Source organism: Pipra filicauda, unplaced genomic scaffold (assembly GCF_003945595.2).
Source record: "Pipra filicauda isolate LSUMZ 115617 unplaced genomic scaffold, ASM394559v2 scaffold34_size3990699_pilon, whole genome shotgun sequence".
Taxonomy (NCBI): Eukaryota; Metazoa; Chordata; class Aves; order Passeriformes; family Pipridae; genus Pipra; species Pipra filicauda.
The window spans coordinates 1,408,950-1,481,038 of NW_024104476.1; the positions used below are offsets into that span (position 1 = coordinate 1,408,950).

Sequence of the window (72,089 nt, forward strand, 5' to 3'; positions counted from 1 at the left end):
GACAGTAAATGAATCCTTAAGACCACACAACCTGAAAAAGTCAAATTAAAATATTAATATTATTTGGTTACGATACAGCTGCAGCAAACAAGCAGCTCCTCATTAAGTACAAAAAAAAAAAGGCATTAACAACAGTGGCAGAAGATGCTTTTCTGGGAAATTTCATTCCACCCATTTCAAAAAAAGAAAAAGAGACCTACATATTCTTGATGCTCTCAGATTATTATTATTATCTATTTGTCAATTTAAAACTGAAATGCCACAATTTGATGGCAGCATTTTGTTCATGTGGTTGCATATTACACTTTGGTTTGAAAAGGATTTGAGTCTTGGGCTTTTTTTTGCTATTCACCACAATAAGATACAGCATTTGTGATATTTGGGAGTTTATATTCCAGTATTGGTTTCAAAACCAATGGGTTTAAAGACTAGGGAGCTAAGGAGATTAATTGTTTCAGTTTACTGAAACTAATAGAGTATGTACAGTTTTCTCTCAGAGAAATTCCAAACAGGTGTGCCAGGACACAACCTATCCAACTACAGCCCCCTTGAATTTTCTCATGATGCATCTTCGAAGTACAGTCAAGAGGAATTAGCACTACTCCACACTGTTTGAAACCTTCTGAAAAACACATATAAATTTAAAATACAGAGAAGTAAACAAGAATTTCATGGCTGAAGTGACTGTATCATTGAAACCCATTCCTTTCACAAATGCATTTCAGTACAAGATCCACTTCAAGATATCTGCTTCCACCTTTCATAAAAGACAAAATGCTTCACAGTACTTAAAAAAAATAAGCTTTATCCTATAAAAGACTGAAAGATATAAGAAGGTGACAGAAAAGTTTAAGGCCATTGCTAGTATTGAAGCTGCATAGCTCTCAACAAACTGTTCTGGATCAAAATGAGTCCAAATTTGGCAAAGGGTTTAGTCATGACTTAGTGAACAAGATGAACCAACCAGGAAACTAAGTGATTTTCAGTAACAGCAGCAGAACTATTCCCCATGTCTTATCTCTAGTTATGGCCAGTTTGTGAAATCTTGGACATCCAACTAACTACAGTTAGTCTACTCAGAATAAATACACTACAAATCCAGTGCAATAGCACAACAAAGAAGCCTAAATTTCCTACTTTTGGATCACCTTTGTGCCATTTCAATACTTTTTTTTCTCTTTTGGGGCATGGAGGTGGGCTGGGTAGCTCTCCATGCTGTCCTGTCCAGACAGCCAGGAGCTGGCTATCCATGACCCACTAGGAGCTGTGCAGCACTGAGACATTCCTGTAGTTCTGCAAGTCATCTGGGGTTTAACAGAGGCTACAGCATGAGCACTTTACTCAGCTTTAGGGCTGAGTTAGGTCCTGTAAGGTACTGAGATATCTCTCAAGCTTCTCCTTAACACTCCCAGTTCTGCAAACACAGAACAGTTGCACCCAAGATCAGGCATGGAAAAATCTGTCAGTTCTATGCCAGACACGCTAAGGTAGCAGTGCTTTAAAAGAATGTCTTTAAGAGGTCTTGGGAATGGTACAGCTAGGTTCATGTGCTGCTAAATCAGCTTCTGGTGGCTCTGCACCTATCCCAGTCAGATTTCTGTTCCCTCTTCATTGCATATTTAGAACCATATCAGTAATCTGGGCCTGATAACCCTGGAAGTTCTTCCTGGAAGAAACAGGAATAACTGGAATGCCTGTTTCCCATGGTATTAACCATGCTTCCATTGCCTGATATATCCCAGTTGACACTGTCATCGTAGAAAACAGTGAGCTGATGGAAACTTCAGTGCCCTATTTTCATGCCATTCAGTTGTCTTACTGCAACTCTTACATTAGTCAATTTTATTAAGGATAGAAACTAATTATTTATAAAATACACACATTTTTATTTGCTGATTCTATCTTTCTCTGCCAAGAGCTCACAGTAGTAAGTAAAATTACAGCAGAACTCAGCAGAACTCACAAAATGAGATAATTCATTCTACCTCACAGTGTTAGAAGTAATAGAAGAGTATGTGAACATTTCATCAAGAATGAATAAGTGTTATGTATATTCAAGGAACATCACTGAAGTGAAACTGTTACTAGTCATGCCTGCTATCAAAATCCTGGGGCAGCTTTTATGTGACTCTAGAAGTTTAAGATTAATTTTTAAAGATGTTTGCTTTCATATTCTTCCTCTGTGAAGTAAAGAGACTTTCAAGAATAGTTGTTCAAACATAAGTTTTCATAAGTTAGCAGAAACTTATCAGAATTTTGGCATTGTGGGAAAAGTTGACTTTAGGCTATATTTTCTGTCTTACCCCTTCTGTTACACAGTGCAGCTGTGATGAAGAAAGAGCTGGGAGATTGTCTTTTAACCATTTGTGCATTTTCTTGATACAAAAGCTCCTAAGCATGGATTTGACTCTAGAGAAGCTCTGGGAAAATCTACTTACTCAACTCTAAGCACACTGTGGGGAACAGAGCAATGTACCAGTTCTGCTAGGGTTTTTATCAGCACATCTGTGTCAGAGACAAAGGAGAGCAATACACCGAACTGGTGCATTAGGAGCTGGTCTCTGTGAAGAAAGATTTCGTAGCTGGTTAAGAATCACCTGTGTGGTGCAATGCAGTCTCAAGAAACCAGAATATACCTGCATGGTTTTTTTAAAAACTGTATTCTGATATTGGTAATTTAATTATTAACACTAGCTCACAAGAAAGTTTTTCTCACCCAAAGTTTGCAAAATAAATCACCATCAAGCCTTTTTGTGAAGAGTTTAAAGCCCACAATTACAGCAGCAAAACACACCCTGTATGTTTGCTTGAGGTTACAGAGCAGTACACTGTAGTCATTTCAGCAGTGTTTTTGCCTTAGGAAAGCAGATAAATCTGTCAAATTTCTAAATCAGATCAACACATTGAATGGTGCTATGGACACAAGAGGGAATTACTAGAGCATGCAGTCTTGAAACATAAGTAGGTGAGAGTGCTCTTTAAATATATATGTACAATGAACCAACATGTAGTGGTACTCCAGACAGGTACCCCTAATTTTTTCTTTCAGCCACCTGTGATTAGAAATCAGTTAATAGGTAAAATACAAGAAGCCTTAGAGTATATATAATACATAATCCTCAGCAGTTCCAGGATGAAACCACTCAGTTTTGAGCTTGGCAAATAGCATTTTATAAGCTTCCTATAGGGATTGCTGTCTTAGTCATCATTGCCTTTCAGGTTGGCAATTCTAAAATTAAACCAGATCTCAGCTGCTGCCTGGCCTGCAGTGAAATACAAAGAATTGCCAGAGATGCTGCCAATACTCTCATGTACACCTGAAAACACCAAACCAGGTTGAAACCGATGTAGGACCTTTCACAAACTGCTTCTGTTTTTACATAAGTAATCCAAGCAACACAGTAGCTGTGAAATACATTGCAATAACTTTAAATAACAAATCAGCTCAGTTTACATCATATTGTCTAGGGACCTCTTGTTTATTTGGGGCTTGGGGTGGGATTTTTCTGTTGATGAAGTAACAATTATATTTGAAGTAAATGCATATGGAGCCAAGAGAATATAGTTTAGTAAATATTTTAAGAGGAACATAACCAATTGATTACAGGCTTCAGGAAGTCAATTGTGCAAAGACAATAGAAAGAGCAAGAGCAGTTTTTCCATTGTAGAAGAAACAACTCATCAGCATTCTGATGAAAGAAGTCAGTGTCCTGGCTGAATTGAGCTGCTAAAAGTCATTGTTTAGCTGGGAACCTGCCAAATGTCCCTCATGTACACAGAGTGGAAATACTGAAAAAAAAATAATGAACAAATAAAAGCTAGTAAGATATTAATCTCTTTTGCAAATAGGTTTGTGGAGCATAACATAATGAAGTTGGAGAGAACTTTGTCACTAAATTACTGGTAGCTCAACTCGTAATACCCTCGTCAAGGGTTTACGTTATGTGCATTTTAAAGCTAGGGCTGAATGAAATACAATAAAAAAATATTGGCTGGAATTAATATAATCCAACATCAAAGAAAGTCACAGTTTAAAAAACAATCCTTCCTATAAAAGGAAATTATAAAATTACTCTATCTAGGTTGTAATGGTCATAGCTGCATATATGGTATATATATAAGTATTGGAGCTTGTGAGTTAAAAACAGACAGACCATCTCTTCTCCAGAAACTCTTTCTGCTCATACTTAGTAAGTTTCTCATTCCTATAGGCATAGAGGTCAAACACTGTAGAGTCTGGCTATGTGCTAAGACCAAGGAACAGCAAGTTTGCATCTTTGTGTACTCTCCAGGATCATCTTCCCTCACGAAGCGAGACTGGTTTTGATAAATGATAAGAAATTGGACAGAAATATGCCTGATCAATTTTTAGCTACACATATTCACTATCACTCTGAGATATGGGGTCACACTTAATATAAAGCAAAACACACATTTTTATGGACTGGGAATTTCATGGACATCAGAGGAAAAAATTAGGGTAACACTGAGTACATTTAAAAATGTTTACCTAGTCAAAAGAAAGTAGTAACAGAAAAAGTAGGCATTTTAATTTATTTAATTACTACTTCAGTTATTAATTTCTGCTAATAATTTAAACAGCCATTGACAGCACCCAGTTCTGTAACCATATACAGTATAGACCAAGGCAGGTACACCGTTACAGTCAATTAAATTGAAGTGCTCTTGGGCACTGAAATGAAATACATGAAAAGGCCCACAGCTATGCTACAAACTCTCTTAGCACCCAGAAGGTGGTAATCGATACAATATGTCTTTTAGTAATGGTACCAGCGGAGGCACAGGAATAGATTGGAAGTGCAAATGACCAGAGATGAAGGCATCTCAGAGACAGTAGCTAATAGCACATGGGCACATTTTGGCTACTGTTTAGCAATTTGGAAGCTGTAAACTGCAGGGATAGATTATTCAGGTGTATTGCTGCACTTTTAACTTCATGTCTGATATGCACACACACACACCATATGCAAATCTGAACAATTGCACACTTTAAGAATCTTCTGTGATAAACTGCCCAGACTCTAGAAGAAAAAGGATTGCTCTTCTGTCTAAAAAGATACAAATTCCATATAGTTCTAAATTTTGTTAATCTACTTTGCTTCAACACCCAGATTTTCTTCTGTTGATTTTGTTTCACATTGGCACCAAACTACGCTGCAGGCTTAGAATAGGATTGCTGAAATAGGATCTTGCTGAAATCAGCACTATCCATAAAATGAGAAAAGACGCAACATGTGGTTAAGCAGGACCCTCAGCTAGTGAAATGGCAGGTTTGGCAGTACTGAAAAAAAATTTTCACATTTCTAAAATTAAGTTCTGAAGGTCATTTAGCCTGGTCTTTTACATGGCACAGACTCTTTTATTTCTGCCATTTACTCCAATACTTATCCAAGTAATTAGTATGCAATTTTGATTTGAAGGCCTTTGGTCATTAAAAAAAAAAAAGAAACTTTGGTAGTTTATTACAATATTTCAAACTTCTGTTGTTAAAGCCCATGCTTAAGATCCAGTTTGAATTAGTCTCATTTCAGCTTCCAGTTCTAATTTACATCAATTACACCTCTAATATCTTTTTTTCTTTATAGATACTGAAGACAGTTTTTAGCTGTAGGATATTCCACAGAAAGAAAATTAAAGGATTATAGTAACTGTCTCAGTTTAATGAGACTGAAGTGTTTTGTTAAGGAGGGTGAGTTATGAGGAAAACCAAACTCCTCCCTCTAAGCAATTGTAAATCTGAAATTAAGAGGCTCCAACTGAAAGAAAAGAAAGAGAGAAAGAAAAAATAACAGCCCTTTATTAAAGGATATATGTGTATTGGCAGAACAACAAAAGAACACAAAACCAACCAAACAATAACCCTATACCCAACAACCCCCTTCAAAAAGGAAACAGTTCGGTACTTTCTGCCTTTTGGCGCAATTCTAACAACAATCAGCAGGGGTCCGATCGCTGGAGGTGCAGAGCCTGTAGGTGCTTGGTGGTAGTCAGTCAGGGGTGCTGTTGGGCTCTGGTGGTTGCCGCATGGGGGCCCCAATACGTGGGAGAAGCCGAAAATGGAGATCTCCTCCCCCTCCACACCCTGAGAAGGGGAAGGGGGAAAGGGGAGAAAGGGGGCTCTTTCCCACAAAACTCACGCTGTCTGCGGCTGGCTGTGGCTGGGAATTCCCCCCTTTCATCAATGGAGACATGCCACTGCCAAACACAGGAGTGGAGGAGGGAGAAGGCAACCTCCTCCCCAGAAAGTTCCTCTGCAGGTGGGTCAAGCCTCCGCGGTGAAGTCCGAGCAGGTCCAGGCTGGGGGCAGAACAGGGCACAGGAAGACAAAGGCAAACCAGAGCCAGAAAACAGCCAGATGACCAGGCCAAAAACAAAAGCCACCTTGGAGCCTTTCCACCCACACCCCTCCCTGTGTCAGGGCAGAAGTAAAGTCCCTGCCATTTCCGAGGAGAGGGAAAAAACAACTCACCCCCGCCACACACAGTCTTCTGACAGCCATCAGTATGGAATGCAGGCCTGCTATTTAGTTCTTTTGTGCGTGTCAATTACTCTAGGCAAACTGCTTCCCCCTCCCTCAGTCAATGTATTTCTTTTACAGTGATACAGGGGAAAGAATAATTCCTGCTTGTTTTTTTTTTAGAACAAGTAAACCTATAACAGTAACTTTCAGAGTAATCATCTCTGCTAGTTTTGAGAAGTTTTTTAAATGTTTGTGATACATTTTTTACTACACTTCCCCATAAGGAATCATATTCACATCTGTTCATAAGCACTCAGCTGCTTCCCCGATTCATTTCTTGAACATTAAAGTACCCATTTTGAAAATAAAAACATTCAAAATCACCTTTTTTTTAAAGCAAATCTAGACATAGTATATTTTCAACCTTAACTAAGCCTTTTCCAGTCTGTGATTCTATAATCACTCATAAATTATATTCACACTGGCTGGGCATGATAAATACATATTTAATACACAGTACTTCTCTGAATATTTAAAAAAAATCTGCAATGTTCAGTAATTCATTTCTGCTGATTCCCCTGCAAAGTACAGGCTTATGGGTCATCTGCAAAGTACTGGCCATTTGAGGCAATTCACGAATTGGTAGCTCAGGGCAAAGCCAAGAATTTGGCTGCAGTCAGAATCAATAGTATGCCCCTTTCCTTTTTTATTTCAATGGTAATTTTAGCCGTCGTCTATGGGTTTGCCCCTTCTTCCAGAATAAACCTTGTTTTGTCCATAAGAGCTTCTTAGTTTTATTTTGTGTTATGTGCTATGCACATTTCCTTAAGTGACAAAGGTAACCCAAGTGACTTCTGTCTGTGACTACTCATTCCTACCTCATGCCACAAGGTATCAGTCCTCAGTTGATTTTGTACAGCTTGGTGGAATCTGCAAATTTAATCCCTAAATCACTGAGATTGCCCAGTCTAAAAAGGAATAAATAAATAACAGCATTTTGGGGGATGCTTACTTTCCCTGGCCCAGGGTGCAGCACAGCTCATGCATTCTGGCACTGCCAAAAGTGAGGTTACAACAAACTGCAATGTAGAAATAAGAACATGCATCGTATCCTGGGTTTGGACATGATGATGTACTTCCTACTAACTGGTACAGTGCTGCATTCAATATGAGGATAATGTTGATAACACACTGATGTTTTAGTTGTTGCTAATTTGTACTTACCCTAAACTAAGGACTTTTCAGCTTCCTATGCTCTGCCAGTGAGCAGGTGCACAGGACTCCGGGAGGGAGCGTGGCCAGGAGAGCTGACTCAAACAGGCCAAAGACATATTCTATACAATAGATGTCATGCCCAGTATATAAACTGGAATAGGGGAGGGTTTAGGCCAAGAGGGGCTGATCACATCTTTGGGCTGGGCTGGACTAGGCATTGATCAGTGGATGGTGAGAAACTGTATTGTGCGTCATTTGTTTCTCTTGGATTTTATTCCTCTCAATCTCTCTCTCTCTCTCTCTCTCCTTTTCATTACAGTCATTACTATTATTATTTTTATGATTATCATTAGTGTTATTATAATAACAGTATTTGTCTTTGCTTCAATTATGTGACTGTTCTTATCTCAACCCGTGAGTTTCACTTTTTTTCGCAATTTTTCTCCCCACTGGGGTGGGAGGCAATCAGTGTGGGAGTGAGCAAGTAACTGGATGGTACTTAGGTCTGGGGTTAAACCATGACACATCCACAGGCGAAACAGGGGGGAGATTTTTTTACCAGTTGTGATGTACTTGCAAAAATAACTGCAACTATGGCATCAATCTGTAGTTTCATGACACACTGGGTCTGGCTTTAGGGCTCCCATTACTAGATCAAAATCAGTACCATCACATGACACAAAAGCACTGATACAGCACAAATTATTGGCAATTTGAGATATTTTCACACCTTTTGATGGGCTTTGTACCGTAAGACCAATATAATCTGACCTCCTGTGTTTGGCTTTTGGCATAAAACCAGTCATGAATTTCACAGTGTGCATCAGCTAAAGCAATATAAACACAGACATAAACTGCATGCTTGATTTGAATCAATTTTCTACAAATGATTGATTCAATAATGTGAGGTTTTTTGGTATTGATAACTGAAACTATAGTCTCTCTCTGGAGTGACACAATTCAAAGCAACAGCCATTAAAGAGATATCAGTGGTACAATTATCTCACTGGTTTTTTAACTCTGACATCTGATGTGAATTGCCATGAAAGTCTGGGAAAAGTTCCCATTATACAGAGTTTAGGACTGCAAGGAGGTGGTCAAGTCACCTTTTCTTCTATATACATATATATGTACTTCCAATGCCCCCTCCTTTTTCTACTCAAGAACAGATTTGGTCCAATAAACTGGAATCTTTCTTTGATTTAGGGATTGTGTAAGCAGGACAGTGGCCTGTTCCACTCTTTCATCCTTTCTTACCATGAATTCAAATGGCAGATTCTTTGTATCCTCTGATAAAGAATTCTGTAATCTTTTTCTGATAACTATTGTTCACATTATTCACAAAAGAGGAGTCTCACGCATTAGTGAAGGAAAGTTTCTGTCCACATATGTTTTCTGATCTCATATCATTCTCTTCCCAGCCCTCACAGGAAAAGTGGACCAAGGATTCTACTAATCTAATGTCTTACAATAAGAAAAGTACATAAGGTTCCTCCAGTATCTTCTCCCTTCACCTCAGAGGACAAAAAAAAAAAATTACAATTAGAAATGTTAAAGGGAGATCCAGATCCCTGTTTATTATAATGAAAAGGTCTGGTGTCACACCTCATGAAATACCACTGCAAACTGTACTTCTCCATTTCACACCAAATGGCAGGTGGTAGGACATGCCTGAGTCTCCACTGAAGCATTTCCAAAAAAACTAATGCAGCTGCACTGGAGGACCACAAAAGGAGTCAGCGAACTGCAACACCAAACACAGTTGGGGAAAGTTCACAGCACATTTTAGGAGTACTTTTCCACAGAGAAAAGCCACAAGGGAAAAACAGATATCAGGAATATCTTGTTTTTCTGTGATAAAATTATTCTCCATATGTACAAACTGGTGTTGCCAGTTTAAACAACCTGATGATGTGTTTACGTATCCTCTCCCTATCATTAACAATATGGCCTATTGTGCACAATATGACATTAGCTGTTTTTTTAAATTTGCTTTTCCATTGTAGTTCTAAAATAGTAGACTCTTTCCTTTCTGTTCACCCCCCGTCATGTTCCATTAGTATCTCCCCACAGAGTAATCAATTCTGTGATTTTTCCTCACATCTGGTATATACACAGGGCCAGGAGTTGGACTCAGTTATCTTGATGGGTCTCTTCCAACTCAGTGTATTCTGTGATTCTATAATTCTGTGATTCTATGATATATGATTATGCTTGATCACTTGTTCCTAAATGTTCACCACAGTTTATTTCATCTATCCAGTCTGGTTTGCTTCTCTTGGATATGTTAAAACAGCTCCTAATGATATCAGTTACTTACTCAATTAATCATGAGAATCTTACTCAGCTATTCCTCAGAAAAGATATACTCTTCCTCTGTAATGTTGTGAGGTTTAGTGTGGTGAGTCACAGGGTTACTAAATTCTGCGAAGACCACTGACTGCTTATTAAGATATTTTTCCCTAGTTTGTATATATTCATGTCATGAATTTAAAGAAAAAGCTAACCTTTAAAAATATAATATATACAGATAAAAGGAATATTATTTGCATTTATTTTTTGGATGTGATCACAAAAGGAATGTTCTTTTGAGTGTCAACTGTTTATTATACTCCGAATTCAAGTCCTCCTCTCTTTCCTCTGCGATATTTAAAACCCTCTGTAGTACAGTGATATCTGCAGACTTTCTCAATATGTTCTTTTTTCCACCATCCAGGCCAATAACTAAAATTTTGAACAGAAGCATGCTATAGACAGGCTTATGCGGTAGTCCTACACTGAGAGCACATGGCTGAGAATTGCGTTGTTTCCCCACTGGATGACCGTTTCATCCAGACCACCTTTCCAGCAAATAAGAATATCAAGCAGGGCAGTGACATACTGAAGCCAGTATCTCATATAACCTGTTTCTCCCTTATTTAGTAGGCTGGTTCTACCAGAAGAGGAAATTACAGAGGTTTTCATTATTTGATCTTGAGAAATCTACATTGGATACTTTAATTGGCATTGTTGTCCCACAGATGCTCACAAAAGTAAATGTTCTAGCACTTTAACTGTTGTTAACATTAGGCTGACAGACTTATAATTTGTCAAGTCCTTTCCTGCTCTCTTTCAAGTTATGTGCTGTACTTGCCTTATCTTTTCCAGATTTGAAGCGGTATTCTCAATTGATTCCAAGGTTGCTCAGGATTTTTTCAACAATCGAAACTGAGTTTCCCCAGTCCACGCAACCTGTAGTCATACGGCATATCTACATATTTTATTTTCCTTTGTGATATAGTCTGTTTACCATTGTAAAGAAAAGTTCATTAACCAAGTGGTAATAAATGGCTCTTTGAGAGCTGTTTTGTCCTTTCTGGCACTCATGACTATTTAACTACCACCACCCCCCTTTACTGAATAAGTCTCTCTCTATAACAGGGCAGTTTGCCATTCTTATTTCAATAAAGTTTCTTTCACTACTTACTTTCTTTTACATATTCCTTGAAATGATCATGCTAAGACTCCACTGTCTAGTTCTTTTCATTCATTCGGATGTCCTTTCAGGAACATAAGAACAGCTGAATTCTGTCTTATATCAAAGTACTCCCAATTTCTGAGAAAATGCAGACTTTTTACACCTGCCCTCGTACTCCTACTTCTGCATGCATGGTTATGACTACCAATAGGTGAATTTAAACAGTTTCTACTTGCTGTTTAGTAATTCCTGTTCCCTAAGGAATTTTCTGTTTTTTCAGTAGCATTGTTATTCCCACCAGTTCTCTGATATAACATTTTAGCAAACACTTCCTATTAGCAAATATCTCCAACTAGTTTTTTCTCAGTTATCTACTGGTTCCTCCTAGATAAGACTCCAGCCACAATTCAGAACAATACCAAATTCATTCAGTGTGTTGGAAGAAAGGAAAAAGAAGTAACAGAAGAATTTATGTTACCCCCTATCTCAAACAATCACAGGTGATTCCAGCCAAAAGGTCTTCAGCCTGGGGGTTACTCATGTATTATGCTAGAAAATTGAGGGAACATGATTGATAGGTAAGATGCTCTGGTATGGTGTTTTACAGAGGCACTATTTCTCATGTCCATCAGCTTGCATTTGTGGGAAGTGAGTCAATTTGGTAGGCTAAATTTGGTAGGTGAGTTTGCTTCAGAGACAGCAGTGCTATCGAGGAGCCAGTCAGGAAGGTTAGGGCAGCAAGGTTTCTGGTTTGGCTCTGACAACACACGTCTCACAATGCCTAAAGGGATTCAACTGCAGTAAGTTGCTCAGAACAGCTACACATTTCAGCTATATGGAACCATTAGATTAGGACTTTGCTCAGCAGCAGATTTGCTGAAAAAATCCACATATACATATATATATATATATATATATATATATATGTACTTCTGCAAGTCTAGTTTGAACATTAGCAGCCTCACCTCTAGGATAGGCCGATTGGTGAAAGCCTGAAACACTGATTATCTGTCTATGTGGACTTCTGTGTTCTGCTAGTGCTAAAAGGATGAACACAAGGATTTTTTTAATACTTTAGTGTTTTGTCTTTATGCTATGTCAATCATACATGCCCAGTGTAACAGGGCAGATTGTACAGATTTGTGCTCAAATATTACAAAGGTAAACATGTAATCTTAATTATTTCTTACATATAAGTCTGTACTACACAGAGTCTTTTAAGGACCTAATTTTCGTATAAAATGTAACAATAAAGAAGTTTCTGTTTCACCATTTCTTAAATGTCAGTAGAAGAATGACACACTGAGTTTGTAATTTCTGTGTGACTACGGGCTGTGAATTACTCTTGCTATACAACACTTAAAAGCTGTCAGCAATGTCTTTTAGATACATCTAATCTTTTAGAAATCGCTCTGCAGTATTTACTGATTATAAAAATACTACCATGCATCACATGGTGGGGGGAGCATCTATTCTTTAACACAGATTTATTCAGCCATTGTGTCTCTGCAATGGAAATCATGTTCAGTGATGAATGAGTTTAATAAAGGGTTGTTATTTCTTCTTTTTTTTTCCACACTTCCTCAATTAAAGCCCCTTAATTTTGAATTTACAATTGCTGAGAGAGAGGAGTTTGGTCTGTCACATAGCTCATCCTCTTTGGCAAACATTCCAGTCTCTTCAAACTGAGACACAGTCAATAGCTCCGAAGTGGAGAGATCAGAGTCCCTGTGTTCTCACTCCTGATGAGAAGGTAGGTAGGAGAGTCATCAGACCTTTGGGGGGTGGCACAAGGGACAGACCAAACAATAGCACAGATCAACTACCATTGCTTTTGAGCTGTGCAGTTTTTCCACCATCAGGTCAGACAGAACAAGCTCCCAAGCATGGGATTTCTGGATGTAGGCATTGGTTTTGAAAAACAAAATGGAAACAGCAGATCTCTCCCAATAAAAGGCCACACAAACACTTGCAAAGACTGGGGAGAAGACAGCAGGGACTGATTGCAGTTACTGAGTTCCTATAAGTTCAGAAGCTCTTGCCAAATCCCTGGCTACAAATGCTCTCATTTCACACACCACAAAGTGCTTCTATACCAGAGTTCCGCACAGACTTCCTCAGATTGCTTGCAACACACCCAGGTCACACAGTGAAGATGTTTCCAGTGAAGAGCGCTTTTGCTAAAGCCAGAGCACTCCTGAGGAAGAGTTTGGTTTAAGTAATTCCCACCTTCTGCCAGAAAATCAAAGCAGATGGGATGTGCCTCTGCTCCTCCCAGGCCCTGAGCCTCACCTTTTCTGCCATCCGCATGCCCGGAGTGGGGAGAGAGATCCGGCACCCCAACCCTTGAGCTCCATAACACAAGAACAGCCCACGGCCATTGCTGGCAGCAGGACACAGGCTCTGCAGAGTCTGCTCAAGACCTCACAGACAGGGCTGCTCAGGCATGAGCTGCCAGGATGTGGTCTGGCCAGCCAGGAGATAGGCTGTCACTGGTCTGAGCTGCCACAGCACTTCCTCTGCTGACTAGGCAGCCCCAGTGCTTCCATGGCAGTCCTGCTCACCTTGTCAGAGTACAACGATGGCTCTGCTTGGAGACCAGCGTAAAGCTCTGCTTCTGTGCAAAGTGAAGTATTGGGTGCAACCATACCATGACTGTAGTGAGCAGTGAAGGCTGGAGGAGAGCAGGATTTCAAAACATCAGCACAGAGTGGGGCATGGAAGAGGCCAGCTCTAACAAGCAATGTAGATATAGGTTGGACCTGGAGATCTCCCCACTCTGGCGATGGTGTACATGGCTGCACCCCATCACACCACACAGGCCCCATCAACCTCAGGCTGCAGCAGACAAAAGGGGGGGGAAGGGTGTGTACAGCACCAAGGGAAAAAGGAGAAACCTTCATAGGTCGGGATAGCAATACCTTCCAGTTTTCATAGTTGTATATATTCTTCTTTTACAAGTGCCTCCAGGTCTCCTTAAGGGCTAGCACATGCCCCAGCTGCTGGCCTGGCCATGGTTTTGCTATCTTCTGGGGCACTCAAGTGTTGCCAGCAGCATGACCTTTTCGGGGCTGAAGTGTTCTGGGAGCCACTGGCCCTCCTCTTTAGGGCGCACTTGTCTCCAGTGATTTTGATGAGCTGACGCACAAAGGTGACTGACTGGTTTTACAGACAGGGCTGCAGCTCCCAGACCAAGGCCTCTTCATTCAGCCCACAGCATCACAGATTTACTAAGATGGTGTCCTGTGCTGAAGCCACCTCCCATCAGCACAGTGACTGTTTCAGCCAGGGCAGCAGGGCCTTAAGTCCCAGAAGCAAGGAGCAGTCCCAGAGAATGCCTTCCTAGACCTCAGACTGGAAGTCACCCACGTAAGTCCTGGGCTGTGGCCACGCAACACCCTGCTTGTCCTGGTGGCTGGCAACAGATGAATATGAGGGGTTTTGAAAAACCATTTCCAAAAATTGTTTATTCCATATACCACATGGAGTAAAAGATAGTGTTGACAGCCTGTCTGAAAAGGGGGAAACGCTGGTTTCCTCAAATTGACCACCACACAATGCATCCCAGGCAGAACTAGCAGAGCATTATCATGAGCATCACAACAGATTTGATAGCTCCACTCTGTTTCCACAACTGTGTTTGCTTGTTGCAGCAGGCTAGGGAGACCTGAGAACATGGAACTGCTCCCGCTTGCTAGCACCACAACAGCACTGTCACACACTGCAGAGCAGAGGAGGCTGTCATCATTCACTGTTCCTTGGAGCAGAGGAAGAAAAGCTTGGGTCCCTCAGGAAGGAGGCCTTCCTAGCATTCCATGGCTCAAGCACTTCCCAAGCAATCCCACTTAGACTGGGTCAGGCTTTGTCTGTGGGGCCTAAGAAGTCATGTTATGAATCACAAAAGCAAAGGCACAGTTTGCACAGAAAATGCCCTGGATTCAGCTGAAGCACATATCCCACTTTCAGAGGTCTGCAAAGTTGCAGGTGCTGCTCTAGCAGGTCATGTCATATCTGCCAACAACATAAACACCGTTGTCAGAAACTGAAATAATTAATGGCTTAAACATTGTAAGATCACCAAAAGACTTTTGTCCACTGTAGCAAACTGAAAAGAAACAGCTGCTCACCCTCTCTGAATATGCCTACCAGTAAAGGACCTTCAGATAAAACAGGTGCCACTGTCCAAGTATCCTAGGTGCAGAAGGGCGTGCATACCTGAAGCTACAAACTGGATTTCCAGATAAGGGAAAAGGTTAGTAAGAGGCAAATCCTGTGTGGTGGGATAATCCTTCTTACCATGCCAATATCCTCCTTCATGATGACTCTGCTGTGAAAACCCCTCCAGGGAACAACGAAGATGTCCTGTCACATCACCCATTGTAAAACTCCCCTCCCCAGGGGAGGTACCAGGTGTTCCCACCTGAGTTTGAAGTGTATAATAACTCATTAAATCTTTCAGTCTTGGTGAGGGCTTCTCCCAGCCCCAACGGATCAATATCATCACTTCGATTAAGAGACTTCAAAGCTGCAACTACCAAGTTTCATCACTGGATCCAGCAGACAGTGACTATGTATATCTTTCCACTTTTATCCTATATTTCTCTTCCTTTCCTTATAAATTTCCTCAAGTGTTATTTTTATACTTTAATATTGCTGACAACAACTAAAAGGGCTACATACCTGTTTTCTTTTGAAAAAAAATTGTTCTAAAATAAACACATATATATATATATGTATACTTACAAACATCAATTATTTAGTGTCTTTTCACTCTAATCCACCCAAGGGATTTATTAACAAGAACCTGTGTTACCCTCCCCTTCTGGGGCAGGTCGTAAAACACATGAGAATTTTAAGTAGCACTGAAGGCATATGTGTGGGTATCTCAACAAAGCTTTGTATCAGAGTCATTAGAAAGACTCAGAATACCAGCTTTCCACAACCAAGCAGGTCTTAAACTGCAATATAAACACAATATAAACTACAAAATTTTCTAAATGTTTAAGCCTGGTGTCTTGCTCAGAAAATGTAGTTACATAGCTTTGACCTTAAGCTTTGTCCTTCTGTGGCTTGAGGCTGAAGTGAGGATGTGACTTAACCGTGTCAAAGCCTGTAAAAGCAACTGCTGTGTTAGTTTGTGGCATTTGTGCTTCTATGTAGAGCTCAGTCATGGTTACATGGTTGTATGCTCTTACAGCTCTGGCATCATCCTGCTCAATGCTGGAGAATCACCCTTTAAGGAATCTCTCTCTGCACTGACTCTACAAGACACGTAGCTAAATCAGGGAGCTTCCTTTCAGCATATCAGCACTTAGTTTTTGCAATTGAAATGGTCACTTTAACAGGTCCCTTTGTTGGGAAAAAATGAAAGTTTACATTTAAGAATTAGAGAAGGGCTTCCATGGCAAAAGCAGTGAGGTAACCAACTTGTGTAGAATATGGTAACAGATAAATAACTAAAGTGAAAACACTGTTTATTGTAGCATCGTATTATATTACACATTTTAGATTACTGTATGATAAAAGAATTTTGAATCTCTATGAGATCTGGCAGGAGAATTCATATTCATCATGTTTCAGTAATAATGAAAATATTATGCATATCAGGCATGAGTGTAGGAGGTTCTTTTGACTACAACAAAAGAGTATTGAAACACAGCATCCTGTTATAAAGCTTCAAAGTGCTCCATTTTTTTTTGTTCTGCCATCAAATACAAATACCAAGCTCAATACAGAATCTGTCACACCACAATTCTCAACTTGGAAACTGTGAAATATAAATTAACACAATTTTCAAAAAGGTAAAGCTAGTGTCTTCTAAAATGAAAAACAGATTACATTGTTTTCTTCAGCAGTCAGACAAATTACTAATTCTCTCTATTCCTGTCTACTTAATATTTGTAAGGCATAAGATTAAATATATTATACATATATATTTATATAAAAGAAAAACACTACTTAGAAGTTAAACTTGAAAGCAATTTTTAGTTTAACAGGATAGTAACAGGACAAGAAGTGGGACATGTCTTCGTGATGTGCACTCACAGCCCGGAAAGCCAGCCATGTCCTGGGCTGTATCAAAAGCAGTTTGGGCAGCAGGTCAAGGGAGAGTGTTCTGTCCCTCTGCTCAGACCCCACTTGGAGTGCTGCACCCAGCTCTGGGGTCCCCAACACAAGAAAGATATTCAGTTGTAATGAGTTTGGAGGAAGACCAAGATGATCAGATGTCTGGAGTACCTCAGCTGTGAAGACAGGCTGGGACAGTCGGGGCTGTTCAGCTTGGAGAAGAGAAGGCTTTAGGGAGACCTTAGCGCACTTTCCAGTGCCTAAAGGGGGCCTCAAAGAGAGTTGGAGAGGGACTTTTTACCAGAACATGTAGTAAAAGGGCACAGGTAACAGCTTTAAACTGAAAAGATGGCAGGTTTAGATTGGATATTAGAAAGAAATTACGTGAATTAGAAAGAAATCATGTGAGGGTGATTAGACACTGGAACAGTTTGCCGAGGGAAATTGTGGATGCTCCATTCCTGGAAGTGTTCAAAGCCAGGTGGATGGTGCTTTGAGCAACCTGGTCTAGTAGGAAATGTCCCTTCCTACTAGAAGGGACAGGGAGGTTTGGAACCAGGTGATCTTTAAGGTTAGCCCAAACCATTCTATGATTAATTTATTTATATCTCAGCTGGAGAACAAGCCTGGTACAGGCAGGGATTAGCACTAATGAGTGAAAGAAATTTTCACTGCTTTCTACCCATTCCTACCGAAAAAGTTAAATTGATAAATCTATAAAAGGAATGCATTTCAAACTGCTCTCATAAACTATATAACACTGGAATAAAAAAATTTGCAAAGATTTAATTTAGACAACGGTAAAACAGCAGATGATTCCAGAGTGTTATGAAAGATTAAATTTCACCAAATAAATTACTGTGCTGAGCTCTTCTGACTGTTTGAATGACAGCAGCACTGGAAAAAAACCAAACTCTTTTACATTCCCTCTGAAGGATATAAAAGATATTTTTACTCTGGTTAAGAAATATTATTTTTACATACATATTAAGCACTGACAAGGCAGTGCCTCTCATGGGACAAGAAATCAGGACTAAGAACACAGAGAAACAGTCATAAAGTAGCAAATCACCGAGGATAATCTTATTTTCACAGGAAGTGTAAGATCAAAAAAAAATGTACCACCACCAACTTCTGTAAACTTCATATCATAGAGCTGTACTTCAAGTTAGTTGGTGTTTTTCCCCAACACTTTTCTTGGGAAGCTTTTTCATTAATCTCCCTGGTAGCACAACTACAACTTTTCAATTTCCACACAAAATTTCTTATTGGCAAATTCATTCCTAATTTGCTTTTTTTATATATATACATGTAGGAGGCGTGTCCAAGGGGCAGGGGAACCAAGGGACATGCACAGGGACAGACAACCCCATTGGTTAGAAGGTCACATGGTTTTAGGGGATAAAAGGAGGAATGAAATTCAAATAAAGTCTCTTTGATTTCTATCTCACGAAGAGTGTACATCATTCTTTATCATATAAAGACAGCCATCCACATATACACATATTCTAGGCTATATGAGGCTGTAATAATCTTTTATTTCCTCACTGATGTCCTATCAAGGAAAACCTTTCTCAGCATTTGTTTTGCTGAACTGAATAAGCAAAGCTCTTTCTGTCTTTCCATAAGGCAGACTCTATTCAGTTTTATCATCTTAGTATTACTTCTTCATTCCTAGTTGTCATAGTTTGAAATTGGCCCCCCTGAGAGGCTGGGGGGGCTCGGAGGTGACTGGGTGCCAGGGCAGTGTTCCCTGGAGGGCCAATCACCACTCATGTTGTTCGCTTCTGCTCAAAATCATATATCACAGCACCGGAAGGGGTTGGCAGTTCTGTCTTGGTTGTTTTGGTGGTTGGTGTCTGCTGCGTGTAGGTAGACAAGGCCAGGGGGTGGCTGGGCTCCCTCTGTTCCCCTCCGGGGCAGGGAGGGGAGCCCTGCGACCCCCCAACTCAGCCTTGGCTAGAGTTAAAAGCAGCATTTGGAGTGTGTGCTGTGAAAGAATTTCACAGCACCTGAGGTAAGAGGGAGGAGGCTAGGTCTTCTTTCCCCCCCCCCTGCAGCTGCAGGATGCTTGGGACAGTACATAACTGAACCGAGCTGCCTGTGGCCAAGGCTAGGGGGCTTTTCCCCCCCACTGCATTTAGGCTGGTGGGGGGTGGATTGGATTTTAAGGCTCAGCATTTGAGCAGAGCCAAGTGGACGGGCTGATAAATCAGCTTGGTGCTTGGGAGAAGAATCCCAGGCAAAACTGGAGACGGGCCAAGAGCTCGGGTGTTGCCCTGCCGAAGCTGACCGGGGGCAGCCAAGAACTGACTTGGAGGAATGAAGATTCCAGGACGCGTACGCTTGATAAGCTACACTGCAGCAGCTTACGAACCAAGGTATGAGACCGAGAGGGAGAAATCACAAGCAGCAGAAGAGCAAGGACTCAAAGCTATCTTCTTGGACTTCGTGAGGAGAGAAACTGCAACAAACAACTTGAACTTGGTGAGGGGGGAGCATTCAGGAGCCCAGAACACTCCCACAGCAAAAGACTGTGTTACGTATCAGCCTTGAAAAGCTGCTCCTGGACTAAAGTTAAAGGAGGGGCTTGAAAGGACTGATTGACAGAAATGTAATATATATATAGTTGCCTTTAGTTTGTATAGTATTTATTTGTGTAAATAAATGTATATACTTCCCTCTTTCCCTACAGAAGCCTCTGGTCTGAAAGTTTCTCTCCGGTGTTAGGATAAATTGTGGGAAGGGTGGGGGGAAGCCTGGAAATTGGATTTTGGATTTCTAAATGTGGTTCAAACTGCCACACTAGTCTAGTCCAAATTTATCTCTTGAAAAAATTATTATTATCATTCCCTGCATTATTTCAAATAAAGAATTACCAGAGTATTGATTTTCACCTTTATGAACTGGAAATATACCCACAGTCCAGGGCACAGTCTTGTCTTTTCAGAGCTACATCACACAGCCAATGCACAGACAATCTGTGACCAATTAATACACTCCAATACTTTACCTCCTTATTGCTTTCATTTGATGAGTCCCCAGCTGATAACAGAAATTCTTGCCAACAGTCTCCAAGTGCACACCCATTTGGCACATAAATTACACAAAGCACTTTCTTAACATTCTTCACAAGTTCTAATCCAGCTTCAGTTTGAGCAGTTTTAATTGCCATTCCACATTCTAAAAAAAAAAAAAATTATATTTGCTGATCAGTAATTTTTTAATTCTTTTCTGTTCTTTTCTATTCCTTGAAGATCTGTCTAAAATACTTATTTAATTATCTATCCATTTCATTCTAGCTTTATTTCTGAAAGCATTTTCCCTGCTTGGATATAAATTCTTGTTACTTTAACAAAAATTAACTTCACTTTCAGATATCCTCTCCAAATTCCTTAGTAGTTCAGACTGCATGAATTTCTTTGGCTTATCTAAGCTCAGTCTTCAAGTCAAGCCCTTTACTGGAAGACACACTTTTGTTTCTCTTTACAAATAATCTAAAATGAATCAACTTATTCAAAAGTCCTGATTAAAATTTACAATGATTGCCCTAACTGTAATGTCCTTATTATTTACACCAACTAAATATAAAATAGTAAAAAACTCTTTTCAAAGGGTTGTTAATGTAATTTTACATGTCTATTTGGTGTAAAACACTTAAGTTCATCCTTGAAAATCCCTGGAATTCCCTCTCCCATGTGAGCTCCACAATTCTTTGGGCATCTTTTCCATCGCATATAGTCCCATAGATCACAAATTCTTTGAAGCCATGCCACCATGGAGAAAAAGAATCTGTGCTTTTATTTTTAGCTGGATAACTAGCATGTTCTCCCAAGTTATGCAAAATGGGAGATAAATAAGCAAGTTGAAGAGAGAAGTGGCTTTAGGTCTTTTTTCCATTTTAGTTTTACTTCTAGGAACTAACTCCCAAAGGTGATAAACAACCAGGTTCACTGACTTACTTTATTTTTCTTCTTTATGGTGTTTTCTTTTATCCTCTCTCAGGACAGGAAGATTCCTTGACCAGTGGGGTTCTGAAGCACAGAAAGGATCTCTATATTTAACACAGTTCTAGATTCCATTCCAGGGAATAAGCAATCACAAGCTAAAACTATATTAAAAATTCCTTTATTAGATCTAGTCCTAAGTGACTTAAAAAATGTTTTCCCTAACTGTATTCCACCCTATCACCACACAGAGTAATTTCAGATGCATTTGATTGGTTTTCAAAAAGAAGTAAAAGGAAAGCAAATGTTTAGTTAATTGATGCATATTTTATACAGGCTTTAGATTTCTTGTAGAAGTACGAATTTACAAATTCACAAATCAAATACAAACCATTACAAATTTATTACCGAGGATAATCTTCTTTTCATAGAAAGTGTAAGATTAAAAAGGAAATAAGTGCCACCACTAAATTCTGTAAACTTCCTATCATACCGCTGTACTTCAAATTAGTTGGTTTACAAATCAAATATATATACAAATCAAATATAAACCATTATCTTCAAGTGCAAGGGAATGAAATGTCATTTCTTACAATTTACATTGTAATTGGAAAAGCTTTTCAATGATGTGCTGGATTGAAAGTCAGGCTGTATTTTCAATAGGATAATGAAATACAAAAATATGATGATTTCCATACAGTAAAAATATTGTTCTTTATGGCTATTGTAGTGCCTACTGTTACCAAAGTTTATCCAGCAATTAATCCCCTAGTGAAGGGTGAAACAGGCTGGTGTTGCTCACTGGGTTTCTCCAAATTACAAATCTGTTTAAGCGTGCAAGTTGCTTAGGAAAAAAAAAACCAAACAAAATGGGTAGTGGCAACAGTAATTTTCCTCCTGTGCTCAGTATCAAGTCCCGAAAGTTCTACCCAACAATTTCCGTTTCTTCAGTCAATTGTTCTAATGTTCCCTCTTTGGCCATTTTCTAAAATATTTTCCTTGAGAACAGATGACCAAATAATAGATATGCAGGTCTTGGAGATGATCCCAGCTAGTGGAGCAGCCTAATGGGTCAAAGAATGAGGGATTACAAAACTGGGTTAATGCCTGGGGTATTCATTAGTGCATTACTGAATAGCTGCAGAAAATGTAACCTTTTCTGTTGAAGGTGACACATTTTGGTAAAGAAAGGAGTTCTACAGGAATGACAATCAGGTCATCCCTTTTCCTAGGCAGCTACATCAACACTGTTGAAAAGGAAACAATGCATTCCTGGTGTGAATATTGGAAAACATACCACTTGTTAGAGATGCTCATAGAGTGCCTGTGAACTGGATATACTGTCCATGTGCCATGAACATGAAAACAGTATATGCACAAATCAATACAGCCCTGCAGTGTGTTTCAGTGTTCAATTATGCCCTGCATACAGCCTTCAGTATAGTGTTCCTGATATACAATCCCTGTCACAGAACAGCAAAGATACTCTCTGGTTTCTGACTTGCTGTGTGCCAGTTTGGCGCTGATCCTTTAAATGCTCACCATGACTTAAGGGGTTATCCCAGTAAAAAGCATATCATATATACCCTACCTTGAACTTAATTTCTGCATCAGGCAGATGCAGGGGTTATACACTGAAATGCAAGGAAAATCACAGAAATTATATACCATAAATGTAGGAGAAAGAGTGAAATGGAGGCTTCAGAGTACCCAATCACCCACACAGGCCAACAGGTGAACGGACTCTAATTTTATTTTCCTCAGTAATCTTCCAGCCTTCCTTACTCTCTGTTTGAAAGTGCAGCAACCATCAACAGACTGTGAGCTACGAGGACATGTTATCTCCCGTTCTAGTCACAGTATCGCCGCAAGAGGGCAAAACGCAAGAGGGCAAAACACCACGGAGGTGCAAAAACTGCCCCTGGGACTCGCCAGCTCGTGTCCCTTCGCTGCCGCAGTACAGACGCTCACGAAAGGGCCGCCGTGCTGCCTTTCCTTCCACGCAGTCCTCCGTGACGCGCAGAAATTCCCTACAACGATTCATAAGTTTCCTTTGTTCCCCCACCTCACTTCATTTAAAGCTTCCTTCTTTTTCTCGCTGCCCATTAAAACAGTCAGGGGCTACTGACGATACCCAGCACTACCGGCTGGCTCGCACCTGACGGTGTCTCTGATGTCCTTGGTCCCTCTCTTTGACTGTACCATGTCGGGCCTGAGAGAAAGCATTTTTTTGTCCCAGTGTCTATTGAAAAGTTTTGGTTTAGTTCTCCCAAATCCCTCTTCTCCACGGTCGCAGCCTGACGCCAGGGCCGCCCCCACCCCGGCTCCATCCCTGCCATTCAGGAGGCGACGGGACGTGCCCCCTCAGGGCTCGGCAGGGCGCGCGCACTGCCCTCCTCTCAGCGGCAGCAGGGCTGGCCCTCAGCCGGCGGAGTCCCAGGCTCCCGGGAGACGAGGGACGTGGCAGCTGCCGGGGAGGACCGGGTGACTCCCTCGGCCGGGCAGGGGCCGCGCTCCCGGAGCGCTTTCCGCCGCCGTTTGTCTCCCGTCTCTTCCCGTTCGCAGGAGCAGCTGCTACTGCGCAACCCCATCCCCGCCCGCTCCAGCGCCGCCACCTCCTCTGCGCTGCCCGGTGAGCTGAGTGGGGCCGGGACGCGCCGCCGCTGCCCGTGGGGCCGAGCCGGGCCCTGGCTGGGCGGGCGCGGTTGCGGAGTGAGCGCTGAGGACACCTGCCCGGAGCGCCCGAGTCGGGCAGACCCCAGCGCCCGCCCGAGGGGGCGCCCGGCGCGGCGGCGGCAGCAACGCCGCTCCCCCGGAGCCTCTCAGCACCGCCGCCCCTGGCCTGGCGGGCTCAGGGGTGTCCGGGCACCGGCGGGCGCGGCCGCGGGCAGCTGCAGCACCTGCGGCGGTGCCCCCCGGTGACTTGCGTTACGCTGGGGCAAGGCGCCGTGTTCCTGCTTCTTTCATCCTTTGTTTTGTGAAACGGGTAATGTTTGTACGTGCAAGAGCATGAAACAAGCAGTGCTGGTCTCATGGGATCTCATGAAGAAAGCGGCTAGGCGCCCATCCCTTGTGTCTGTAGACCCGCTGGGTCGGTTCCCTGTCACAGCTATTTATACGTTCCACATCCCAGCTGTGCCTGAAGACCTGTTGACTTCAGCATCATGCAGCAGGCGGTTTTAGCAAGTTAAGCAATACCTTGCAAGTAGCATTATTTCCTTTTTTTTTCTTTTTTTTTTTAACTGTCATTTAATTACATGAGTTAGTCTTGCTACAAGAGTATCACACGCTGTCCATCCTCTGTAATCAGCTACTGGTCTATGATATGGAAGCTGATCACACAACAGTAGCAGAACTGGTAGAACAGTTCATAGTCGAGAAGGAGCTGGCACAGGAGCAGGTGGCACAGCTCTTCATGCATCTTGCTGCTTTTCTTCTTTGGCAGCCTGGAGACAGTTCTTTACATTTTCTTTTCCGTCTTCCCGTGTAAGTGCTTCTTTATTGAGAAACACTGTTTAAGTAGGGTTTTTTCAAGTGTTTCTTTAAGAAGAAATAATTTGGAGATGAGAAATCAGCAGTAAGTTTTTATGTGTACCTTAATGTCTTCCGTGAAGGTTTCTCTGTCTGGTGGAGTGTCAGCTTCTCCTTTTCTGTAAGCAGGAACTTATGGTATGGACTCTTGTTTGCTAGGACAGCTCATCTAGCTTCTCTCTGTCATGCTTCTTCAAAGCTGACACTCATCTACCTTTTTCAAGACTCTCAGTAATTAATGCTTAAGTTTCTGTGCCCTAATTTCTCTCTGCAACCTAATTATTATTGTAATTTTGATGGCTGCAGTGTTCTGAAGGGGTCACAGGTAATTTTTGAACAAAAAGACCTTGATAACCACTTATGCTACTGTACTCATTCTCTCATTTTTATGTATTTGGTAACTAAGGGCAAGATAGTTGAAATTCTAGATAAAATTTCAACACAAATTTAGACAGTTTTCTTTAGTTCTTCGCTTTGAACATTCAAAAATTTTTAATTGGAGTTTTTTAGCAATGTTTTTGAAGAAGAAATGTCCAAAGCTTAATACATTATGCAATTTGAATTTTACAAGAAATTTAGATATAAATAGGCATCCTTCATTCTTTTTTTCCCTTGAAAATTTATATAATCTGTTTTGTTTCCTCAGTGCTAGTGAAGCTTCACAGAGTTCATCATGCATCTTGTATTCAAGAAGAATGGCTGACCCATTTGAAAGAGTTCACAAAATAACGGTGACAGTTGAAGACCAGGAAAGCATGATCTATGAGGAAAGTGAGAAAGATTTATTTAGCTCAAAGACAACTTTGAAGGGGAGATAATATATAATAAGTGTTTAAAGTTGTTAAATGTTCTTGCACAGAAGAAAAGGAGCCTTTTTGTTCTCTGTATTCACAGAAAATAATGGAAATTACTGGAAAATATAGTTTAGGTGCAAGGGAAAGAGTTAATAAAAGATAAGAAGGTAATGAAATAGTTTTGGAAAGTTGTGAAATCTTCATCAAAGATCTCTAAAAGAAGGCTAGACAAATGATTTTCAAAAAAGGGAACTGGGAGTGACTTGGAAAAGAAATCTTAGGACTCTGGTACTGGTTTTACTGGTCCTGAATCACAGGAAAGGATTTAAAGGTCATCAAACAAAATCCATCAAGGAGCACAGGCTTTTTAACACTCAGATATGTCTACATGCTATTTTGGAGGCAAACATGAACTCACACAAAGGAACTGATCTGGAAGCAGTACAGACAAAACACACATGGCCCAGTGCCAAGCTGAAAAGGCCCACTCAGGGTGACACTGTTTTCTGAGCTCCAAATTGAAAACTTCTATCTTTATGCTGGCACTTTTTGCTGAAAGACAAATCACTTGAACTGCATTTAACTACAAACCCGCTTCAAAATCCTATGTTCATATGCTTTTATTTGAGTTCCAATTGAAGTTATGTGCAAATAAAAATAGAAGTAAATGTTGATGTGATAAATCAGAAACATCTCATTTGCTGTTCTCTAACAGAAACCTCTGCGATGTGTTAACGTGCATTTGTAGTGTTTCTTCTGTCCTTTGTAAGAACTGCAAAAGGCACATGCATGAAGAATTTTAATAGATCTACAGGAATTTTCCTTTTTAAATACTGCTGGGCCAGAAAAACACCGCAGCCTCCTGTAACATAGTGTTAAAAAGTATCCACTTGAGCTGGATTTTTTTCCATGTTGTTCACTATCAGCATTCTTAGTTACACAAATTACAACCTGTGCTATAGACTCATTTCTCTTATGTAAGTGTGGTTTTAAATCAACAGTATACGCTGAACTAAGAACCTTTCAAACTGTAAAAATAAATTAGAAAAGAAAAGACCTATTTTGCAGTAAAAACCACATGCTTGGAAGATATATAGATAAGAGGGATGTTCAAATCACTTCAAATGCCAGTCATCCTTAGAGAGCCTTTGTTTGCATTACTTTAACCTTGTCTTTTAAATATAGCAAGTGCATTTATTCATCAGTCCTTTATTTGATTATTGAGGGGTCTAACACCAAGTGGTTTTTACCCTGCTCCAGTGAGCATCATCAGCCTCAAATGAAGCAGCTGTTCAACAGATAGCAAAGCATCTTTTTCTCTGAGGGGAATAGAATGTATGTAGAGACTTCAATATACCATTTGAATACACAAATGCAGCATATAAAGATATGTAAGGTGTATATCACTAAGTGTAGACCATTTCTAGAATATATTTGAATAGATGAGGATACAGCTATACCTGAAAAGAATGTCTGAGCTAGCCTTGTGAATAAAGTCTTTCAGTCCTTTCTGGTTGGACTTAGATTTGGGGCTCTCACTGGGCTGTTGTAAAATTAATTAATTCTAGAATTGTGTTAAGAAGCTATGAAGAATTAATTAGAACTGGTTTAAGGTGTTTGAGTGATATAAAGAAATTCATGACTGATAATCATTCTTTCACTACCCTATGATGCCTAATGTTATCATAGCAAAGTGATACAAAGTACTTGTAAAATTTATCAGTGTGGATTTACTTTTAAAAAAATCATTCATAGAAGGGTTCATAATTTTATGCATTCCAGTTCTGAAATGTGTCTGGTACAGAAAGCAGCACTGACACAAGTAGGGTAGTAAAAACTTGAGAGATATCATGCTTAAGTTAAAACATTTGAATCATCACGTTTTGTCATGAACAAGACTGGTTACTAGTATAGATTCTTACTTTTTACCTAAGTGTCTCTTCCCTGGCCTTCTGCTTGGCCACCTTATGTTAAAATACATTAATGGATTCTAAATAAAAATTTATTTTTATTTATTGTGATATTGCAAGAAAATATTTGATGTTTGCCTTAATTTCACTTTTTAAGCCTAGAATGGATCTGGTTGTTAAAAGCTGCATGTACACTGGGCCAGGAGACTAAATTATGCACACATTTCTGTTCATCCAGTATTCCAGACTCTTTAAATTTGTAGAAAAAGTAGAAAATCTGCTGATTGAAGGCCTCAGACATAAATGAAAAATAATGAGTAACCTCTCTGTGTGTTTCATAGTCTTTGATTCAGAAAACAAAGAGGAAAAAGAAAGGTAGAAATAGGGAAAATGCAAAAGTCTATATGACTCAGTAAGGCAAACTGCTCTTCAGACAGCCTATAGTGAAGGCCTCAGAGTTTCTTTCCTTAGTGAAAACTAAATAAAAATTAAAAGTTAAAATAGTTGCAAAATCAGATGTTTGGACTGGTAGAACAGAGATTCTCTTGATACTGATTTTTAGTTTTATACTCCAGCTTCCCCATCTGAGCACTGCGCACTTTAGCACTGTGAATAAGCATAACTAGTACAGGGCTTCAATTGAGATGTAGATGAAAAAGATTTTCTTAATTTTTTCATGTAGCTAGCACAAGAGGATAAAAACAGAAGTGGGTAGAAAGAAGAGCTGGAGGACCTTTGAAGAAAGCATAACAAAAAGGGAAGACTTTGGACACAGGTTAGAGAAGACCAGAGAGACACCAGAGAACACAGCAAGACACAAAGTAAAATAGAATATTTGTTTTGTCCTTGATAATCCTTGTGGGCCCCTTCCAACTTGGCATATTCTCTGATTCTGTGAATTTAGGTCATTCACAGGGAGGTTGATACAGGTCTGTGAAAAAGTCTGTTGCCACCAGTAGCGTTGATCCTTCTACACAAAAGAACTTCTAAGGAGCAAGCCTCCAGGGGCATATTGTAAAAGGAGTCTTTGTCTTGCATGGTTTTATGTTGGCATTCAGTTTTGTTATATGGTATTAGATGTGAGTATGCTTATTTAATGTTTAGGATAGCAATGATTTATTTCTATGGACATATTCTGTGAAAAAGGGTGTTCCTTGTCTTTTGTCTAAATATTGGACAGGTTTTTTGCTTGTTTGTTTGTTTGCTTTTGTTTGGTTTGGTTTTAGTTGTTTTGTTGTTGTTGCTTTCTAATTCTTTTATGCAACCTGGAAATAAAACCAACTGTGTCACTTTACTATTAAAAGCATCTAGGTAGTATGCTATACAAGATCAAAGAATGTTTGTGAATAAAGTATTAGTCTCTTCTGCAGTGATGAGAATACTTATAGACTTCAAGGTAGCAAGAGACAAGCGGTAGTGTCAGCAAGTGACCAAATTGTATGTTTTGTGGTCTTTACAAATTGACATGCAGAGCCAAAACATCACAAGCTGAAATAATGAATAACCAAGAGGCTGATGTTCTGCGTTGCTGGAGTTGTAGAAAATACATAGCAAATTCTGTTTGCCTTGCCAAATGCAATGGAAAAGAACTATCTGAAGTAAGTATACCTTCTTTAGAGTGAGTTTGTAAGTTTCTCCAGTGCTGTTTGTTTTAAATGAAGGAGAAGTATTAGCCTCACTTTGTAATTAATCTTGTATGTCCAAAGTATGGTTTGCCCTGCCAGGCTAAAATACAATTTAGTAATTTATATCTTCTTTATTAAAATACACAGAAAGATAATTATACAGAATAAAACTATGACAGAGTATTTCCTACTGTTTTATGATGGAAGTTAGTAATCAAAAGGATCTAGAGTCTTTCCAAATATGCCAAAAAGACTGTGCTTACATCTGGTGATCTTGAATCAAAGTGAAGAAGCAAATAGAAAAGAAAGTCTTGGTGTTTTTTATTAACACATTAGTAATGCTACAACATTCTTTTTGGCACTGGAGAAGGTTATAACCAGTAGATGCAGAAACAAACTTATTTTTAAGATCATTTTTAATTAGTATTGTTAATAAACCTTATTTTAATCACTCCACTTACAGAGCTTGAGGCCCTGGAATAATTTTCATGCTTTATACTTGAGGGTGTTTTTTCTGAATGGTTTGAAGTGATTTTTAGGGAGGGATGTGGGAATTGCAACTCATTTAATGAAAAAAATGTATCCACTTTTTTAGTAGTGGAAAGAAGGGGGTATCTTTGTCCATGCCCCATGGTGACGCTTTTAGTTGTGAGTGAAGATCCACCATCATTGACTGAAGTAGCTCTTTCTCTGATTATGTAGACAGAAGATAAAAAAATGTGTTTTAACGCTATATCTGAAGGTGTTGGGAGGCAAAGATAGTACTATGATGAGAAGAATGATATTTTCAGTATGTTGACTTCCTGATGAATTTTAGACCTTCACTCAAAGACACAGCTGAAATATGAGTGAAAAAGAAAAATTGTAGAACAGATTTTAAAACAAATTTTGAAGTTACAAATATGTATAAACACTTTAAATTAGAATTATATCCAAATTGAAGTACAGGTACTCTCCACAGATAGGAGGGAGACAATAGCGTAGACATGGTAAATGGACCTGTCTGCTGTTAATACTTGGAGAATTTCTAAAAGCTTCTATCTTCTGTGTATAGTCCCACTTTCAATTTTTATCAGAATGAAACTTATATTCCATAATATAGAAGCCTACATTTTCTATATTCATAAAATTTAACAACTGCTTTTAGGACTTTCTCACTAGAATTTCCTTATATTTTCAGCCATCTTTATTACTTTAGTTAGGTAATTGTTTTTTATTTTAGTATGAGTTAGTGAAATGCTATAGGGTGTTAGATTTATTTTTTTTCCATTTAGTTGATCACATTGTATCAGTAAAAACTCTGAAGTTGCTAAGACTATCTGATTTCTCAGCTAGTCATTCTAAACAGCATTAGAAAATTAATGTGAAACTATGTGTGTCCTTTGTGCAGTACTGATCACAGTCTTCTTATAAACTATAACTTACATTTTTCAGATTTAACTGGAAAATTATGCCCATTGATAGTGCTTCTGAAATCATTTTACAAATATTCTTGGAAAAGCTGTAATTGCATGCTCTCTGTTCTTGTAAACAAGACAAAACCACCTCCAGACACCTACATCTCCACTGTGGAGTCTGTCCAATGTCCTTAGATTCAGAAATAGAGAATTATTGACAGCATCTACCTGATTTTTAGAATAAAAAATGCATAAACATATTTGAGTTTAATCTTTTGTTAATATTTACTGAATTTGGGAAGCTGACTTCTGGCTGTATTCAAAGAAAAAGATCTCACATGAATGTTAAATATCAATACAGTAATTTTTTTTTTAACAGACATCACAAACTTCAGCTGTTGCTCAGGACTCTTGCAATGTGAATTTAGATGCCATTCCAGAGTGGGTGAAATGTGTCATTGAAAAGGTAGATTTTTTTTTTTTCTTGCATCTTTACATTCAAAATGTGAAATAACTAAGGGGAACAAGTTTCAAGAACACTTTTCTGCCAAGGTCTATTGTATGTTACAGACATCTTATAGCTGAGGGAATTCTTCTCAGTAACTTCTATCACTACCATTTACAGATTTTTTTCTCCCTCTTAAATGCTGATTTCTTTTGTTTTGTTTTTAATGTATGCAGAAATGCTACAAGTGATAAATTCTGTTTCCTGCTCCTTTATAGATGAGTGTATTGTTTGTCCAAAAAACTGTCATGGGCACCTGTGCATATTTGTCAATGCTTAATATTATATTTATTATCTGTGTTTTGGGGTTTGCTTTGTCTTGCTCGCTATATCTTGTAGTACTAACATATATCTTGACAGTGACAGTAATGAAGCAGAGCAAGGCCTGAGAAATGAATGTGATATTAGCAGAACGAGAATTAGAGAGTTAATTTAGAATCCATGCTCTGAGCAAAAGCATAGAGAACTAAGTCTTAGGAACAGCAGAGATAATAACTCATTAAGGAACACAGGACACTGACACAAAGGACATGAAGTAAGTACACAGGGAAACAGAGAGAACCAAAAATGCTAACATACACATAAAATAGGCATGTGGAGGGGAGACAGAGGAAGATAAGGAAAAAGAGATGAGCCAAGGCCTAGGTACTCTTGCCAAATATCAGGAACTTCTGCCAAATGCACAAGGAAACCATCCAAAGTAGGGAAAGGTCAAAAGTTTATGGCAATGAAGAGGAGGAAAAAGACCCTTCAAGAGGCCAAAGAACAGGAACTACCACCATGTTTCTCCCCAAATTGAAGACCGCGACCCTAACTCCGTCTTAACTCCTCCTGTTAAGAATATTAAAACTAGATGTTGCAATATTATGAATATTCTTGAATAATGATGCAATTGCTTAGCAAAAATTGTATAAAAGTATCCAGATGTTCGCTACTACTTTGGAGCTCTTTTGTCCAGTGTGAGCTGGGAGCCTCCCCAATGTTGTATTGCAATAAATGCCTCGCTACTCAAAGACCTAAACTCTGCCTCTGAGTGGTTTCTCCGCGCCTGTTTGGGGCATAAAATTGGCATCAGTAAGAAACATGTTTCCTCATAAAACTGGGCTGAGGATTTGTTAAGAGATCAGTTTTTGGAATATCATGTGTTGTCTTTTATACTTAATGTGCTATTATGTCATATGAATAGAAAGTAGATACCATCCTACAAACTCAAAGGTCTGATGACAAGCCAGTGTCACTGCTTTTGAGTTTTAACTGCTCATTTGAGATTACAAACCATCTCATAACTTTCCTGTTGTACTGATTGCTTCAGTTGAGTATTTTCTCTAAGTTGTTTTAGGTCTGGAAGTTAATGTTTTTGCATAGAAACAGTTTTTGCAGCAGAAACAGTGCTTTTCTTTTGCCCTACAGATTTTCTTTGATGAGTCTTTGATTGTGATAAGCAAATGACATCTGCATTCTTTTCTGCTTAGACTTCAGTGTCTAAGTTTTACTATATTCTAAGTAACTTCTGTTCTAACAAATCCACACTGAAATTGATGCAAAAAGAAAAACCAAATGTTATGACTGTAAAACTAAGCATTTAAAAATTAAAAAAATTGTTTTCTCTTCCTTCATTGTATTGCTCTACATTTTATTTTGTTAAACATTAATTAAATTATTTTTAAAATTAGCAGTCTTTTTTTCTTCTATGATGAATAACAGAATGGTCTATCTGTTTGAGAAACATTGATCTTGGAGGTGCATTGAAAATTATGGGTCATGAGGTATTTTCTCACTTTACAAAATTGCCTAATCATGAATCCTAAATCAAAAGGATGCAGTTTTTGACAGTACTTTGCCTGTTATATTATTTCAGTAAAATTAGATTCAATATTGATAGTAATATTATTCTTTTCATACTTAACTGTAAAGGAATTCTATTTACCTCTACCTTCTGCATTTGAAAACTTAGAGGGTCAGCTAGGAGACCTGGGAAATACAAAACCCATAGACTACCCAGAAAAGACTTGACATATTTACTCAAGGTTGCAGAGGAGCAGTGCTCCTCTGGTGAAAAAGGCAGAGAACACAGTTCTCTGTGAACACCTTCAACATCTTTGTCATTTAATATCCTAGAAACTCGTGCCTCAAACTCTGGCTTCTCTGGCAAGATCCTGTGATTTTATGGATAAATGTGTGCGGTTTTTAAACAATTCTGAGTTATCTTCAGATCCTCCTGGGCTCTGAATAATTTTGTGATCATGTGTTATTTTCTCCTGTATGACTCCTGAATCAAAAGCTAAATCATTTTACATAAGCGCAAAGTCTATTTGCAGGCTGTAAAAACCCACTGGTTCCCAGCCGGTTCTCTTTCGCCATCTGTCCCTGTTCTTAACTGATCTCCTTGGATTTCATGCACATATTTGTGTATAGATAATCTTCAATAATTGTACATATATACCTAGTACTGCTAGTGGCCTTTATTGTATTTTCTTTTCCCCATCACTTATCACTTGTTTTGGCTTCTTTTTCTAACCATTCCAAATTTTTCGTCTTTATGCAGTCCAACATTAAATCTGTGTACCTTCAGCTCCTTTTCAGATCTTGCTAATTTTTCCCCTGCCACCTCCTCCAATGGTAGGCTGTTACTTCTTTTACTGAGTCAATGCTTTCACAGTCCATTGCCAAATTCATGCTAAATAAGTCTCAGGCTCCTTGGTACCACACCTCATCTCTCAGTCTCTGTGCATAAGGGACATAGATATGTCCTTCTTCTTCCTTACTGTCTCTTGCATTCCCATTTTTACCAGGCTCCTAGCTTTCTTCCCTAATCTTCAGGAATCATTCCTCCTCTCCATTTGAAAATCCAGGATACTATTCCATGCCTGAAAACCTCAATAAAGTCACTAGAAAGTGCTATTCCCTTAATTTTAGTGCCTAGCCCTTGGCATCACCCAGAGGGTGGTTGGGCACTGGAGCAGGCTTCCCCAAAAAGTGGTCACAGCACCAGGCCTGACAGAGTTCAAGAAGCATTTGGATGATAGTCTCAGGCACATGATGCGACTCTTCAGGATGGCCATGTACAGGGGCAGGAGTTGGACTTGATCCTTGTAAGTCCCAGCTCAGCATATTCTGAGATTATGTGCTCTGTGATCTCAAAATGGAGTGCTGGAGAGTAAATCTCTGAACGAGCCTAATTTGTCTTTGGTAATGGCATATGCACACATTGGTCAGCCTCATAAACTGACAGATTGTGCATGTTCAAGGAATTTTGAAGGATTTGAAAGCCTTTGCTCATATGTAAACTGGCCTTTGGTTATATATTAAGTAACTAATCTTTTTTTTTCTCCAAGTTAAAAACCTGTCCAGATTTAAACAGATTCTCATAGGTGTGATACAAGGCACATCTTTGGTGCTTCATGTAATTTCGAGGTTTTAACTCACAAGGCAGGAGTAAGTTTCTCTGATAAGTGTTTCCAGAACATTTTCTAGCACTGTGTGTGAAAAATAACCTTTTTTTTCCACACAAGTTGATGGGGGGTTTTTCCTAAAACTGCAAAATTTGTTTTACTGAAATTTTGTATGGCTTTCAATCAGACAAGTACCAGTCATCAATCTTCCCAAATTACCTTGAAAGCCATTTGCAACTGAAAGCAGTGCTTAAACCAGAAATGTTGGGCAGCTTCTGTGTTCATGGCTCAACCTCACTTTAGAAACATTAGTGAATAAAGTGTGACTGGAGTTGATAATGTTTCTCATTTGGTCTTTGCTCCTACAAATGCCTGCATAACTTTAATCCTCAACAGTGTCTCTCTTGACAGATTACTATATTTACTGAAAATACTAATAGTTGTGTAAATATGTTGTACTAATAACTGTGTAATTACGTAGGAGTTCAAAGATTTTTGACATATATTTTCTTTTGAAAAGGTGACTTCAGGATTGAAATTAAATTCATAAAATTACAAATAATGAAAATAACTGTGTCCATGTAGAGTATTAAGGATTTGTCATGGTCTCTGCAAAGAGATTGTGTTGTAAAGCTACATACACCAAGATACAAGTACCATTTCAAGCTTTTGTGGGGTAAATAAAGTGAAAAACTATATTCTTTTTGTAAGGTATCTCCTTCCACCGTACTTCCACCGTGCAAGTTTATGGATTTCCAGCACTCAGAAAATTCAACAGAGAAACTGTGCTTGCCAGTTCCAGATTAACAAATGGCAAATTGATTTCACTGCTTTAAGAATCTAATGTTTTCATTAGTATTGCAGCATTATTCTATCTCTGGACAAGTTTTAAACATATTTCAAAGCTCCTGCATTTTGAAATGTGTGTTACAGATTTCTTAGTTAACAGTAGCAAGCAGAGTTTTGACCAGAAGATTATCTGTAGTGGATTTTCTTTCTACGGTAAAGTCTCTCAGCCTTTGACTAAAGGAGAAAATAAGTCTAGTGATCATTTCTCACTCATTTATTTTCAGTGAACATGATGGGTATTTTTCTTCTTTTCCTGTCAATAGGCAGAGTGGACAATTGGAAAACCGCGCTGTCCATTCTGTGAGGCCTGCTTAGTGGGCTTTAACTTTTTTTGCAACAAAAGATATTTCTGTGAACAGTTAGTAAATATACATTTCTGCAAAACTCAGACTGACTCTCAACCATCTTTCTCTGTTAAATTGTCAAAATCATGAGGAAAACCTGTCCTCATTTGCCTGTCCTCAAAAATCAGTCTGGTTTTAGCAAGGATACCTGCCACGAAGTGGTAACTGCAACTTTGCAAATCAAAAGTCAAGGACTTTCCTACATGACCAGAAATAATAATGGTCCTGGAAGATTAACAGAAGTGCTTTGTCTAGAAGTAAAAGCTCCAAGATATGAGATGAAAAGTAAAAAGCTTCCCTTAAGGGCATTAAATCAGAACAGAAATCTCTCTTCTTCCTATCCTATAAATGATGCATGCACTGTAAAACCTTTTCACAGAAGATCACGTAGTTTGGATTTACATATCAGAGAGAGACTGTTTTTGTCATCTGTGTTATATGAAACTTGCAGTATGGGAACAATTTACCATGGCCAAAATGAAAACCCACCTGTTTATGCACAGGGTGGCTTGCAATTAGAGTCCAGTAGATGGTAGTTCTTTTCAGGACCTGTGTAGTTCTAGTGCTGCCAAACTACAAAACCAATTTTAAGTTACATCCTTTACCACATTACTGCACAGAGGAACAGAAAGTGAGTATGATTTTGGAGCTCATGGACAATCTTCTGCAAGTATCGTTGCTGATAGGTCACCATTTGTGCTGAAACTTTCTTCACCTATGAGGGCTGTAGAAGACAAAGACTACCTCACACCTGTTGGTCTTGTGCATACTACAAGTATTTCCTTCAACCAAAAGCTGAGAAAGAGAGAAAGAAGCCTGAGGAGAAAGCAAAGACGGTGAGAACAATGGGTACAGAACCAAGTAGGTGATGAAAATTGATTATCCTACTTTTTTTGGTAAAGTTTGATTTACTTATTCTGACGTTCTTTTTATGCTATCTCTTAATACTAGTATAATGTGGAACTGTCCAGAGTCAGGTATCCTGCAAACAAGAATTTATGACCCCTTCCTACATGTATTTTTTTGATAATTGAATCACATTTTTTTCTGTGCAAAATCCAACAACAGTGAGTTGACCTTCTTATTGTTTTATGATGTAATAACAAATTTGAAGAGGGGGAAAAGGCAGTGAAATACAGTGAAATTTAATCAGATTAAGTGATTAAAGAAAAACTAAACATTTAAATCTTCTAAATGAGAAACTAGCATTTCAGTGTTACCAAAGTTTTAACTGATGGCATTTTGAGTTAACTTCACGGTTAAGAATGTTTTAAAAGATGTTTGCATTTATTATTATCATAACACAAATATTTTTCTGTGAGTAAAGAATTGATTGTTGCTACTTAAAATATTAGTCTTTAGTAGGTAAATATTTTGTCTACAAATCTAACATAAAATACTATGTATTCTTACCAACTGTACAACCTTAGTTTCCTTCTTTCAACCATCTAAATCAGAACAGAATTAAAGGCCGTAGATAGTCATGCAATTTTTGGTGGAAGGCAAAGGAGAAAGGCCACAAATATGTCTCAAAATGCTTAAGACAGTTTTTGTTTTCTCTGAAACTTAGTAGAAAGACTAATGATATATATGCCTTTAAAAGAAGATTTCTCATCATAAATTTCTGTGTGGTCATCATAAATACTGTGTGATCAGCAAGAGCAAACATACTAATCAGATAAGTAGTATCTGTTCGGGATATTTTTCCTGCTTTGGGTAGGTTTGTCATTGTGAATTCAAGATTAAGAGAAGAGAGAGAGTTTGAGGCTCTCTCTCTCTCAGTTAAATGTGAGAACCAGCTTGAAAATGTAATGGGTCTGGGACATGCTATGAGACTTTTCAATATGGTGTGCATACTGAAGAGTCTTCATCTTTCATTTTTGGGAAGGGTTTTTGTTTTGCCCAAAGACTTAAATTGACATTGTGGCGTTTTGAACAAAATTTGTTCTTATTTTGTAAAATGCATCTCTGTAGCTGAGAGTAAAGAACATTTCCAAGGTTTGGATGTCTTAATACTGAATACTGGTTTTCTAATAAGTCTAAAGATTCTTAGGTATCTGAGTCCCTAAAATGGCTTTAAAAAGTCCAGGCCTCAATGATGATGCACAAGAACAGTGTATGAGTATTTGCAAAGTTGTATCATCTGCAGTCTCTCCAGACACTTTAACCTTTGTTAGATGTTACTTTCAAGAGTAAAATGTTATACAAAATTTCCAAATTTGTGCTATATAAGAAAGAAAATACTTTCAACTCTTATTCTTGTTAAAACTTACTTAACCAATTGCTACATTATTTCAGTTATTTACATTACATAGCAAATTATATAGAGTTGTTAAATCTGATAAGACTCATCAGTAAGCGTAGGGTTTACAAAGGAAAAAAAATAAAATTAGTATGTAAACTAAATGATCTGGGTTTGAATAGTAGTTTTGAGAAGAAGGTATTTTGAATTTGCATTGATTTCTTTAACCTTGGTGAGAATCTGCAGTCATGGAATGGAGTATTTAAATGAGTCTACTTGTAAGACTGTGTCAAGCAGCATGTGTGAATAGTGCAGCTGTGTTTCTGATCACTGAGATATCTTCCCAGGAATATGTGAATCTAGAAAATCACATCCTCTGTACAGTCTGATGTGTCTCAAATAGAGATGATCCTCTGCTGCCACACGCTCCATTTCACAGCAGCTCACCTCTGGTGTCACTATCCTCCCTTTTCTTGTAAGTTCTACTTGCTGTTGCTTTTCTTTAGCATTCTAACAATCCTTGTTGTCAAAATGTGCATTTTGTTGCTGTGGTACTTTCAATAGGAAGCTGATCTGTGGTACTTCATAACCATGATTTCTAACATACTTACTATGTATTCTTAAGCAATCAGTAAAACTTCATGAAGAGAAAAAAGCATAAACCTCTGAGGATATGAAGTGAAAGAATTTTGATAAATGACAATTGGAAGTATATAATTTAAGCGCTCCTTTAAGACGTACTGATTTGAGGTGAATATCTTCTATGCTATTAAAGGTATTGTGCATCTCATTTTTATCTTTAATTAAAGTTTTTCTGGAAAGCAAGTCGAAGAAAGCAGACCTGTTCAGCCTTTGGAATTTCTTTGTTAAATGCATGGGCTGCTCTTCTAAGATTATTTTGTTATGAGATAACTTATCTGCTAAAGGGTTTTTTTCTGTCCTTCAGAAAGCCAAAGTGTGGCCATAAATGTTGTGTTGTGGCAGACTGCAACTATTTTATTAAATTGAAGTATATACACCTTGCATTGTAAATAGGAGCAATTCTGTGACCTCCTGAAATGCACTTGTCTCCAGAGGCTTGTACTGGTGCAGATTCTGAGGTGTAGGTGCAGACCTGAGCAGCTATCCAACAGCAGAGGGACCCAAGCTTCCTCTGTCTGTTCTGCAAGGGACTACTCTTAATGCCTGTGAGGGGGATGCTTGCATTTTGTGTGCGTGTGCACATCTGTGTTCACAGGGCATTTTTAGGTTTCTGTTAGGGTATGATTATATTGTTAGTGCACGATAATTATATAAATTCTTAGGGTATGACAATAACTACTTAAGTCTAGGAATTGCCAGTATTAGTAATGGTTCTTGTTATTGTTGCTACAACTAGGAAGATGAAGTATTTCTTTTAAAAATTCCATTTTGAGTATATCTTGTTATATATTACATTGTTTGTTAATGCATGAAGCTTGTATTAATTTTCTGAAAGATCTCAGACAAAAATACCATTTGTGGCTCTTCCAGTTATATTTCCTTTCTCCTCACAGTCATTTTACGTAGAGGAAGGCTATATAGTCAGCTTCAAAACTGCAATATCCTCTTGGAAATGATCCTGATTCATTGGGGAAAAAAATATTGGCATTTTTTTGCGTCATTTCTTAATGACACTTCACCGGTTCTTTTGTATCTTTTTGAAAACGTCAATGTTTGTCTTACAAAGGTGACTAATGCTTTCTTGGAAATTCAGTTTCCAAGAAGTGACTTTGTGTTCATGCTCGCAGTGTTAATCTGAACTTAGGAGAAACAGATAGGTAAGATTTACTGCATAGTTTATCCACACTGTCAGGTTCTGTTATCTCAGCCTGCAGCCTTGAGTTTTCATGTCCGTAATCATGTCCTCTAGCAACTGACAGTCTTGTAGTGAAGGTGTTAGGCTTCAAAGGCTTAATTTCTGACCAAAGTTCGCTTAATCTATGCAAGTCTCTTTTTCATCTATAAATTGGTGTACAATTCTTTTTCTTGCATTGTCATGTTTATATTGAAACTGTAAATGCTTCAAGAGTTTAGTTTTGCATTTATGCACTTGGATTTCAGTCACTCTTTCTGTGATGATACTCATTACAAGAATTATCCTCAAACTATTTATGGATTTCTCAACTGGCTGCTGAAGGGCTAAAAGCATTATTTAGTGTTGGCACCAAAGTAAATCAGGAAGGGAATGAGTTGAAATAAAATCACAGCTAGAGTAGTCAAGCAGTATCTACAAAGTTTCAGTTAAGACCTTTCTTAGGGAAATATGAGGACCTGGAGGAATACTATATCTTCCTTAAGTGACTTAAAGAGAAATGAAGATTAAATATTAATATAAAGCTTTTCAACCTGTGAAAGAGGGAAACTCTAATTTCAGAGTTTGAGAACCACTCCTGCTCTTATGTTTAAGTCATTCTTATGTTTAAATCCTTCACTGAGAGCAGCTGATGGTTTCTTTCTATTTACCCCAGAATCTATTTGTGGTCATTTTTGTGTGTTTGGTTACAAATTTCTTTCCCTTCACTCTCTGTTTACTGATCTCCAGCTTCATGCTACATCCAAATTACTGTATGCGGTTCCTTTCATGTGAGATACAGTTACTTTTTTTCTGTTGGTTATCCTTGAAACCATTCTGTGCAGGGCCAAGTCTGCATTTCTTTAACAGACCTCTGAGAAGTTTCTCAGAGCTGTTGTAGTCTCCAGTGCCAAGCCAGTGCCCCTTTTCATGTGATCCTAGGCTTGTACTCCTCCATGTTGTATCTTGGGTCTCCATTTCTTAAGACCTCTGCTGTCTTTAGCAGGCCTGCATTTCTTTACATCACTGTATTACAGATGCAGCTATCTAATTATACATGGAACAACTGCTGTCAGTGGTTGCACCATACAAAGATAGCAAAGGTAAAACAAATTGGCCAGAGACATCTGGTCAGTTAGAAAAATTGCTGTCACAGCTAAATGAAGTAAAGCCAAGCAGCAGGTAGGGCAGAGGGAGTTCAGCCAGAGCAAGCATGACCAGCATCAGCCCTGATGCCTCAGAAGTTCAGTGCTGAGCTTGTAGCTGTTCCTAGAACATAGCATTACAGGGCTATGTAGTTACAAGGAGCAGTATCTTTCTTGACTTGCTGATAAAAGGAGGGGAGAAATTTTGGCCATGAGTTTGTCTTATCTTTGCTTTTGCTCTGGCTGTAACTATTGTTACTGCATGGTGATTTTGTACTTACCACATTAATTCTGTCACTGATTATAAACTGGATTAAGAAGAAGGTATTAAGAGTAATGGATTCATATCCAAATGCATGACTTACCTTTGTTAAATTGCAGTTGTGGTTTCTGTAGCAATTGTATCTAAGTAAAAAAGCACATCTACTGGTTTCTGAGATGTGTCTGGAGTTCCTGTTGCAAGTCTTTAAACTCCAACACTTTTGAGTTTAATTACTTTTAGCTGCAGTCTTTTTATGCTGTTATTTGAGATTCAGCTTTAATGGTGTTGTCTGACCTGACCTCTTCTAGTGTTTAGTAGGTCTTTTACACAATTTGGTGCTAATAATAACCAGTGGGATAGAGAGCTTTGCAAATTTGCTAGGGATTCATCAGGAAGAAACTTTGCTTGCATTGTGTTATGAATTGTGTTGTAAATTACTTAACCCTTAACTCATGTGTTGGAAAGGAGCAAAAATTGTTCAGGATGCTACTGGATCAGGATTGTCTCAGTGTATGTAATCTAATATATTTATGATCATCTTGAAGCTCGATTATACAGACTAGACTACAGTGTAGCTGCACTGTGATAATAGCTTTACTGAAGGCCAAAATAGCTGGCTGTGCTGTGATCATATTCCTTCATTTAAGTGAAATAAGTGTTAATAAGTTCCTTGTCTATAAACTGTTTTTAGAATGTACTGATTTTATAGAATGATCTCAACATAGCAGAATTCCATGAGCTGTTCTGCATTTTGTGCCTGTCTTGCAAAAGAGGGAGAGGATCATCTGCTCCTTCCTGTTCCAGGCCACCTTTGGTGGTTAGTGTGCTAAGAAAAGACAGTAGTGTTCACTGACATATTTTTGCTTTTCCTGCTTCTTGGTAATGTGTAGTTTTTCTCAAGAGGGATGCACGAAGTCTCCATACTGCAGCCACCTCTACTTTAAATAGTAATATTTTACTAATAGTCCTACAACCAAAAGATCAATAGTTGTGGTAATGTATCTTACTGGACGAAAACCCCAAAAGAAAGAAACTAAGCCCACTTAAGTGAATTACATATTTTATTGTTGACTGTTTGCCAAAAAAAAAAAATGTTCTTTAATAAATAACCACAGAATGATTGTTGCTGTTACAAGGCTATATTGATTGCTATTCCAAGAAAATATTGATGATTATCCTAAAATTATAGAAACACTGTATGCTTTTTTTATATATATAAAGGGTAAGGTTTAGAAACTATTATTTTAGTTTTCTAGAAGCTCACAGACCACTTAAATCATAAGAATTTATGAGACTTGCAGTCCCTCAGCTGAGAAAGACAATGACCTGTTTGTGGAGGTGGGTTGCAGTATTGTGCAGTTAGGTCAATCCCATAATTTGAGCAGGATTTTTATTAGAAAGGTAGAGTGAAGAGCAGACTAAATTGCAGTTATAAAGATACCTTATGGCAGACAAAAATCAAAGTTCAACAATGGCATGAACAAAAATACAAGAGTACTTTCATATTTATGAGTGTTACTGTGTATTACCAGAAGAACAACATCAAATACACAGCAAGGAGAAAATTTAAGATAGAATTTTACAAAAGAAAATAATGTATTGTTATAAATTTGACAGAATTTTTTGCCCCTAGTTCTAAATTTTTCCAAATTATTATTGTCTCAGTGACTATTTCTCTTTGATTTTCATGGTACCAAACTCTCTGAATACATATAAACTGAGATAAATTAAATGTGACTTGCATGGAGATTTATGTTAAATGTTGATCTTGGTTCTTAAAATTAAAAAATCATTTTTTTTCAGGAAAATAAAATTCCTAACATATGAGACCATTAAAGCTCTCTACTATTTCATAGAATCAGAATCATAGAATGGTTTGAATTGGAAGGGAAATTAAAATCATCTGGTTCCAACCCTTCTGCCATGGGCAGGGACACCTTTCCACTAGACCAGGTTGCTCAAAGCCCCATCTAACCTGGCTTTGAACACTTCCAGGGATGAGGAAACCACAACTATTTCTTCATGCTTTGTAGCAGACAATGTATCTATGAATGTTTCTAATCCATGACCCCCCATTAAGTTTTATGGTATCTAGCTCCTAAGCATTTTTTCCTCATGTCTGCTTTTGAGAAAAAATAATGCTATCTGAAAATATTTTTTTTTATCCTTCTTTAACTATATTAGGTGAAACTGCAGGTAGTCACTGAGAAATCACTGTACACATTCAAAAGATGTCATGCTAACAGAACAGATTAGATTTCATACAAACACTATTTTTGAAGTTGATAAGGAATCAATGATTCTAGTAGGAAATGGCAAAGTTAAAGTAGCAAATTAGTGAAATGAATTATTATGTATAGTACTGCAAAATACTGAAGAGGTGTTGTATGGTAATTGCATTTCAGAATTAAGGAAATAACACATAAGTAAGGACAGATAGCACCTACTGTTACAGCTGAAGAAGCTGGTAGTCTTTTGGGCATATGAATGTCTTTTTCACATACAAAGTATAAGTTAGGTAAAGCAAAAGTTTTCTGTGTTATGACCTGCATCCTTACAACTGTAAAGCTGTGACCACATAATTTTTTTAAGCTAGTTACTGCCAAGACTTTATTCAGTACAGCGCTTTTTCTGATATCATGTGATTCCCAAATCCTTTGTATCAGCAGCTAAATTAAAATGATTACACATCAGAAGGATTCCCTTATGGATGACTTAGCTAAAAACATACTTCACATTTAATACAATTCAGAACTGGGGGGGGTGGAGTGTGGGGTTGGTTGGTTTGTGTTTTTTTTCATTTGCTTTCAAGAGTATGTCTGCTTTATGAGAGAATAATAGAAATCTGCCAGTTCCCACTGTTAGTAATTTTTGAAAATGCTGTCAGTCAGAAGAAACATATTCATTACACAAGGCTTTCTCCCTATAGTCTTTATAAAAGAAATCCTGCAGTTTGACAAAAGGTTAATAAAATCTTAATATTTTGTAGCTCAAAAAGTTGAATTTGAACTGATCTCATTTTCATATTTCATATATCTCATTTTCTTTTGTGTACAGAGTGAGGAGAGCTTGCATTACTTGAACTAATCAATTTTGTATGATTAGTAAAAGTATGCAGCATCAAATGATGTTATGAACACTCAAAGAAATAAATAATTTCATGGTTCTCCCAACTTTTAATGACATTATTTATTTCATTTGTATGCTCTTCAATGGCTTTTAAAAGCTATTTTGAGTTTTGATTTGGATTTAAGAGTTTTTGCTAAAGTGCACTCCTAATACAAATTCTGAAGCAAATTGAAAATAATTAGCTAGCAGCTTGAGAACTAGAATGTGATCTTATCTAAGGGAGACTGAGCGGAAGCAACTGGTGAAGAAAGATGATTCTCAATTTCTTCCATAAATGCAAAAATTTTAATTCATGTTTTGGTGAAAGCTGTATAGAAAATGAAGAAATGTCTAACCAAAAACAGAGTAAGAAAAAAGAATTCCGTGGACTTTTTTAAAAGTCTAATTAAAAGATGAAAATAGATGTAATTTAGAATATCTCAGCTTCCATTTTCAGATTAAAATTAGTATGTCTCAGGAAGAGGAGAGCTAGAATTGCAGCGCAACTCTGAAATGCATTTTACTGTGCATTTTACTGTGCCACTCCCATCTGTGTGCTTACTCTGCTGTTTTTCTTGTCATATTAATTTTCATGCCAAGCTATCTACTTAAGAAAATAAGTCATAGAAAGCATTTAATTAATAAAAAACAGAGCAAAGAACATTCATTAAACCATGAAAATGTTCATACATAGTGAAGGAAGAAAAATGCATTTCAGCCGCAATTGATGATGTGGCAAATTTTATTCAGGTAACTGCTAATCTTTAGGAAATTTGAAGAAGTCAGGTACACATAGGAGACTCTTAAATGCTCTAATGTATGAAATGCTGTACTTGAACTTTGCAAAAGGAAAAGATACCATTCACAGGGCAAAACTCTGTAGAAACCAACCCCACTGTAGCAGACCAGCCAGCACTGGCACATCCAGAAGAGCATGTCCTAGATAGAAGCTGCCGTTCTTCTGTCAGATTAATTTTCTTTTATTCTTAAAGTCTGGTGCATACCAAAGACACTTATCAATGGTTTAGAGAATTACTTGTTTGTTTTAGTGACAACATTAGAAAATAGGATTCTAGAATAGTAAAGAGAAAAATGTAGCATTGCATATGGACAAATGTGTATGGTTTATATTATTTGCATTTTTTCCAGCTGTTAATTGGGTTTGGTGCTCCATCTTACTTTCTACAAGATAGACAAGGTTGTAGGAAAAGATACATGAAGAGGTTGTTTAAAGAGTACATACAGACAGACCTGGTGGCTCCTCTTGGCTGCATAATGACACATCTTATATTGTTAAGTAGTGCTTCTTTTGAGCTGGGTCCAAAATCCCTTTGAAGTGAGCATGTTAATTATGTTACAGTAAAGAGTAATACTGGTTTTAGTATATTAGCAAACTGAAATTGAGATTTATGCCTTAGAAAAAATGCTGAGCAGAAAGAGATTTCTTCTAGATGATCAATTCTCTTCATCAAGGAACTACTAAACTGAAAGGCGGAACACCATTTTTGTAGTTGCTGTGGCAATATGCTGCTGTTTCCATCTGCAGCACAGCACAACAGACCAATCTGGTTTCTAAAAGTAAGATGTGTTAGGAGGTTATAAATAATGCATTAGAATTACTATTAGATTAATCTTTCTGGATTTAAATCTCTTAATCTATGGAATATATCCATATTTAGAATGGTGTTAACCACTGTGTGGATGTCTGTCTTTTGGATTCCTTTTGTTCTGAAAGTAACCCAATTCCCTTTAGTTTAAGTATAAATGTAGCATTGACTAGTGCAGGGAAACTGTTTTAATGCAAATATGTGAGCAGTACTGGATTTTTGGGATATATGCTGAAAAGTACAGTATGTGACCCACCACAGTGGGTAACAGAATGTTATGAAGATCTCCTGGGCTTAACTTGAGCCACTATTAGTAAACTATAATCTTACTTTATAATGGAGAGATGCATTAGAAGGTAGTTGCTTAACCAGAGTGCAGAGATGGCCTCTCAGTTGTTCTCTGCATTTTCTCTAGATCAAACTTCTGTAAAACCTGTAAGTGGTAGTATTAGTGTAACATCTTACAGAAATTTGTCTGTAGCAGCACACTGTCTGTATTCTCTGTTTCTCTCTATCTATACTACTATTTCATCAATTTCAGCTACAAAGATAGGTTTTTCTCTTGCTTTTAGCACAGATTTTGTTCAGCATTTTGAATCTCAACAAATCCAGTGATCTGGTTAGATAAGATTCAGAGTATCAGTTTATCTGTCTTAAATGTCTCTACCTAATATTCTACCTATGTTCTTGACAGCAGTTTGCCTTTTTGCCCTTTTGTACATGGTACTGTATCAAAAGACTTTGGACACTGGAGCTGCTTTTTTGAACTTGCATGTGTTTCCTCCGCATCTTATCTTCAATTTCTTATTAGTACATTAAAATACAGGGAGTTTTTCCACTTGTCTTCTGTTGTTTTTCAAATATGGGTGTGAATGTTCTATGGCAACAGACTTGCTTTTTTTTTGCATGCAGTGTGGTTCTTGTCATCTTTTATTGTGGGGAGAGCTCAATTTTTCAAGCAATTCTTCAGGAAAAGCAGACAGAAAGTGCAATTTTGAGCACAGTGGAAGAAAATAATTCTTATGCCTCAAGCTGGTTACTCTAAAAAAGCTTGCCAGTATTTTCCTAGCAGTATTTTCCATACATCATATACGTGATGTATGGAATATCAACTGAAAAGGTACATTTTAGTAACATAGGTATTGAAAACTCTGCAGCAAGACCCCTCAACTAGTGAACTATGGCCCAAACGTAGCTCATGTCACCTTCTGCTCTCCTTTGTGTCTCAGATAGTAGTCTGTAAGGGGTCCTTTATGTGTGCAGAGGGAGGAAACCTGGCACAGACAGAGCTGCCTGGAACGTGATTGACAAACGATGCATCACAATTCCTAAGAAAGTAAATACAGGGGGTTTTTTGCAGTTGTCTCTTGTCATGCTCCCACTATGTTGGATAGGGTTGCAGATGGAGGTTGAAAGAACAAAAGGTAGTGGAGTTGGAGTGCAAATGCACATACCTTCCCTGCTCCTCCTGTTCTTTGTTTTGAATCTGGATTAGAGAGAAGAAAAGGGAGTGGGGGGAAACAGATCAGACTCTCAGGAGACTATGACACAAGTGCAATCTAAGTGGAAAACAGAGACAGAGTGGTGACTGTCAACTCATATGTATTTGAATGTTGAAGTAAGAGATCAGGACTTGTGAGTATACCTGAAACACACAAGATGGAGAGCACCTTTTATTCATTTGGCTCTGTGTTTTTACTTTTAAGAAAGAAGTAAGATAAGATGTATTAGTAGAAAACAAAGTGCTGCCATTTCCATCATTTGCCAAAGAACTTCATCCATTTTTTATCTCTGATCTAAGGAGTTGTTCTAAGGACCCACCTCCCTAACTTAGTGTAGAGCAATAATGTTTAAATTCTTTGTGGTTAGTGTCAAATTTATTCAGAAAAACCCAGTACCCTGTTTAAATTTTTGTTTCAACAAAAAATTGTGCTGAGTGCAAACTTTTTATCAATACCAATAGCTCACCTTATCGATTTAGAGCCTGTTAGTGTGAGATGCACCTTTTATGAGACATTCTTCTAGAAGATCACTAGAAGTTCAAGGTACCTGCTAGTTTATGGGATAGTCCTTTTGGAAAGCTTACAAATGAAACTAGATTTTTGGCGTAACAAATAACAAAACAAATAAAAGAAGGTATGAATTATGTGTCCGTCTGCAGGGTTCCTACTAGTGACTCTCTGAACAGCACCAGCCTGTCATAATTGTGGATGGGCACAGTGCATTTGTGATTGAATCAGAACTTTTCAGGACTTATGTTTTGCTTTTGCCAAATGTGAACATCAAGGAAATGGATATGACTCACCGTGTCAGTGATATGCTATTGCAACTTAGTTTTATGAATTATGATCTGGGCAATTTGCAGTTCTTTGTTAAAAATACTGACATAGACAGAACCACTTGGCAGTGCCAAAATATGCCAGTATCTGATTACCTTTTTAGTTTAAATGATAGTGTGAGTAGGCAACATAGTTGGTGGTTTCATGTGAGTGAAAAGGCATCCACATACAGTTCTGACCAGAACTGTCTACTTCTCTTGTCTCATCTGACTACACAGTGCCCTGATTCAGAGAGGAAAAAAGACTAAAACTAAATACCTCTCTGTTGTTTTTTTGTGCCATGTCAGGTCATGCTGGGTTCACTAGTTTACTGTAGCCAGCATAAGAGTATAGTTGAAACTGTGTGATTGGAGGTAAACAAATGTTAGCTGATAGATCAGATGAGGTATAACATGAAAACATGGCTTTATACTTATGATTTTTGCTAACTATTAGTTTGTTCCATAGTCTAACAATCCTGCTGGAAAATGTTCTTGTGTTAGACTTTTGGTTGTTTGCAGTCAGACTGTTTCCTACCAGCAAATCATTTTCACTTGATGGATGTTTCTTATGATGGCTATAAAAATGTAATTACTCTAGGTGGAAATGTCTGAGACATTATCAAGAACTGATTTGCTGCAGATAGAATTAAGTTGAGGGCTAGAGCATAATCACCATGTATTGATACCCTGACTTCCTAGTGTGAATATAAAAACTGATCCAGCTTTTATCTCCATAAATTTTGAAGATGGACTTTTGTATCTGCTTTTGAGCTCTTGCAGCCTTACATATTTAATATATGTATGTTATAGGTTGTAAATTTAAGAGTGGAATTTTTCTTCCCCCTGCCCCCCCCCACTGTAGGAAAGAAGGAGTTTGAATGGAAAGGGGGAAGGGGTCAATTAGCATTACAAAGGGTCTAGCTGGTCGGACCGCATTCCTAGCTGATGCCCCATCAGAGACTGGGGGGAGAAGGGAGGAGTTTTGGGAGGGGGTGGCTGGCTCTGCTTGGAGGGGAGAGGGGCAGACTGCTGAGTTCTCTCTCTTGAACGGATACAGAGTTTGTGTGCGGGCATTCTTTGGAGAAAAAAGCCTGGAAGCTGGGCTTTTCTGGCTTCTCATCCTGGTGAAGCCGATCACTGGTCTCAGCTGGCTTTGCACACTGCCTTGTGACTCCAGCCGGGACCTACTGTGTTTTCATTGGAGAGCTCTGTGCCCACTGAGGGAGAGAGAAGAGGAGCCTTGAGACACCGTCATCTGGGAACGACAGTGAGTTCCGTTGGGGGTGGACTGCTTTCTTTTCCCCCTTTCTTCCATTGGGGGAAGGGTCCCCATTTTCTTTTTGGCTTCTCCCGCGACCCGAGACCACCCCCCAGACCCCTCCCCCGCGGTGACCGCCAGAGCCCGACAGCGCCCCCTGCAGGGCAACACAGGGCACTGCAGGCTCTGCACCTCCAGTGACCCAACAGCGCCCCCTGCAGGCCACGGATAGGACTGCGCTAAAGGACAGAGAAGTATTCAGACTTTTTGTTTGAAGGGGACTTTTGGGTGCAGGACTATTGTCTAGTTTTTTTGTGTGTTCTGTTACTGTTCTTGCCAACATACATATATCTTTTAATAAAAGGTTGTTATTTCTTCTGTTTTTTCCACACTTCCTCGATTAAAACCCCTTAATTTTGAATTTACAATTGCTGAGAGAGAGGAGTTTGGTCTATCTCATAACTCATCCTCTTTAGCAAACATTCCAGTCTCATCAGACTGAGACAATGTAATAATCCATACTTAAATTATTAGTTGTTCTGACCTAAGAAACTAACATATCTAATTTGAGGTGGAGGCAAAGGGGGCCACATTTTAATTTCCCCTCAGTAATGCAAGAACAATGAAAAGGAGCATCCTACCTAGTAGTTGTGCCTGGGTGACCTGCATGCTGATGACTTTGGATAACCAAAATCTGAAAATGTACTCTAAGATTGAATTTAGTCCTCTGTTGATTCTAGGGAAGACAGTTTTTTGCTCTTGTGTTTGGCTCCTTGCTTTTTTACTAAATTTGGCCAGAGTGGACCTGACAGTACATCATAAGCATGTTAACTACAGAATTAACTACTCTCTACAAGTATTTTTAAAACTGAATCAAAATGACAGAAGTAATTATATTTTTATCATCTGATAGCAGAAAAATTGTCCAGCCATATTTTAGAGAACTTAAATGACCTAAAAGTCCAGTGGCATTTTAATTTTATCTCTGTAGAAAATTTTTAATGTCACGTCTGAATTTCTGAAAATTAAAAATACGCTCTGAAAAAGAGACTGTGTTCTGTGGATCATCATAGAATCATAGAATGCTTGGGCTTGGAAGAGACCTTAAAGATCGTATATTTCCAAACCCTTTGCCATGGGCTGTGGCACCTTCCGATAGACCATGTTGCTCAGAACCCCATCCAACCTGGCCTTGAACGCTTCCAGGGATGGGGCAGCCACAGCTTCTCTGGGCAACCTGTTCCAGTGCCTCACCACCCCCACAGTAAACAGTTTCTGCCAAATATCTAATCTTAATCTATCCTCTTTCAATTTAAAGCTGTTCCCCCCTTGTCCTATCACTACATGCACTTGTAAAATGTGCCTCTCCCTCCTTCTTGTAGACCCTCATTAGGTGCTATAAGGTCTCCTGGAACATTGTCTTCTCTGGGTTGAACTCCAGCTCTCTCAGCCTGTCCTTAAAGGAGAGGTGCTCCAGCCTTATGATCATCTTAAGTGACCCTTCTCTGGAATTGCTCCAGCAGATCCATGTCCTTCTTATGCTGGGGACCCCAAAGCTGAACACCATACTCCAGGTTGGGTAGACTAGCATAGCTTAATGTATTTCACTGCCTCATTAATAATTATATTTCATATTAGCATGCTGTACTCACGTATTCTGTCAGGCAATGAGAGTGTTTGCCCTGATTTTTTTTTTCTTAGGAATAAAAAATTTTGGAAGTATGGTCCACTGCAGTAAACACATTGATAAATGAGCAAAAGCTATACAGCAAACTTACTTCTATGCTGCAGAGTTGCCATAGGATATTGCTCTAGCAATAATGGCATATTATAATTATGCCGAATATATCGGTACCAATAATTACATAAATGAAAGCAAAAGGCATGCCAGTACTTGAAGGCTCATTTTTTTGCTTGATTCATTGTTGCCATGAGGAGGAGTTTCATCATACAGCATTAAACAGTCCTTACAAAGCATATAAAAACCATTTCATATTCTTTTTTGTGGTAGAGTTGTTCTGGAAAAGACTGCTCTCTGTCTAAGCAATAGCCATCATCACAGATTATTTGCAGCCTGTACATTATATTACTTCTTGAGGTACATGAGATTGCTTTCATTAGTGAAAAATTGGAAGGAAGAACATCACATACTGGAAGGACAGGAATGATGTTAAATATAGAAGTGTACCGGTGTATAGTGTACAGTAACACTAAATACACAGTGATGGTGTCTAAGAGCATAAAAACCATAAGAGCTCCCCATAAAAACTGCAATACCATTTGTTTTAAATATTGCTAAGTTCATACTAAACATTTGCTTTGTAAGCAACATTTTGTTTAGTAGCTTTTATGTAGAAGTAATTTGCAGAATTGACAATGAAAGCTTTAGGTGGTAGAGTATTCTAGCATCTTTATTTGTTTCAGAGAACTTCAGAAGCGTTAGGTGCTTTTTCAGTGTAGGTGAACTCAATAATCCCTGCCTCAAAGGCATGCAGTTTACTTTCAGTAATTATTCAGTGGGAGAGAACAACCAGCTAGAATGGTGAAGATCAGATGAAGTAAAACAAAAATTAAGTGCTCAAAAATATTGTGTGTATGGAGAAGCATATGATGACCTGAATTTACTTAACAAAATTAGAAATAAATAGTGTATACTTTACTCACTGTCTCTGAAATAGGTACTATGGAGACCAGTGGTTAGATAGTTCAGTGAGGTTACAGTGGGAGAAAAAGGTTTTAGAGATTTGTGTGAGAAAAATAACATGCTATGGTGAGGCTAGAACACTAGCAGACCAGGGACTGTGAGATAAGACCAATAGGTATCCTAATTCAAATTTGATTTTGAATTAATGCAAAACTAAGCATGTCACATTTTCCAGGCAATTTTTTCTTTGAGAGTACTAAGTACAGAGTAGGTACTTCATCTGGAGCACTAGGAATCATGGGGTGTTTTAAGGGATGAAAATGATGAAAAACTCAAATATTGGAGGGTTTTTGTTTTCTTGCATGACCATCTTACCCAGTTGCAAAAATTTTCTGTTGTATATAAATATGTAGGTATATGCATATGTAAGTATATGCCTGGTGCAAACCACAAATCATCTCTGATTTGAAAGATCATAATTTTATGTAGTAGTGTTTTTCTCAGCTGCATTAAAAGGTGCTGCATTGATTGTGGTAATATGGAACAGTCTGAATTATTGATTTAGTTGCATTTGGCAGGTAAACTAGTTTTTAATTGATTGTGCTATAAATGATGATACATGCTTTCACAAAGCTGTTACCTACATTTGAAAGATATCTGTGAAATGTTAAGTATGCATAAATTAGAATACTCAAAAACAAAGTATAATCTGAAACTAAAAATACTATCAGAAGTGCTTAAGAGGCTCTAGTTTAGGTAATAGATTTCAAGTTTTAAGATATGAGTTGTTTGGTGGCTAACTGTTGCAAATCACTTTGGAATAAGTACTTTTATTTGAACATTTGGCAAATAATCTTTGTCAAGTGGGTTAAATGGATTCACACTTAACACTAGCTGTCTGTAAGCATAATTACTCATGGTAACATACATTTCTTTTGCTGCACTGAAAACTGAAGTTAAAACAGATATACTCTGGGAGAGCAGAGGTAATTACTGTATTCCGAAAAGATTTTTCCTGGATTTTTAAAATAAAATTATTTATATATGTCTCTTTATTCCTGACAAGATACAGTCTTTGAAAGAATAATTAAACACTTACTTAGTAATATCTGCTCTCTACCTTAAGGGTTGTGATGGGCTGCCCAGCCAGCAGCTGAACACCCACCCAGCCCCTCACTCAGTCCTCTCTCTTGCAGGTTTGGATGGGAAATAGAAGAAGATGAGAACACTCGTGGATCAAGACAGTTTAATAGGGAAAGTAAAAGCTCTGTGTGCAAGCAGAGCAAAAAGAGGATTTTATTTTCTTTTCTCATCAGCAGTTGTCCAACCACTTCCAGGGAAGCAGAACCTAAGCACATGTTGCTTGCACAGAGAAATATCATAATCACAGACATCCACCCTTCCTTTGCACCTCCCTGAGGATCTATTGCTGAGTGCTGTGGTATGGATCACCTGTCTTGACTCTACCAGCTCCCAGCCTCAAGCCCCAGCCCCAGCTTATGTGAAGGAGAAAAGGAAGCATTTGAAGGAAGGAAGTACTGTTCAGCAATAGCCAAAACACGGGTGTGTTATCAGCACTGTTTTGGCTACAAATACAAAGCAAACCCATATATCTATGCCATGTATCTTCATACTATGTATGAAGAAATTTTTTTGTTCCTGTTGTTGGTAGTAGTTTTATAGCACACCTTCCTGATTTTTCTCTGCATTTTCTCCCCAGCGGCCTCTCCAGTTCCCATCTGAGTCTGTTTCATTGCCATTTCATACGCTATGTATCCACCAAGTGATCCGTGGTTAAATAACTAAAGTTGACAGTGATGGACTTCCGAGTTAAGACTGCACTCAGGCTTAAGCAGGACACAGTTCGCATCGCTGAGTTTTTCTTTTTGGTTGTCTCCATCAGTAAAACTTTATTAATTTCAAAGGTTTATCTGCAGAATGGGGACTAAGACTTCTTTTTAGTAACAAAATGCTGGGTGCTAGAAGATTTGAATTTGTCATGTGCACTTTAAGAATTTGTGCTGGTTGTACCCTTCACAAAGACTTTATGTTACATCTTGTCCTTGAGGGCTTTAGCTTGCATCCTCTAAGATCCGAAATGAAGTCCTAGCCTCCCACTGAGTGTACTGTGTAAGTCGTAAAACAAAAAGTTTGTAGCCAAACAAGTTTCATTGTTTTTCAGATAGGCAGGTCTTTGAACAGTGTAAAAGTGAGCTTTGCTGCTCCAAACATGCCCTGCTTTCGCCTGAAGAACTGACGTAAATAATACATCTAAAAATGCTCACAGTTTATCGGCTACAAACTCACATTAAGGAGGCAACCAACACAGCACAATAAAATTAAATGGCATGGATTTCCTTTGTGTGCTTCACTGTATTGAGTCTTTTGTCTTTGCATGTTATGTTTCCTCATTAGAAAAGACTTTTTCTGCTCTGCTAAACTAGGACATAGGATGCTGCCCACATTAAGGAGATCAAAATTAGTAGCTAACTTTGGAAAGGTTCCAAGACCTCGCTTGAGAGTCCTGGGATTATGAGGGATGCTCCTGAGTGAGATCTATTCTCTACTGAAGTCTAGTAGGATTATTTTTATAGGTTTTCCAATTTTTCCCTCACTATTACACTAGATGCTAAGTAGGAAATAGTGTCTTTTCCTCCTGTCAGCATAGATAATTAAAAATGAAACCATTTTTAACTACCATGTTAATAGTAGTGGAGAGTGTTAGAAATCTGTTGAATTTTTCAAAAAGAGGATATATATTCTGGTATCAAACTTGAGTACAGTACTTTGCCACAAAAATAAATTGTAGCTCATTTTACATCATTTAGAACAATGAATCTGAAATAACTCTTCCTGATGTTCTTTTTTTCCTGTGTTTATTTGGAACTGCTTGTCACATAAAAACATTGTAAGCTGTGTGTTTCAGTTTTCTTTATATTTCTACAAATTTCCAAACTGTTTTATATCTTCTTAATGTCTGTCTTGCAGACATCCTGTCCTATTTTCAGGATGTCAGCAGTGAAATTTTTGAGATGCCTTGTCTATTGATGATTAATTACTTTGTATGTTGGCTATCATAGTTAGATCCAAGTATTCGTTATGTCCTATATCTACGTTGGGTCAAATACGTGAAGTATAGGGCAATATATTCACTTCAGTAAATCCATGTATCTTGAGAATTTTAATGAATGTATAATGAATATATTAGTTTGTTGCACAAGAAGTTAAACTTTATCAGTGCTAAGCTAAATCCAAAGGTTCAGATTAATTTTGGATGTGAGAGGATGATTATGTTTAAGGTGGATTTTTTTTTCTAGGCTATTTTCTGAAAAAATTTAACCCTTAAACAAAAGGTTTGTCTTCATCTAAGGATCACAAATCATACTTCATGGTAGCATTGTCTTCATCAAAAGATAAGTTACTGCTAAAATTCAATTTTCTGTTGGTGAATGTGTTGCACCGACATTAGTAGTTGTATCCTACTTTTTTAATCCAGGCAGAGGGATGTGAAATAGCAGATGTTCAGCTTGATTTTTCTATTACAGCTTCTTGCAATTCCAAAGAAAAGCTTTAAACACTGATTTATTTTTTTTTCTGGGAGGGTGGATTTTCATATTCAATTTCTGAGAGGCCCTGTGAGATACTTCCTTAGAATAAAAATCTGCAGTATTAAACTGTAGCAGAGAAAAAAGATTGAAATCTCCAGAGGCCATTATTTAGACCCCTCAAGGTTTTTATAGGAAGGCTCATGACAAATGTTGCCACCCTAAAATTTAAAACAGCCTCACCGTCTTCATAAATAACTTCTGGGGAAAATGAAGTACAGTACAATATCTTGCTTATACAATACAGAAAATTCATGTATTGCATAAAATAAAGTCTGAATATTTTAATACCTGTTACGGGAGTATAGTTTGCTCTGCGTGAAATTAAATATTTATGGAAATGTATAGGAGATTACTAATGATCACCAAAAGATGCATGAATGCATACAAAAATTTTTACTTATACTATGAAATAAAAAATAAGCCATCATTTATTTCTGTTCTGTTTATCAGACAGAAAAGATTTGGATTACAGCAGCTTAAATGAAGTATCTGGAAAGATACTGTCAGAATACTGACAGCTGACCCCTTTGAATACATCCATGTTCGGTAGTGCCAGACTGAAGCATTGAACAGTTAAAGTTGAGGGAAAAAAGCTTTTGCACAATTTGGTTGACTTTGGATATGACTGAATAAAACACCAAGTAAAGAATGTAGTGCTTATTGCTGATAGCTGCCAATAAAGAACCATAGTTTATAATAAAACTTCTGAGAAATTTTCAATAAAGTGTCATAAAGAAAAAGAGTTGAAAAGAGATTGGTTAATCAAATTGGGTATCCAGATATTATTTGTCAGAAAAAACAATATACAGAACACTTGGACTGCATTTTGTTACTGCTCCACCTGGATTATATTTTTAAACAGCGCAGGTTCAGATTTCAATGTCAGTCTCCAAAGGTTGCATGAAAAGAATCAAAAACAGGGACTCTTTTTTCTATTGCTGCATGAAGACATCTGAAACACGTGTGTATCTTGGTGGCTTATTGTTTTAACTTTGCCTTAAAATGTCTACTACAGATGGACTACAAACTGCAAGTTTTACTGAGTCAGATAATTGTGTTATCAAAATGGAGAAAGAAGTCTTGTTTTTCTTGTTGTTGATGGCTCTTAGAGTCTTAATATTAAATAATTTTTACTTTTAAAAGTGTCCTTTACAACTTAGAGAAAATCTCTAGGAAAGCAATACAAGTTCTGTAGGAAATCAAACAGATTTGGACTTGTAAATTTGTAGTAATACATAATCTGACATAATATTCCTGGTTTTTTTTTTTTTGTAAGTAGAAACAGATATTTATGTTTTTGGTGATTTGTTTACAATTTTAAGGAAAAACTATTTGATTTTTTAATTGATTTAATTGTACGATAGAAATAACATCTTAAGTAATGGTTTCCTTGAATAGATTTTAAGATAGATAAATAGTGTAGTTTGAATAGGAAAGTTAAATAGCAAATACACTCAATTGGATCCTGTTGTCATATATTCATAGTGTAGTAACATCATAAGTGTAGTCTTCGTGTGCCATTAAGTAGAATTGCATTCTTTCAGCACTATACAGTCACAGGAAGTTCACAAACTAAGGGTAAGTCTCCAAAAGTAATTCAATACCAGAAATGTGGACTAAAAGAAGTGATTAAGATAATTTAAATTGAAAATACAATACTTGACAGTGACTGTGATGTAGTCAACTATAAAAATTAAAAATTACTGAGACAGTTAGTGCAGTGGGCCTAAAAGTGTTATTTCAAAAGCTTTTGCATAAATCTGAGATAGAAACACATTGAAGGGATACAGGATACGGTAGTTAAGCTAGTGATGGTAGTGTTCTAGAAAGGTGCTGACTGCCTGCATATAGAGGAAGAATGTAGATATGGCTCAAGATAAGTAAATAGTGAGGTGTTCAGAATGGGAGAAGGGGCTTATGAAACCTCTGAGTTGCAGCCTTTGGTGACTATTTAAAGTTACAATTATTCCTAGGCTAGTAGGAAATTCCTTCCAATTCTTATTGTTGCTAAAGCTTTTATTTAAAATATGGGGATTAAATTGAAAGCCTATTTAAAAAGAGAATAATTATTTCTGCCATTTTTTTTACATGTTTAATCTAGAAAACATTCCCCCAGTGTTCCATACAATGAAATCTGTGCAGGCTCTTTATTGATCTCATTTGTTTAGGGGCTTAATAAAAAGCACGGCTGGTTGAGTGTTTCTTAGGTCAGCTGCACTGATAGCAACTTTGTCATTTTGCTGATTTGTCAGCACTTGGACCCTAACTTTTGCACCTATTTTCCTTGCCTACAAGTCCTTTTGGCTCCAACCGGTAAAAAAATGCAAGACTGATTTCTTGATTCCAAGGTCCCCCTTGGGTCTCATGGAGCAGCCGAGCTCTAACTAGCATTTATGCCTTTCCTTCTGCACCTCACCAAGCAGAAGTCAATCTGAAAGGAAACGAAAATAAAATGGAAAGGCAACTTTAAGGTACAAAGGTCAATGCCGCACAAAGATGTCTTCAGCTTCAGGACTGCCACTTTCCGTCCCTGCTATTTTCCAAGAGTGTTAATACAAAACATTGTGTAAGTATCAATAGCCTTGTTTATCTTTTAAGCTGTTTTGCAGAGGTTGTTCTTTAGAGACTTCTTCAGAGTCAGACTCTCATTGGAAAGGATGTTCCATAACCTTCTCCCAGTCCAGAAGCACTAGCCTGTGTAGGAGAGTAATTTACTACTCAGAAATTATGGTTGCTTACTTGTCTCTATTGGTTCATCAATGCACTGAAGGGAATCAAATTCTAGCTAATCTGTATGTGTCATCAGGATTGCTTGTTTCCATTAAGCTGTGATATTGTAAGACTGCTGTATCAGGGATGCTGATAGCCGTAATTATGCAACACCAAGGATTGGTGATAGAATGGCCATGGCAAAAAAGCATACTATAGCCTTTCCCTGTATGTTTCTTGACATGTCCCTGAATGGATATTAGATTGGCATCTTTAGTTCTGCTTAGGGAACCAAGTGTTCATACTGGTCAGTAAGACAAACCAAGAACATCTTGGACCTCTTATGCAGCCATGGTCCAACAGCTGTAATTTGACTTGTCAGAGGAAGAATGACAGGTAGGAAGACCTTTAGTCTACTCAGTATGCCTGAGTATGCCTGAGATGTCTTATGAGATGTCCTACAATTTGATTACAGTGGTGTCTTCCATTACAATTTTAATTTAGGCATCATAAAAGGATTTTATTACATTTATAAGATCACAAAAAAATTTACTATTTGCTCTCTAAAGACAATTGAGAACAATACATAATCCTAGTTAAACCACTCTAGGTAAATTTTTAATTACTAGCTTTTTGAAGTGGTAGTTTCATCATAAATTTGTTTAGAGCATAAAATATCCCTTAATTTTTTATGTTTTGTGTAAAATTCTCCTGTGGTTAGTTCAGCTTGTGGTTGGTCTCTGTGAACAATTAGCAAAGATCTGTCTTCATCACTGGCAGGAATTAGCAAGTGTCTTTTTATGAGTTATAGTGGAAGTGGGGAATGATCCTTGCCTGCCGTGCCAAATAGAATGGCAAAAAGGTAGATCATGGTCACTAGCAATGAGCAGTAAAAATGGTTATATTCTTAATTAGCTGTGAACTATTATGTTTAGTAAAGTTTACGTCTGACGTTCTTCACCAGCACATTCCCCAGATCCACTCAGCCCTGAAATGAAAAGCAGTTTGTACTGAAGTAGCCTCTAAAGAGTCTCAACTCTGCTGGCATAAACATATCTTAACTTGAAAGTTAAGTTTGCCTGGTGTTCAGTCCTTTGATCTGATGCCTCATAGAAATCCTGTTTACTATAAGAATAACAAAGAATTTTTGACTGATAATACATTGTAGAAGTGTTGGTTAGCGTCATCACTATCAATGAGTTAATTGAGAAGGAAGTAGGACAGTGTTTCTGCTACCTGAGTGTGATTTCTATTTCGTAGATCTGTACCAGTGACACAGATAGCTCTGTGCTATTCCAAATTTGGACATGAACACAAGTTCAGTTTGATCCTAGAGCATTTATTGGCCAGAAACCTGCCAGGATTTCTTGGAGGAATATGGTGCTTGCATAGCATAATCATAAAAAGTTAAGCAACAATTTTTTGGTCAATGCAGAGTTGTGGAAACCCCTAAAACTGAAAACCAAAACTGAAATTTTAATTGGATGAAGGTCAAAACAGGAAGCTCAAAAGCATTCAAGGTGACATGTGAGAATAAGCAAGAAAAGGTGATCATATTTTTATTAAATCAGAGTCAGACTGAACATACCTTCTCAAAGAAGCAAGAGATGAGCAAACAGCAAAGTAAATTCAGGAGACCTTTTGTGAATATCCTAGCTGAATAGATAAAGATGAATGTTTGAAATAGCAACAGAAAAAATCAGAGATAACAACCATTACATAACTAATCAAGGATTAAAAGAAGGATTTTTTAACTGTTCATAATTTTATTTTTTTATTTCAAATAGCTTCTTTCATGTTAACTTTTTTTGTAACTCTGGTTTGTTAAAATTTATGTTCAATTTTCTGTTGAACATCTTTGAAGACTTTTAGACGGCACTTTCTGTAATACCTTGGTTAACTTCCTAAAAACTAGTTAAGTACTGTCAGCATCAGAAAACTTTCAGTTCAGTAAAACTGTGCCAGCTTTCTCAAGATACAGTCTTGTGCTTTATATTTTTCATTCTCTGGAGGAATTAATGTTTTTTTTTGTTTGCTTAGATGGGAAATAAGAATTTGGGGCATTGACATTAACTAAAGCTGAATATGACTTTGTTCAAAGACAATGGTTGGGCTCCAAGATAGGTCATTCACCAGTTTCTCTGGAGAAATTAAGGGAGGCGTGTTGCCAGATTTGCAAGTTAGCTAAATATTTTGTGTGGATATACACAGCCTTGTCTTATAGAGGGGTATGGTGAGGCCCTGGCATGCTTGTCTTGGGTATTCCCTCTGACCGTTGTTGTCACACTGTCCCTGTCTTCAGATAAGTAGGGCCAATTCATGAATTTATTTTTAAGAAATTACTTGTGTTACTGTATACCTATGCATGGTATTGCACTAAAATTGACTTAAAACATTAAAGCCTTAAGCAGTGAAAGGGTTGTAACAGCAGTTTATAACCAAATTCTGAAAAGTTTTTGTTAAATCATCATTAATATTGAATTATTAAGTTTGACAAAATATAGCAATTATGCAGGTAAAGAAATAAGCATCCAGAGAGTATTAAGCAGTTTGCCAAGTAGCATTCACACTAGAGACATCAGTACGAGATACTTTTTAATGCTATTTTATACTTAGTCATCTCGAGCTATTATATTAAGTCTATCTGTAAATATTAATAACTTTTGCTCCTCTATATGTTGTATGGTAGTAGTCTGTAAAAATGGAGCCTAAAGGAATATACGTAGTTAGAGAAGAGTTGTAGGGAAGAATGAAACTAGAGGTAGGTAATGCCACTACAGCAATTTGATACAAAAGGGTAAAGGCTTTTGTGATGATAACTTACCAAGAGTTGCTGGCAACTGAAATGTAATATTTGGTCATCTGGGGAGATGACAAACATAAAGGAAACATAAACCTGCAACATGATTCTTAGAAATGTTTAGTGATAAAATAGGAACAGCAGAAGAGGGATGAATAATGCTGATAATGATGAGTTCAGGAACATGATGAGTAAGAGATTAGATGAGGAGACAGTGGAAAAGAAATAGAAAATAGATTAGAAAAAAAAAGAAAATATATAGATACAGAATATTCTGAATACTTTTTAAAATTAACTTTTCTCATAGAATCTTGGGGCACATACCAGGGAAAGTTAAATACCTCAAGTTGCTGTCTGAGATTCCCTGGTTTTCATTGTCTATGCAGTTGTGGCAAGGAGAGAAGTTGTCCACAAGTTAAATTCACGGTTAAGATACAGTTTATGTACATGCAAATGTGAACAAAAATGATTTCAACTCCCCATCTTAAAGGCAAATTATGAAGAAATTACCTTAAATGTACTTTGTATGTCATCAATGTAGACGTACAAAACTTACCTTATAAATAAACAGAAGATATTTTATGGTCTAGAATGTATGCAAACTCTGCATTTAGAACTATGACATGATCTCACACAGAGACCATGCAGCTTTATTCCTTGATATCAGTCATCAAGACTGAATGGATTGAAATCAGAACATACATGGGGAAGGGGAAGGCAGTTAAAGAAGCAAGAATGTACATTTCAATTACTGTTTATTGTTTTTGTTTCATCTGTATATTTTATTTCATCTCGCTTAGCTAAAATTTGAAATAAAATGTTTTTAAAGCAGAAGAGTGGGATTGTCTATAAATCATTTTAAAAAGCTGTTATATAATATCGTGCCTATTTGGTAGTTAGTGTATTATGGTTTAGCAGAAGAAAGAAGAAGCAAACAGATAATTCACCTAGTTACTTAAAAAAAAGATCTGCTTGCAGACTGGCTTTCAAAATTCCTTCAAGTCTTCCAAAGTCAAGTGAGTTTTACGTTGTAACATATGCATTAATTACTCCTGTTTTAGTTTGCATCCTATCAGTTAAGCCAGCCAATTAGCTTGTATTTGTGAGTGTTGATAATTATAGAATAATCACAGATGATTCTGTTTGTGATAATAATGACAGACGACGTTTTTCAAGTTCATTCTGCCCTCCCACAGTCCTCTTGTTTCTTCATTCCTTTATTTTCAGGAAAAAAAACAGCCCAAGAGAGAAATCATAAGTTGTTCTACTTTTTATTTGAATTTGTGAATGAATAGTAGTCATTGAATATTTCCCATATAGTTGGTAAATATATTTCACATTTAATAAATTAGTGACATTTTTAGTTATGCAAAATGCTCACTGTATAATGTGTATGCTTGCATTTAATGTAGCTTTATGGATTTTGTCATTAATGTCCACCTCAAGTACATTTCACATCCAGGTTTTCTAAAGCCTAGCTACTAGTAGGAAGTAGGACTTGGATTTTGGGGATGGAAAAGAAATGGACAGATGTTTAGGCTGTCATGTAAGTTAAGTCACACATGGATATAAGATGCTGGGAGCCAGTGAGAGCCCGTGGGTGAAATCAGAAGGGTGAGAGCAGAGAAATGTTTAAAGAGAGCAGAGAGAAAGCGAGAGGAGGGTAAGGGTAGGATAGCAAGGGAGATTTAAAAGATGATTTTGCAATGGAACAGGCGTTGAGAAGTTTTAACATAGGAAAGCTGGATGTTCTGGTGTTCATCCTGGGGCAGGAGGAGTTTGGAAATTGATTCTCTCGAGAGAAAAAAAGAGACTTCTGAGACAATAGGTGTGTGGAGCTGAAACACTGAGGCAAGAGAGTGGGAAGGTTCAAGCTTTTCATGCAGGAGGAGGGGAAAAGCTAAAACTCTGGATCTGAGAAGGTCAGAGGTTGCATTGAGTGGCCTTGGTTAAGGGAAGGAACAGGATGCTTTGGGAACTTGAGTTCACTAGAGAGCTTGAGACTGAATAAGAGCTTGGGACGTGAGATCAGGACTCAATGGGACATGCCTGCAGGCATTCACATAGGAGAAGTGCTATCCTCTCATAAACCTCTCTGACAATACATGATTTTTCTTTGTTATACAAACTTATTTTAACTAGCAAATCTTGCAATTGACGGCACTGACGGCACGGACCCAGTCACTTGCGGTCCCAGGCGACTGAATCACGTTTATTGAGAACGACAACGTCTTATATATGCAGTTTGAGCAGTAACTAACGATCCTCAACCAATCGCATCCAAGTACTCCATGGAGCATATGCACCAGTGTATCAGGAACTACATTTCCCAGAATGCCCTTCGGCACTCTTCCTGTGATAAAACCGCCACATGGCAATTTAGCTATTATGTTAGCGTAACCAGAATATGATGCCGCTTGATTTGTGTGTGAGAGAAGGCTGGAATTTGTGCAAGAAGTTTGGGATGATACCTTATTTGTAAAAGCACCCGTATCCTTGAAAAATTATAGAATGCTTAGAAATTTTGGCCTTTTTCTCCATGTCGTCATCAGGTCTGCCGGTGACCACACATTGGTAGATTCAGTGGTGGGGCTGCTATTCAGAGAGAACAAGACAGGTTGGAGAAACGCAGGGGCTTCAGCAAACAAGGACGCTTTTGCCAGGCACCTAAAAAGAAAACCAGATCGAAGTAGAAGATGGAAACTACAATGTAAAAGATCATGTAGCAAGCTAAATTGGGTGGTTGTCAGAACGCCACAGCAGTCTGTGTAGTTCAGAACATTCATATGTGATTTGGGAAAGTGATACATATACAGCTGATAAAGTTTATTAGTGATATTAAATTGCTCACTTCACTGATGATAGTAAATGTGAACTTGACATCTAACAGTTCTCTTGATCAGTGACCTCAAGGAGGCAACAGAATACATTTTCATCAGACCTGCAGAGGACAGTAAAGTCAGGGACAGATTGACAGACAGCACAGGGTTGCCATTCAGAGAGATGTAGACAAGCTGCAGAAATGTGCTAAAGGAACTTCATGAAATTCAACAAGGACAAATGCACCTGGGAAGGATGAGCCCCTGGCAATGAGACAGATTGGGCACTGACAGCCTGGGGAGCAGCTCTCTGGAAAGAACGTGGGCCTCCTGATGGAGAGCAAGCTGCACATGAGCTGGAAGTGTGCCCTGGCAGCAAAGAAGGCCAACAGCATCCTGGGCTCTATGAACAGGAGCATGATGTATGAACAGCAGTAGATGAAGCTTTTATCCCCTGCTACTCAGCATACCACATCTAAAATACTGCAGTTTTGTCTAGCAGAGGGTCATCAGGATGCTCAGGGGCTTGGAGAACCTGACTTGTAAGGAGAGGGTGATGGAACTGGCTTGTTCAGTTTGCAGAAGGGTAGGCTTTGGGGAGGATCTCCAGTCAGCCTTATCATACCTATAAGGAGACCACCAAGATTACAAGCCAGCTGTTCACAGTGGTGCATGGAAGGAGGACGAACATCAATGGATATGAAAAGTTCAGAGTGCGAGTAAGGAAACCACTTTCACTGTGGGGAGAGTCAGATGACGGAGCAGTTGCCCACGGAGGCTCTCCATCTTCATAATGCATAATATTCACTATGATGTGCTGTAAATTAGCTATTGCCACTTGAGAAAAGACATCTGGATAATTCTGTGATTAGCTTTCTGAAAACATTCCATGCACAGCCATAGTCAAAAAGCAGGAATTTTTAGAATCATAGCAGAATGGAAAGTATCGTGTCATTGTCTAGATTTGTGGTGATCCCACATCTCCAGTATTGCATATAATTTTAGATTACATCACCTCAGAGAAAGATAAAGCAGAGTGAAGCATAATGATGAAAGGATGATGTGAAGTATAAAAACTGTTCCATACAAAGGAAATTTAGAAGTTCTTTTGTTTGGAAAGGATATTACAGAAGACAGATATGAGAGATCTGTGCAATTATGAATGACATAAAGATGTTTTAGGAAAGATTGTTCACTGTGTCTCAGAGGCATTCTTGCATTAGCAATTATATCAGTCATAATAGATGGAGCACAACAATTGATGCTGTGGGGTCAGATGTCCACATTTGCATGTGGGGCAACTTGCTTGCAATCCCCAGGGCTAAATGCCCATTAGTGGTTGAAGCATATTACTGGAACACATGAGCTCTTAGAGCTCATCTTCTGGTTTAGTTTCACCTGAAAAGAAATCAATTTATTTGCTCCACCAAGGGACACAAAGTGCAGTAAATATGAAATCTGGTTCTAAAGCATGCAGAGCCCCATGTAAGAAAAGAAAATCCCATCAATGCCGTTTTAATACATCGTTCTGAAAACAGCTTCCAAAGCACTAGGGCCCTAAGCTGCTAGTTGCTGCAAGGGCACATATGGGAAGGTGTCAGTCAGTACTTGCATTTTTTCTCACAGTCTTTCAATTGCTCTGTCTTATGTGCCGCTTTGGAAGCTTATAATCAGAAAGAAAAGACTGTGCCAAAATGATGTACCTTGGTGCATCTGATTACCTAAGAACACTTGTTCATATGTAATTTAATTTTATATGAGCACTTATAATGTTAACAGTTATTGTAGCTTGCGTATCATTAGTTTGGGCATGTTTTTAGACTAAAATTTTCCATCTCATATCTTAAACTCTTAAGTAATAGAAAAATTAGGTCAGTCAATTTATACAATTGGAAGAATGTTTTAAATTGTTTGTAGTCTAATTTTGTGTTTTGCTAGTACCCCAACAGGAGGTTGCAAAAACTTTGGCAGGGACACATGCAACAGATGTGCCTACTGATGCTTTGGTGAAAATCCTTTTTGGATTGCATGCTTTCTGCATATAAAAGTGTGATTTACACACAACATTGTTTTTGTTATCTAACCTGTTAACTAACAGGTTCCTACTAACAGTCTGCCAGACTCTGCTGGCACTGTACATGGATATTCATGTGTTTTGAGTGGAAGTTCTTATTCAGAGTATAGCATGCACACAGACATGCACAAGGAAGTTAAATAAAACATATTTTTTCACAAATACATGTCCATGCAGAAATTATTTGGGGACTGTATTATTTGGAGACTGAAACCCTGTATGATAAGATTTCTTTTTTAAAAATGAAAAAATATATTAGAAGTGAATTTGAAGCTTCCTCAGGTCTTTTGTTTCATAATTCAACCCCTACTCCATGTTGCTGTCCAGGTTTTAAGGAACTTTACAGCTCTCAGTTTTTATCTGCAGATGGCTAAAATCAGATGCAGAGGCATGGCTTATTTCCACTCTAGCTAGAGATACAGACATTTGAAAGCATTTTTCCTGTCAGAATTTATTATAGAATCACAGAATGAATCATAAAAATTGAGAATTACATGAAAACAGAGTGAAAATCCAGAGTATGATTGCATTCCCTCCTTATACTTCATAAGACTTTCTGCCTTTGCAGTAGAGCTGCCAGGCTCTTTCTGGGCCACAAGCTGCTAACACAGCTGCACAGACACTTCTCTAACCTCATGTCTTGACATATGGAAGAGCTATGCTCCTATAGTACTTCTCTTGCTACATCAGGAGAAGCAGGAGAAGTCAGGGGAGCAATGAACAGGAAGAACCTTTTGGCGGGACCCCACACTCTGGCCATTTTTGGAGTTATAGGACTTTTACTTCCACTTGGCTATGTTTGCATCTGCCTATATATTCTAAAGGTGTTACCAGCATACAAACAGTGATTTAAAAATGAATTTTAACCTAGTATGGATCAGATAGGAACATAACATTAAAGCAAGCAGAATTTATTTTGAAGACTGTTAGGAAAAAAACACTCAAATTCTAGAAATAGGAACTCAAATGTGTTTCAGCTGTTGAACTATGCATGACAAATCTGGATGTATCTTGATTACTGAAGAATTCAGCTGAGTAGAGATTACTAATTAGAGAAGAGATTGATTACACTATATGGAGCCTTTCACTTCTGGATCACTGAGTCAAATTCAGTGAAGAAGGCACCAAGACAGATGTTCACAGATCTGGATAACATGAGCAGATAGCATTACTTTACTATAGCAGAGAATGCCAAATACAAACAAACAAACATATTATTTTCTAGATGTGGAACACAGAGTTACTTTTTTAAATCTTACAAAATCAATTCCACAGAGAGCTTCTCTGAGTCCAACAAAGCAAGGAAACTTAACAGTGAGGTGTGAGATTTCCTGCTTCTATTTGTCCTTTACACAACCAGGGAAAAAAGTGTTAACTTTTTTTTTCCTAGTCAATCTGGTTGCTTTTAAAAAGATTTTTATCTCCTAGTCTGTTTTTTAGCAGATTTTCAAAGACGCTCAGATACTGTAACAAGGAGGCATTTCCCACATGCTGCTCACAGGATGGACTATATGGACTTTGAGGATGATAGCTGTGGGTGGAGGTTTGATATGGACATGGTGATAATCTACATTTATCCAGTCAACTGGATAATAGGATTTATTGTTTTCTGTTTTCTTTGTTATTTCTTTTTCCCTTTGTAAGCTGTAGAAATCACAGTAAAAATGACAGTCATGAGGCACAATAATATGAATAGAAAAAATTGAAAAAGGCAAAATGTTTGATATTGAGTTTTTATCATTCAGAATTGTAATAGACTGCATCAAGCATGCTGTGAGCCTATTTGATACTTCTGCTATGTGTGACAATTTTAAAAAAAAGTCCCAAACAATAGTTGCACAGGGTGTAGCTGCTGTTAAGCACAATGGATTCTTTCACAGCTGTGTACCTGCCTGCAGAAGCTCAGATTCAAGTTAAGCTTTTGCCAGCATTCTACATATACACATCACATTTTTATCACGTCAACAACAGCATTACCACAGTTACTGATACTGAGATGGAAAAGAATGAAGAACCAGAGTTAAGGTTTGTTTTGTCATTTTTAGAGAAAAGTATTTCTGGTGACATGAACCTCTGGGAGTAAGAACAGCTATTGTAGCTATCATGTGACAAGTAACTGTCTTGATGATGAGTAGTGTTGCTTCTGTGGATATGTTTTCAGCTTTTTTTGTCCTTGGCAATCCTGACAACATCATAACTATGAGTTGCACAGTCTCCTCTGGGGAATTCCAGGTTTGTACAAGGGGAGTCATAGATAGACAGAAAAGAAAGGTAGGACATCAAGAGAAACTGCTGGTGTTTAGTCCCACACCCAGGCACATGCAGAGAGAAAGGAAGTAAGATATGTTGTGGATTGCTCTGGATGTGGAACAAGACACCAAACTCCCTTTAGAGATGCCCTTTATTTAGCAAAAAGTGCTAAGACAAACAATAATAGTGATGTGGATTTAAAACTGGCTGAACAGTCAAGCTCAGAGTGCTTTGGTTAGTGGCACAAAGTCTACCTGGAAGCAGGTAACTAGTGGTGTATCTGAGAGATCAAAACTCTGTCCTATCCTGTTCATCACCTTCACCTGGATTTTGGGGCACAGCATACCCTCAGCAAGTTGTGGAGGTCAAAACTGGAAGGAGTGGCTAATACACTAGAGGGTTGTGCCGTTGCCCAGTGGAACCTTGACTGGCTGGACAAATGGATTAAAAGGAACCTCATGCTGTTCAACAAGGAGAAGTGCAAAGTCTTGCACCTGGGAACAGCCCCATGCCCCAGAACAGTGCAGAAGATGTACTGAATAAGCTGACAAGTTTGATCAGAGGAATGCTTCTGGACAAGTCAGCAGATTGACACTTTAAAAAAAAAAAAGCTCAGTGCTCAGTTCCAAAGGAAAGGCTCTAATCAGGACAGAGTTATATAGGAGATCAAATGGCTTTTCTTGCCCGTTGAGTGCTGTGCAGGGCACTCTTTACATATACAGTCTCCCCTGGCATTTTGGGGTCCATTTTTTCCTCTATTGCACAGGTGTCCTATACAAGTCCTTGGGAGTTATACAGGGCATCTGATGGCAGACATGGATTTTTCCTTTTCTGCTTCATTAAAAGATTCCCAAATATTCCATTTTCTTAAGATATTTTGCTTCACTGCTGGATTCTACCCAAAGAAGGCAAGGTGATGTGCTGTTATTTTTCATTGCTTTTTGCCCTTGGGGGCTGCTCTTCCATTTCATTCAGTTGTTTTGCTATATAAATTATGTCAGGAGCCAGAATATGGTTGGTTCTTGCAAGAAAGCAACTATGAAGGTGTAAAGTAGCAGATAAGCAAAGGACAGCAAAGCAGCTGCTTCCAGGGAGGTACTGGGTAGCAGTACTGGGTAGCAGTGGCAGATACTGGATGGATGCCTTTCAACCTGGCTTAGTAAAAGCAAGACAAATGTTAACAGCACAAGGCATTTACTTAGCATTGCCTAGAAAGCAGCTGACTGTTCCCTCAGCTCTGCTCAAGACTGGTAGGAAATGGAACAGGAACAGAAGAGTGGCTTATGAATCTGTTTGTTCATCATCTCTGTGAAGATGAAAGCCCTCAAAGTCCTGGCTCGTTCTGCCTGGACCTGATCTTCTAAGAGCTCTTTACACATTGATCCTTGGTTAGGAAAACATGCTGCTTCATTCAGAATTCTTCACAATACATGGAAATGTAGATGAAGAAGCCCCACAGGATTGTTTGAAATTTAAAATATATCTGTAAGCACTTCCTTTAATATCATAGCAGCAGTCAGTTTCCTGTGTACATTTACCTAAGTAGAATCATAGAATCACAGAATCAGCTGGGTTGGAAAGGACCTCCAAGATCATCACATCCAACCACAAAGCAGTTTTTTGAGTTTAAAAAATATTCTAGATCTCTTCTCTGGTACTTAACAGCAATGCTGCCTTCCCTCAGCCACATTTTTTATTGTCCATTCTACTTTACAAAATTCGGAAAGACTTCGTCATCTTCATGCTCTTGATGTCTCAAGGTTAATTTACAAGTAAAATAAAATTGTTCCCATGATTTCTAGATTGTTGTTATACAAGTGATACATATCATTATGCTACTGTATTAGTGATGGCTTATTTAAATTTGCACTTTGGTTTTAGGATTAGAAAACTCCAGTAATTATGTCCTGACTTTTCAGTAAATACCATTTTAACTTATTAATAATCTATTTTATTTTCCATCAAACATTTTCAACATTCACTTGAAGTATTTCTACATTTCCATTAAAGCATTAACGTGTAATCAGGCAATCACTTGAAAATACTCCATATGTAATCTTTTATTCTCAAACGAGACGATGAAGCAGAGAATGTAAATGCCACCAATAAAAGGATCGTGGTAAGTAATTTGATACTGATGCAAGCATTAAAAATTAATTATTTTAAATCCTTTTCACTCTGTCATTTAAAAAATGAGTATTAGAATGCTAGTCATGTAATGTACTCCACTGTTTCTGACCTGGAGAATGAAATTCAGATTGAGCAGATGGAAAATCTCGTGTAGACTTACTGCATAAAATAAAGGATAATAGATATTGACATAAAAATCCATCTGACCATCCTGATCAATTAAAATTGAGAAGTAATACTTTAAAAATTCTATATAATACCAATCTACCTTAAAAAAATCCCTGGTTTGGGGATATTAACTCTTCATATAATCAGATTGCTACCCAGGAAATATTGTTTAGACTTACAATTGAAGTGTGAAAAGCCTGTCATTAATCCATATCCAGTACAAATCCTTGTGGAGGTACATGATTCCAGAATTCATTACCAGTCATAGCATAGTATGTGACGGTGTCTGAAAGACAACACATTTCAATTAGAAACATACTAGGTAAGAATGTGTAAGAATGTCTTGCAGATGGCTCTAAATAGCTAATGTATGCATTTCAGCTGTGAGAAGTTAAACTAGTTCTAAAATAATTTGAATTAGAGTTCAGGAGAGGAAGAATATACTAATTTTCTTTTACATTTTATCAATCAGAGAACGCTTGCAAGAATTTAATGTAACAGTCAATTTATAGCCCTATCTGGTTCTATCTCATAGAACTGGACTCCACTGCTTACCAGTTTTAAGACTTGTGAATTAAATGAACATAAAAGTTAATAATTAGCTGTATGGTCACAGATTTTTCCAATGCATATACTGCAATTTTACAGGAACTGCAATTGCTAGACCTACAAAATTGTCTGATAGTTTTCTATTATACTCTGATAGTTTTCTATTATATTAAGGCTCACAACCTTATTTTTATTTGTCATGTAGATTATGCTTTAAATTCCAAACTAAAAATTGAGATAATGGTATTAAATTACCAAGCTGTACTGGTATCTTATCTTTAATTCTGCTTAAGACAGGAATATAATATAATGATAATAATAGCGTAAATCAAGATACCCTTCTCTTTCCTTAACTCTTATTTCTGAAGTGTTTTATTTTCAGAGTGATTTACAGGTCAAATTCTCATTATTTTTAATCTCTAAAAACAAGTTGTTCAGAACTTCCATTTTTCACGCAGAGTCTAGTAACAACAATGTTCAATGTGCAAAGCACTTGGAGCTTCTCAAGTGAGAAGCACTTTTACAAGCACAGGGTGATATCTAAATGCAAGTATTACAGCGTTAATCTAACAGGTTAACACATTTTTTCACAACAGCAGCTAAATTATCATATTACCATAATTTAAATCAAAGGACAGACAAACTGTATATGCATGACTTGTGTAGGTACCAACTAAATTCTTTATTGACTTAAAAAAAAACAAAAAAAATAACTGGTTTAGCACTTAGTGCTTTACAGAAAGTTTAACATTAAAAGGTTTTCAGGATTGTCTGTGACCCACTGGTTGAAAAGACATTTCTGGAATGGAATGGAAACCAACTAGTCTCCACATACTGTTTAGCTGAGTACCCTCAGCAGGAAAAGAAGAAAATGTCTAAACCTTTAAATAGTGCAGATAGCCACTTGCTTCAGGCAGCAAAATATAAATCACAATGTGATTTAGTAAACATTTTTTCTGTTTTTTTGCTTGCAAGCAAGTTGAGTTTATTTCGCATCTAAGGTTTTTAACAAACACAAGTAAAGAAATACAATAGTTACTGCAAAAACATAAGAGTCAAGAAATGCTTCT

The 72,089-nt window shown here is 37.9% G+C and overlaps 1 protein-coding gene across 1 annotated transcript; it reads left to right on the forward strand.

Moving 5' to 3' along the window:
• The first annotated feature begins 23,719 nt into the window (after window positions 1-23,719).
• RNF180 (ring finger protein 180) lies at window positions 23,720-36,392 on the forward strand. Its single transcript, XM_039384388.1, is given in 7 exon segments — window positions 23,720-23,798; window positions 25,344-28,222; window positions 28,873-28,999; window positions 30,803-30,889; window positions 35,433-35,609; window positions 35,612-36,039; window positions 36,041-36,392. Coding segments are annotated over 5 exon segments (1,146 nt in total). The 5' UTR covers window positions 23,720-23,798; window positions 25,344-28,222; window positions 28,873-28,897.
• The last annotated feature ends 35,697 nt before the right edge of the window (window positions 36,393-72,089 follow it).